We start from the raw sequence: 72,089 nt of genomic DNA on the forward strand, positions 1-72,089 counted from the left end.
TGAGGTTCACAGATAAGGTTTTGAAAGAGAATTAGAGAAATGCATCAGAGATAGATGAAGGATAAGAGAGACAGGGTGACAGAAATAAAGACAAATAGACATATGCACAGAATAATAGATTTCGAGTCTATGACAGAGAGAATGAGAGAGAAGGAGCGAGAGAGGGAGGAAGGGAGAAAATTGAGAGTAAAGAGAAAGTAACAAGCCATAAAGGGAGGCCGAAACACAGTGAAAGTTACGATATTGTAAATAGGCAATTGAGAGGGAGAGATAAAACAGAACTGGTGCAGGGAAAAGAGAAGAGGGGAAGCAGTGTAATAAAAGAGATGGTAGGAAAAGGAGAGACAGGGAGAGAAAAATTGGTAAGCATTTTGATGTTTATGGAGATGATAAATTTGAGAAAAGGGGACTGAAAGATAAAGTAACGGTCACTTCATATATATATATATATATATATATATATATATATATATATATATATATATATATATATATATATATATATATATATATATATATATATATATATATATATATATATATATATATATATATATAATTTCTTACGCTTCTAGCAATATTCCAGAAGGCACTTTGTTCCCTGCTTCTCCCACACAGATAATAAATGCAGGAATATCCAATATTCCGAGTTTAAATCTTCTCGTGACAATCTTACGGGAGAGAGTCCGGATAGAAAACGGAGGAAGCGCATGCATAACGACGTTTTGTGAACATATTTTTTTTTTTATCAATCTGATGATATGTTATGCTGGCATTATCATCATACGTAATCACTGCCAATCTTGATTTGGCTCGAGTATATTGAATCTAAATGTATTTTGAAAGATTTATGAATAGTAACATTATCTATTCTTGATGTATTTTGCCAGAATATATATATATATATATATATATATATATATATATATATATATATATATATATATATATATATATATATTGGAAACAGGATAGAGGTAACAGCGCTTTTAGGAGAGGAGGGTTCGAATCGATGCAAGTTAAATTACTTGGGAAGAGAAGAAAGATGACAATACATTTTTCACAAATAACCAGAAAACTTTTGAGTTGAGGGTAACACTTTCCAAGTGTTCTTACGTTATAACGAAGCAAGGCAATGAGCACCTCGGGCTGAGCTGGTTCCCTTTTGTAAAGGTGGAGAATCGTTTGGCTGGTGAGTTTGGAGGATGTTAAGAGATACTCGAGCGGTAAATGGAAACCATTTCTCCTGATATTACTCTCTCTCTCTCTCTCTCTCTCTCTCTCTCTCTCTCTCTCTCTCTCTCTCTCTCTCTCTCTCTCTCTCTCTCTCAGTAATGTTTGTTATTCCTGGTGGAAATCAGTTTTCCCTCGCTTTTTCTTCCATTCCTCAGAGAAGCGTCGTCAGAATTCCTGTTCCACATCATATTTCTAAGATTACATTTTGAATATGTTCAGAAATATATCACAGATGAGAATATATACTTTCTTTTACCTTCTAAATGTTGTTAATTGTATAGTTTGTACCTAATCATCCCTTAAGTCATCGGTAGGATCTGAAAATATATGAATGTCATTTAAAATAACTTTAAAAAGGGTCAGAAAAATAGTTAGATCGTATGCTGTTATACAATGGTTTCGTAGTACCAAAAGAAAGTGTTTAAGACTATATGATTGGTAGTTTAGATTTAAGGTTAACGGCCTTGATATTAATTAAGCCCCAGCAGTTGATAAATTCTTGGCACTGATATTTTGGTTACATATTGACAGCAGCTTTAAAATGCTCTTACACTGAGGAAGAGCTTGCTTATTGACAGACATACAGAAGCCTGAGTGATTAGCTTGCTAAACTGGGCTGAATAGAGATGATACGTGCTGAGTAAATAAAATGTCTGATGAGTAAGAAGATAATTGCTGAATGAAACATGCGCTGAGTAAGGTGAATATGTATGGGTAAGGAAATCAACATATCTACAATTCCAGCGATCCATTACATATGATCACATAACGTACCATTACATATGATCACATAATGTACCATTACATATGATCACATAATGTACCATTACATATGATCACATAATGTACCATTACATATGATCACATAATGTACCATTACATATGATCACATAGTGTACCATTACATATGATCACATAATGTACCATTACATATGATCACATAACGTACCATTACATATGATCACATAGTGTACTATGATAACATTCTTTATCACTCGTCATCTTATCATCCTTATATAAGACTCAATGAAATTTCTCATAACACATTATGAGTGTGGGATGATAATTTACTCACCATGAGTGTGAAAACTTATTTACACAGACACTTATTCACTGATGTTTGATCTGAAAATATAAAAGCAATTCTGGTATTTTTTTCTCGAACTAGTTCAATTTTCGAAATCTTTTTCGTTACAGAATTCCATCACCGTAAGTGTTTCAAAAATCACCCAAAACATTTTGAAAAGGAATTTTAAAATTAGATTTTACCTCAAGCTTAAAGAAGGGGAATTCTTTTTTTTTGCGCTCATTCATAATTCGTGCTATGCTAAGCCTAATGAATAATTAGACCTGGGTCCTGACCCCAGGAAAAATAAGATTACTAATCCTAATTTCTTTTTCAACTGCTGAGGGAAGAAATTACTTCTTAGGTTTTTTCCTTGACAGGGAATATGTTACCATTTTTCTTAACTTGCCCCACTCGCCAATAATCGCATAATTACGTTCATCGTGTAGTTATCTTAGATTGTGTAGTTATCTTAGATTGTTTAGTTATATTGTGTAATTACATTGTGTAGTTATATTGTGTAGTTATCTTATATTGTGTAGTTATGTTTTTGTGTAGTTATCTTATATTGTGTAGTTATATTGTGTAGTTATGTTGTGTAGTTATCTTATATTGTGTAGTTATATTGTGTAGTTATCTTATATTGTGTATTTATCTTATTCATAAAAGGACAAATGGTCTAGAATGTATGAATAGTTGAATCATGTATGATCTTTTGTGGGCAACTTTGTTTTTCAGTGTTATCAACGGATGGTCATTTTTTTCCTATTTTAATCATTTCATTTACTCTTTCTTCCCATCCTTCCCTTACTGTTTCATTACCATCATCCTTCCTTCTCTCCCTCCATCTCAGCATCTTTATTCCCAACCTATAACTCAATTCTTTTCATTATTTTGTATCATACTTAACTCTTATCAGTGTCTCCCTCTGTTTCCTCTCACTGATTCCTTTTTATCATCATATTCCTCTATCGTCTCCCCTTCTTTATTACTACAGCTCTTTTTCATCTCCATTTTATCCCATCTTGTCCACACTCGCTGTTATATTTCACTTTTATATCAATCTCATTTAACCAATGGTTTTTTCAGACATTAATTAGAATACTTTTATGCAAATGAGAGGAAAGGAACAATTTTGTTTTATATAAACTTTTTTCATGTACTGGTTAATCCTATTATGAATTACTAAATCACTTGTGATTATATACTAACTGCCAAGAGTTATTTCATAAAACCTGTTATGTAAAGATGCTTCACTGAGTCTCGAAACCGTGAATGAAACAGGGGCTTAACTTCACTCAAGTGAAACATATACCCAACGAATGGTTATGATTCTCTCTCTCTCTCTCTCTCTCTCTCTCTCTCTCTCTCTCTCTCTCTCTCTCTCTCTCTCTCTCTCTCTCTCTCTCTCTCTCTCGCCAGTCATCTTTGCCACATTTATAAGAAACTGTCGCAATACATCTCGTATCGAGGATAGAATTCTGAACCAAAGTTTATTCATCGCTATGAAACTTTCTTCCCACCCAACCAACATCTTACGCAAGGCTTATCTCCAATATTTTCAGGATATATATATATATATATATATATATATATTAGACACTTTTAAACACCTCAAAGTCTGTTAGGGGAAGTATCCTCGACTATTTCTTCAATGACGTACTAATAGTTGTCATCTGTCTTGGACAACCTTGTTAAGTAGTTCATAGTGTGTGTGTGTGTGTGTGTAACGCAAGTTGGAGAACCTTTCCCGCTAAACATGGCGTCGGGACAATGACGTCGGGGCAGCTTGGTCCCACCGGACCATAAATCACTTCCCTCCGCGCGACGCTCATTTGTTCTACTTATGTGTGAGCCTTAGGTAATGGCTGCCTGCCGCCCTGGGATTATCCAGGTCATAAAGAGTGTCGAACACCGCTATGAGACGTACAACAAGGACATTGCTGCCGGACGTAAGATGAGATCATCGCTGTCAGACGTAATACGAGATCATCGCTGCCAGACACATGACGAAATCGTCGTTGCCAGACATATGGTTAATGTACCTCTGCCAGACGTGCGACTCGAAGGCGGGTAAGGAGAGAAAGATAGAGGTAAGGATAGAGAGTGCAAGAAGAGCAAGTTAAGAAACACAGTTCAAGAAGTCAAGATAAGGAAAAGAATGGAAAAATAGAGAAGGAAAAGATAAATGGAAAAGAGAAACAGAGGAAAATAGCAAGAAGCTCAGATGGCCTAAATATCCAACTCGGGGCCACAACAGAAAACAATATATTTTTGTTTACAAACTTTGGAAGCTTTAACGGCAACTTCCTGCCTTAGTTCCTGCCCGATGAGACTGGCGAACATTAGTTCGAGCAGCGGCACGGGTCGCCCAATACATAACTCTTAACTGAAAGCAATTCGGAGCTTCAGTGGGTAAGTGCGAGGCAACGAGGAAATGAAAATCTTACCGCCGAGTATTTTATATGAGTTTTTTTGGGATTATTTCGAAACCCAACGAACGGTTGTCTCTCTCTCTCTCTCTCTCTCTCTCTCTCTCTCTCTCTCTCTCTCTCTCTCTCTCTCTCTCTCGATTGTGAACACGTCTCTCTCTCAGAGGATGAAGAGCTGTCAAATATTAACCCAAGTTGGGAGGGACGTGTGACCAACATGACTGTGTGACCTTTTGGCTCCGTTGGGCCGCCCTTGTCTGGGCTCGGTTGCTGCTATAGTGACCACTTCCGAAATGGCGCCTATGTTTTCACTTATGATAACTTACTGTCTTATGTTCACGACTTTATCATATGTGTGAGTGAGTGAGAGAGAGAGAGAGAGAGAGAGAGAGAGAGAGAGAGAGAGAGAGAGAGAGAGAGAGAGAGAGAGAGAGAGAGATCATCAGGGCTTGACTGAATACCTTCAATATTCTTGACTCACGTTTCAGAATTCGTTATACCATCATCATAGCAGAGAAGAGGATAATATGTACGTAATATCTCAAGTTTTCACTGTAACAAGCAGTTACTAACTCGTTAACGAGTCACTTCTTCATGACGTGAACCGCCTCCTCAAATCACCGTAAGGGTGGTTACCGAAGCCAAAAAAGAAAACAAAACAGTCTTCAGGCATTTTGTAAATATAGGGACGTTATTGGTGGAGAGTTGAAGTCGTCTATTGTCAACAAAAACAAATACAAAACAGCTGTCATGCTTTGTATATCGACAAGTCCAATTGACTCATCAGGACAGCCAGTTGTCCACCCATGACCACTAGGGAATGATCAACCTCAATTGCCTAACGACCGTTGTCAACAATACGTCATCATGCTGAGGACAGTGTTTGATGACCGTCAACACTGGGTTGTTGTTGTTGTCTTCCTCAGTAGCGAGTCAGACAGTGACGTGTGCACAGGGACGCACTTCCCTCTCTCTCGTCATGCACAACGTTCAGGTATGCACGGAAGTAATGTGGTTTTCAAAGCGATTTATTTTTCTTTTACATTACACTGACCATTTGTTTTGAATGTAGGATTTTGTGTTTATTTGCTTGTGAACCGTAGATGTGAGCCGTAGGAGATGTGAGCCGTTGGAGGTGTAAACCATAGGAGATGTGAGCCGTAGGAGATGTAAACCATAGGAGATTTGAGCCGATGTGAGCAATAGGAGATGTAAACCATAGGAGATGTGAGCCGTAGGAGATGTGAACCGTAGATGTAAACCGTAGGAGATGTAAACCATAGATGTGAGCCATAGGAGATGTGAGCCATAGGAGATGTGAGCCGTAGATGTGAACCGTAGGAGATTTAAACCATAGATGTGAGCCGTAGGAGATGTGAGCCGTAGACGTGAACCGTAGGAGATTTAAACCATAGATGTGAGCCGTAGGAGATGTGAGCCGTAGATGTGAACCGTAGGAGATTTAAACCATAGATGTGAGCCGTAGGATGTGAGCCGTGGGATTTGCGAACAGTAAGATTTGACCAGGAAACATCGCCTCGGTTTATTCATACATATACATCGCCATGTTTGCATGTGTTATCTTACGTGACACAAAGTATGAGATACACATGTTAAACATCCTTTTAGGTTCTGGTAACAGTATGAGCGAAGGTGTTTGTTTAAGCACTGGTGATCTTTTTCTTGTCACTGATGTCTTTTACAAGCATTAACACTGGTATCCATATATATATATATATATATATATATATATATATATATATATATATATATATATATATATATATATATATATATATATTATCCCTGGGGATAGGGGAGCAAGAATACTTCCCACGTATTCCCTGCGTGTCGTAGAAGGCGACTAAAAGGGGAGGGAGCGGGGGGCTGGAAATCCTCCCCTCTCGTTTTTTTTTTTTTAATTTTCCAAAAGAAGGAACAGAGAATTGGGCCAGGTGAGGGTAGTCCCTCAAAGGCTCAGTCCTCTGTTCTTAACGCTACCTCGCTAATGCGGGAAATGGCGAATAGTTTGAAAGAAAAAGAAAGAATATATATATATATATATATATATATATATATATATATATATATATATATATATATATATATATATATATATATATATATATATTCTGGCACCCCTGGCTATAATTATTTTTCACGCCCCCCCCACTCCCGTCATTGCACTCCATTTCCTACCACATTTCTCTTCTTCACAGTCGCCCACAACGCCATTACTCCTCAGATACCTCTCATTACACCCCATTACCTACCCCATTGCCTACCTCATCTGCCACACTGCCACATTTGACCCCTTCCCCAGAACACCTATCATTACCAGCCATTCCCTCTCACTACTGTGTAGAGTGCGAATCTTTTTATAATATTTATACTTCTGCTTACTAAGTATGACTCGGGTCAGGCAGAAATTAGATTTAGTATTTGATCTTCTTCTTCAACCACATATCTTTAACATCCATATCTTCAGCCATCTTTATCATCCATGAGTTCAGCCATCTTTCGTAGTTTCATCCATCTTGCAACCTGGAGATAGCTCAGGCATCCACCATCACATTATCACTGTCCATCAAGCTCCCCTACACACCTCGATAAGATCTCCATATTCTTCATCCTCACCATCTAAACACACCACCCACGACCCTTGCACTGATGAACGTCATATATCTAGTTGATTTTAGTGTTTCACCGCCAACTTTCCCTAATGCCTCCTATAAGAAGCTAAAGCACCTTTTCTATACATATATATATGTTCACAGAGAAACTGGTTTCCTATATGAATATTCACAGATAAACACCTTTTCTGTACAGAGACGTTCGGTGAACTATTTTTGCAAGACGTATAATATAACTAGTTTTCCCACACAAACATTCCTGTTGCATACACACATATGCTCCTTTCTTGTCTGAATAAACATTAACATAATAATATCTGCAAATGGCTTCGTACTGAAGTCCACAGAAGCTGCAGAGAAAGAAGGATTTCCTTCCTCTACATATTCTATTTTGCTTTGATAATTCCCATCTCTGGATCTCTGCTTCATGTGCTCTCATTCCCAGCACAGTTTTACGACAGGTTTTGACGTACTTAAACTTGTACATATGTACACGAAGATGGTCTTCAAGTAAAGCTGTTAAACTTGTACATATGTACACGAAGATGGTCTTCAAGTAAAGCTGCTAAACTTGCACATATGTACACGAAGATGGTCTTCAAGTAAAGCTGTTAAACTACGGTGTTGATCTGATATACAAACTTTATGATCAAGTTTCCCTTTATTTTCCTGTCTTCAATCTAACTACCCACTGTAACTTAACCGTCTGATAGTTAACTTAAAAAAGCGACATAGAGAGAAGACAGTATATGTCACATTAATGACGTAACACAAGTAATGTTAATTACATCTAATCTGTAGAGTTTTCTCTAACGTTAATGAGACAGCCTTGCTCTAGACAAGTAATTACAAAGTTATAATTAAACCACCTAATATTTACTATCTGTTCTCTCCTGATATCTACTATCTGTTCTCTCAAAGACATTCCAGGATAAGAATGCGACCCATCTTAATATTCTTTTACTCCATTAGATATTAGATATTTAATATAATTCTTTGTTATACAAATCATGTTTATATCATAATGTAAACTGTTTTTTTTACAATTGTATAATCTACACACTGAACGAAAAATATTTCTCTCTTATGCCAGTACAATTTTTACCTTATGTTAATGAGTGATTCTACTTCTGAGACGTAAGCAAAAAATTATAATTAAACCGAGAAAATTAATGATACCTCCATATGGGGAACATTTCGTTTTTTATGAATGTTATTGGATCGAACGTCAAAAACTGTGATATTAAATGTAATGACATTCAATAATCTTATTAATAATGATAATGATCATAGTAATAATAATAATAATAATAATAATAATAATGATAATAATAATAATAATAATAATAATAATAATAATAATAATAATAATAATAATAATGATAATGATATGATGATAATGATAATAATGAAATAATAACAATAATGATATTTTGAAATAATTTTGGCAGAATATAGGAATGACAAGGGTCATTTGAATATCAAGCTTCATAAAAGATTTCACACACACACACACACAGACACACACACACACACACACACACACACACACACACACACACACACACACACACACACGACAAGCAAGAAAAAAAAACACCATAAAACGTTTATATTTGTCTATACATAAGTCTACCTCAGACTCTGATGTGATCCTCGTAGTCATCTCTCTCTCTCTCTCTCTCTCTCTCTCTCTCTCTCTCTCTCTCTCTCTCTCTCTCTCTCTCTCTCTCTCTCTCTCTCTCTCTCTCTCTCTCTCCTTCTCTTCACCTTTAGGTTCGCCAGACGAAGAATACAGGCTAAGGAAAGGGTACCTTTAAACTCGGGGGCTAAGAATGGTGGTCACAGGTTTTATATACAAGATTGAGGGGAGACCTCCTTATATCACAGTCTTTAGATACAGCTGGTGTGTCTTCAGCCTAGCACTTTTATTTCTCTGTATCAGTAGACAACAGTAAATAGATTTGCAATGTATATTGTCTTTATGTGTCAGATCTGAGGACCAAGATCCACCTGGTAAATACAATGAGGACCAAGATCCACCTGGTGAATACAAAATGAGGACTTTGAAGTTACTTTTTCGGTACAGTTCGAAACCTTAAGACCCAGCCTACACAAACACTCTGGGGAGAGTGAGTCCTAAATCGTGATCTACTGGCAACACACTTCGAGGATGAGGTTCACACACGTGAGTGGTAGAGTGTGTTGTTATTGTGATGTTTTATGTAAGGTATGATTTGCAGCCGCATGTCCGGTACGCCATCACAGCTTATTACACATGCTAATGATATATATATATATATATATATATATATATATATATATATATATATATATATATATATATATATATATATATATATATATATATATATATATATGAAACTTGATACTTCAAAAATACCGTGTTTTTTTTTTTTTTTGTTTTGTTTCTATAAAGCTTTTGGTCCACTCGTCAGCTTTAGTTCTGGCTTATTCCACTTAATTAAATCATAAAACTCACACAGCATCAACGACTCTTCACACGTTTACCAAAATTCACCCCAGTTCCGTAAGGAGCATTGAGTTCCTCGTTCTTCTTAATGTTAAATTGGAAAAACAAATTCCTGTCGATAATTACCACAAGCCTTTAGGTTAATTAAAGAGCAGCTGATTAAAACGTTGTGTTTGTGTACCTCATCTTCTTGTATCGACGAAGATGAATCATTATCTCAGTGAACACAGCCTCCCACAACAAGCCTGATGGTGAGGGAAATTATTATTCTTTCGTTGTAGTTAGGATAACACTTATTCATGCAGCACTAACAATGGCGTTTTCTTTTTGGTTTGTGTATTTCCACCACCAATAACAGGAAAAAGTTTCTTCGTTGTGTCAATATTGAACGCCAACAATAGGGATTTTGTTGGTGAATTCATCTCCAACACCAACAAAAAGATCAAAAGGTTGTTAGGGAGATATTCTTCCGTCATCAACACGACCATATCAAGTGTCTTTAGTGAACATTTCCCCGGTATTAGCTTATGAAGCTTTCAACCTTGCTGACAGTGTTTGACATTGTGTTCACTAATGATCAGGTTACAGGACCCAAGGGTCGTGCCATCGTGCTCAAGGGTCGTACCATCGTGCTCAAGGGTCGTACCATCGTGCTCAAGGGTCGTAACTTAGTGTGCAGTCATTTCTTCCCATCACGTTTGTCTTCTACATCATCACCAAGTTCAACCAAACAGTCACCTTGTTATCATCTCAGCCACGTCTTACTTATGAACATCCTGAACAGTTTACCTTATCATTAATGCCAGCCATACATGCCTACGTTTCCCTTTATAGATTTCGTCTGTTTCCCTTTATAGATTGCGTCTGTTGCCTGTAATGTCTCAGCTCGTTCCATCTCTCCATGTTTGGATAGAGCCTTAAGAGAAAGCATTACCCCAGCTTCTGACGACCCACACACAACATTTACAGCCCTAAATAACCAACTTGTTAGAGATCTTGTTGAGATGGAGAGTAATAGGAAACAGACAGACAGACAGACAGACTGACAGACAAGAGACTGAATGAGGCAGTAAAAAAGAACATATTAATGTCTTCTGTTATTTGAGTTTAATCAACTTCAGATTATGTTGTTCAGTTTTACTTAAGATTACTAAATTAAGGATAAAAGAGAATATCATAAGATAAACAAGAGGTTACCACAAGATAATACATGTTTATCTTGTTACTTGTTATGATTAAGTTATCATTCTTTCCATAGGATATATATCTACCTTACTTTATCTGCTGACATTTACTGGCTGATTATATTTCATCATTTCTCTCTTTGCTCTCTAGATATTTACTTTTACCACAACGTCACTGTATATTTCACTGTTTGCTCATTTCTGGCACTTACCCCGCAAGCCCATGTTGTTTCCTACCAACATGAACTTATTCTTTGAACCGTGTGTGTGTGTGTGTGTGTGTGTGTGTGTGTGTGTGTGTGTGTGCTGCAGGATAACAGTAGACGTACACAGTACACCTGGCCATTATACCCTCATCATCACCACCAACCAACACAACCACCCTGCTCAGCCCTTGATGTAGATGGCCATTATCCTTGCATGCCTGCATTATCCAGCAGGTCAGAGGCCAGAGGTGTACGCGTGTGAGGGAGGGTAAGAGCGAGTGAGAGTGGACATTAAGTGCAAATGGTCGGCCATTACCTAAGATAACAGGTCAAGGACAGATGGCCTTTAGTCGTTGGCTCTTATCTTACCTTTATGATTAAGGTAACTAGAATGTAGGTGATACTAGGTTTTCACATTATCTTACTAAGATAACTAGAAGCTTTACGATCCTAGGTTTTCTTAGTATCTAAGCTAGTAAATTCTAGTTTTCTTAATGTCTACCTAAGGTACCTAAAATCTAGATAATTCATGTTTTTTTTATAGTACTTTCCAGAAGCAACTCTTACGTATCATTAAGAAAGGGAAATTCATAGCTTGACAAATTTCGTATCTTTTAAAAACTGCGTTTGACGATTTGAAAAACTTTCAGGATTGGATGGGAACAGACTCCACAGGTACTCATTATTTTAAGTTAAAACTTGGTCTCAAATTTGAAACTTCGTGTGAACTCAGGCGAGAAAAATTCGTGCTCAAAGTTGCTGAAACAAAGTGGTTCCCTTTTATTATTATCATTATCGTTATATATATATATATATATATATATATATATATATATATATATATATATATATATATATATATATATATATATATATGGTTTCAGAGCACATATTTGAGTAACACCCTTATCATTATGAATGTGAATAAGCATCAAAAATAAGTGCAACGTATGTGTTTACCTTGAATAATCAATACACTTGTACAGCCCTCCAGCAATATGTATATAAGCCCGCGGTCAGTATGTATAATGTATGACCCAGGGGTAACCTGCGACCCCTGTTGGTGGTTTATGGCGCCATCAGGGGCGTTGGGAGCAACGATGCTCCTTGGGGCGTCAACCCCACTGACCTTTAACGGTAGAGAGAGAGAGACAGACAGACAGACAGAAGAAACATTCTGCTTGAGAATACAATAGGAGACGCACAACAAGTGGCAGGGAAGTGAGGGAAGACAATAGAAGAGAAAGAATGATGCCACATAAATATAAGGAGAGAAATATAAGTCAGTTGATACGTCTCTTCATTGTATATCAACTGACTGTTATATTTCTCTCCTGTGTCTCCCCTGATGATGTGATAATTACATGAAAGTGCACTTGGAAACTTGTCGTGTTTCATCTTCCCCATGGACTCGTAGGAATAGAGAGATAGAGATAGATAGAGATAGATAGATAGATAGATAGAGAGAGAGAGAGAGAGAGAGAGAGAGAGAGAGAGAGAGAGAGAGAGAGAGAGAGAGATGAGAGAGAGAGAGAGAGAGAGAGAGAGAGAGAGAGAGAGAGAGAGAGAGAGAGAGAGAGAGAGAGAGAGAGAGAGAGAGAGAGATGAGAGAGAGAGAGAGAGAGAGAGAGAGAGAGAGAGAGAGAGAGAGAGAGAGAGAGAGAGAGAGAGAGAGAGAGAGAGAGAGAGAGAAGGAACGCCGTTCTGGAGAGGGAGCAAACTGAATTGACAAGAACTGATAAGACGGTCACTAGACGGAGTGAAGAAAGATATTTATAGCGCTAAAGAAGTCATAAGGGAGGAAACAATGAGATATGTAAATTAAATGAGAAAGTAATGTGCGTGACATTATGAGTTAGGAAATGTGAGGGCAACTTACTAAGGGGTGGACCATAGATAGGAGCACTGCAAAGGCCACAGAAAAAAACTGTAAAATAACTTTGAAAATGTAGCTGCGAAAATATATGAAAACTGAAAAGACGGCACAAAAACAACTAAAGAAAAGAATGATGAAAAGAGAGAGGCAGACTTAATCATCTTTACGTCACTACTTGCTGTAACATCTGTGTCTGAGTTCCTGAAATATGCAGCGACAATAAATTTTCTGAGATGAATAGCGAGAGTTCCTGCATCCTTTAATCAAGAGGTTTAGAATAAAATTCTTTTGCTTTGACGAGACTCTCATTAAGCTTCGTCAGTTTAACAGATGTTGACATTTCCGCTATCATTAAATATAGATTCATTCGAAATCTAAATCTATTTTGAGGAAGATGATACACAAACGCTTATGTGATGAATTAAGTCATGCTTTCAGACAAAATAAATGTTTACTTATGAAACACAGCTGTTAGACTATTAGAATTACGAAAAGTTTTATATTAGAAATCCGAATGAAGTGCAAAATACATTTCATACAGTTTTCATCAAGAGCTGATGGATTCACATTTCGGAACATATCTTTTCTGTTTGTTCATCTCTATGGGAAGGTTTACATCACTGGACTAATGCTATCATTTCACAAAAGTTAATTCAGTTAGGCTTTTATATGTCCTCAAAGGTAATATTTGATATTTATTTCAGTTGAGTATAATGAAGAAATGGTGACACCATCGTAGCTTTGTATACATTTTCTCAGGGCGCGAAGTTACGTCCTTCCAGCTATGTTTTCTTTCTATATTCAGTGTTTCTTTATGCAGATTCAAAATAATTGTTTATTTATGTTTGCCTTGTTAACTTTCACATAATTCAAACGAATTTCCCACAGTTTTACAAGTGTAATTTAGGTGCTGAAGTCCTCTCGGATTTCGGTGAAACTTCGTGAATTTCTGGAATTTGCTGTTTTTCGTTGTTTAGAGAGATCGCGGAAATTGCTACTTGTTATTTTGGGTAAGTACACGGAGTGTTTGCTCCCTGCACATCCAAAATCTACAAGCAATTGCAGATGATTGTTGTAATTTGTTTTAATGGCAAAAATGATGAATAACTCATTTTTACTTCTTCGTTGTAATTTGTTTTAATGGCAAAAATGATGAATAACTCATTTTTATTTCTTCGGTAAATATAACAAATATTCTGAATATTGTGAGTTCACCCTTATTGCATCAAGGATCGCACTTCATTATCCAAAGTCAAATGAAATTCAAATAAAGGAGCCCTTGTTTCATCTACTTTAATATAATATTGTTATCTTTCGCTGAACTTCAATAAAGGAAGGAGTACATACTGGAATATGTATATACAGACGTGCTCCTGTGTATGTTTGGTACACTATATTCTACAACTAACGTGAAATTTACAGTGATAAAGAAAATTCTATATGAAATGATTAATTCTAATCAATTGAAATAAATAAAATGTTTCTATGAAGAAAATGGCATTCAAAAATGCAGATAAAAAAAAAAATCGAAAATATTCGCAAAAAAATAGGCTATCCTATCATTCTCTTAAAATAGTAAAGCATCTAATCAATAAATGGATCTGTCGTCAGTTTAGGATCTTTCTGGAAACACGGAAGCGACAGTCAGTTGATCTTCGAACTCGATATTCTTTTAGGCGCCATTTTGATTTTCGGACGTACAAGATTTGCCTCCGATAAAATCATGTCCTGTTCCTTAAATGTGCAAAAAAAGTGTCAGTGCTATATGTCCATGAGACGCTTAATACACCGTCTCTAAGACAAAATAGGTAAGTGTGGTTTCTTTGATCTGTATTTGATATTATACGTGATTAATATATGTAGTTGCCGTCAGTTACCAGATTTCATGTTACCTAAGGAACCCACTGGTTTACATTTGATTTTTTACGATTCAAGCTTCTTAACCAAATTTACATTTGCTACAGTTGGAGAAACTTTCGCTCTGTTTTCACATCATATCATAAAACTGGTGTGGTAATTCATAAATGTTGCTTGAAGACTGCTAAAGCACTTTTTGATTTGAAGTTTTCAGGTTTAAACTTGCAGAACCACAATGGCCGCTCTAGTTAATTTGTCGGCACCTCTTGTGTGAAGAAGAATCCAGAAAGTTTCTTCTTAGTTCTTCAATAGTTTAAAGTCTGAAGCAAAATTTGTGTTTTCTACTGAGTATAACTGTAATATCTTTATTTTTAACGTAATACTTTGTTGATATTTTTAACAATACTTTGTTGACATTCTTTACTAAAACTGACGACAGAACAAACTAGTGATAGCCGCTTTGTGATTTTGCTGTTTTTTCTTTTAAGTGAAAGTGGAATATCAGGTTGAATTATCAGATGTTACTTTCTTGTTTGAAAGAATGTAAGGTGCTTGGATGTTTGTGGTGGAGGTGTTGCTTGCAAGTGTGTTTGTGTGTGTGTAGCCACACTTTTTTTTTTCTTTAGTCTGTGTATTGCAGGGGTTGCAAGAAATTCTTAACCATTACTGAGAAAGTTATCTTTATTTATGGCGATATTTTATATACCTTTTATGCAGATATTCCAAGAGAATCGCCTTATCAAACTTCCATGCATGTCACACTGAGTTTTCTTTATGGATATTGGATCGTATTATTGTTGACAATAAATAGTACGAATATTTGCATCGTATTCGAAGAGCCATCATTTATCTGCGAACATTTTTCCCGATATACGACGGCATTCCAATCTTTCTTTACATAAATTCTGGAGAGAGAGAGAGAGAGAGAGAGAGAGAGAGAGAGAGAGAGAGAGAGAGAGAGAGAGAGAGAGAGATGCTGTAATAGTTCCCCCCCTTCCCCTTTAAGGAAGTGGCAAAAGTGCATTTCACGGAGATGGATTACTGAGTGGTTAGATTGAATTGACAAAAAATAGAGAAAAAACTTAAAGAAAATGCAAAAGAAAGGAAGGAGTAATAGAGTTTATGTGAAGAAAATTTTAGGTAGAAAATGAAGAGGAACAGGTGTCTAAGTAAGGTGACGTAAGGATGATGAAAGAAAGACTTAAGAGCAAAGTGGAATTATGATGTGAGAGAATGAATAGTTGATATTAGGTAAGCAAAGAGGAGAGTGTGAGTCTGTACACTGGTAGCGCCATACATTTTGCATATTTACACAGCATACTGAATGTCAATTGGATAAACAGAGTAAATAATTTATTTGTATTGATTTGAAGATAAACGGCACGATAATGCATAATTAAGATTTCATTGAAGAATGTCCACAATCGAACAGCAGTGTGTATCAGGACGAAGCCTAGCCTAAACTTACTTGAAACTAGTTTCTTTCATGGTGTAGAATTGTCATTATCTGTATCAAACATAACATTTTTGCTCGAGTGGTTGCTTCCACGTGTTACAGCACTTAATAAGGGATTATATCCATTGTTTCCTGCGGCTGTGACCAGAGATAATAGAAATTATTCAATATTGCTACTCAACCTAAACTCGCACAAAATCTATAACCGTACCTCGTAACCTGATATAAGATTCTCTTATTTTTCATTACCCAAGTCTGTTATCGCATTCACATTATAAGTTCAAGTTGCGAATAAGTTAGTTAGGGGTCACAAAAAAGTTAGAACAGATTGTAACAAGTTAGATAAGACTGCGAATGTTTTAGTTAAAAGTGCGTGTTGTGAAACGGCAACTTATTACCAAGGCTTCCTCTATTTACTTATAAACACAGCAGAATCTGTTTACAATATTTTCAGTTATCAAAAATATCCCAAAATTAATTACGATGCTCTTCAAGATGCCATTACTTTTTTTTTATTTTTGGCAAATACTGGCGCCAAGGAGTGATTATTCGTACATGCTACATGTCCTTCCCATTTTGTCTTAACAAAATACTGAAGTAGCTATATGGAAAAACGCATGTCGCCTAAGATTTTGCATAGCATTACATTCATGTCGGTTTTTATGTAAATGGATGAAGGAAAACAAGTCCAGGAAATACTTGTATGTTGTAGAAATGATTCTCTCTCTCTCTCTCTCTCTCTCTCTCTCTCTCTCTCTCTCTCTCTCTCTCTCTCTCTCTCTCTCTCTCTCAAAATCCCTCTCCCCATGGTGAACGATACAGTATGAAACACCGGCTTATGAAATCAAGTTTGAAGACTGATAGCGGACTTTAATATTTTGATCTAGATTAACTTGCTGGCGAAATGAACACGGCATGCAGGATCAACTCTCATTAACACTCATCCATATAGAAAAAAAATGACATCCCAATTCCGTTACTGTGAAAGTTTTGCGGAAAAGGCGTTTTTCTTTAAATTTCAGTGTGGTCATGCTGCTTTTGGTGAGATCTTTGACTTTTTCTTTCTCATTTCATCTACGTGTGACTTTCCATCTCGTAATCTGTCTTTAATAACGGGAGATTGCCGTGTATATTAATTATTCAAAACTTTTTATTATACGCCTGTCCTTCATATGTGCGAAATCTACTTAACTTTTGTTACTGTGACTGTCAGCAGTTTAACGTCAGTTAAAGTTTAATACAACTTTCTTTTATCTTCTCAGCCGTTAATTTAGTCCCTCGTTAAAAAATTAGCTGTACCATATACAAGACTGATAATTCTAATGAACTTTTATGTCCATGTCGATGCAGTTCAAAAACAACTAAATGTTACTGAAGTAATAAAAGGAAACTTGATTTACCTTCATAGGGAATATACCTGAAAATTCTTGTCTGATAACATCAGACGCTTTATTGGAGAGAGACATAAGAGACAGACAGACAGGTGCATACGTACATGTATATAATCCACAAGTCGATGTTCACTGGATTCCACCAAATTCAGTCCATTTATTTTCATCAGTTTCATATAAAACTACAGTAATAGTATCATTTTCGGAGCGTTTCATATTTGTTCATATTACCTCTGATTACTTACCTAATTGGTAGTAATCAGAAAATTAATTTACGTTAATGGAATCCCTAAAGCTTTTTATTAATATGTATTATTGGAAAAGCTATAGATATATCAGTAAATCCATTCTGATCCTTGACTTAAATCCCAAAGGAGATTCTAAAAAAAAAATGTATTCGAAAAAAGAATAAGATGTAATTAGAATTATCAGGGACACTTTTGAAAGGAAATTTCTCTTTTTTATACTATTCCTACATAATTTCAGTCATTTGCACACATAAATGTGAGTGACTGTTATCAGGCCTAATACATATACAGACGTACGAGGAAATTGAAAATACATTAACTTTAACATAGAGGTTCGCGTCGCCGTGAAGTGGCAAACTAGTTGCCAATCCGCCAGGTTTCTTAGATTGTGTAATATGTTCAATTCTTGTTATTTGAGCATCATTTGGAGTGTTATTATTTGTGGCTTTACATACATGATTTATTTCTTAGTCTTGATATCTTAACTTTGACGTGGTCAGATTTATTCAGGCCCTCAGCACAGGTTCATTGTTTTCATTCTAGCCACTGTTGATAGGAAAACTAACATTTATCGTAATTGCGCTCATATGTGAACTATATATCTGGCTTAGTAATTATGTAAGTTATAAGTCATTAAAGTCACTATTTGATATACGTACAGTAAAACCTTAGCACTATTTTACATATTTCGTGTATTATTCATTTTTATCGTTCTATCCACATTTTCTATCCTGATGAAATATACCGGGGTACTTTGGTGTCGTAATCCAAATTTACTCGATTAAGATCTACAAATCTGTCTTTTTACTACTGGTATGGATTTTCGATGACGATTATGGATTTGCATTAGCAGAGCGGAGATAACATTACAGGATTTCATATTTAGCGTTTAGATGACGCAGATGTGTATGTTTTTATGACTTGTTTTCCCGGAATAAGTTTAAATGACAAACTTTTATTGAATGGAGTTATATGACGGTGTTAAAAGACCACTCGCACATAGTAGGCTAAATATGACCTAGTTTAAAGGGAAGTGCAAGCAACAGACTATGCAAGAAGTTAAATCAAGTTAAAGGAATATAGTAAACAGAACTAAACTCAATGAATTTACTGAAAACGTTAACTGAGGGAATTTCGGTGAATGATTTTATAAGCTGATGATTGGAGTATTTCAGAAACGTCATTTACAGTATATATATATATATATATATATATATATATATATATATATATATATATATATATATATATTATATATATATATATATATATATATATATATATATATATATATATATATATATATATATATATATATATATATGTGTGTGTGTGTGTGTGTGTGTGTGTGTGTGTGTGTGTGTGTGTGTTGAAGCACAGTCAGACTAGGAATATTAGAATACTTCCACATACTTTTTACGGTTACTATATAAGGAAACTGAGGTGGAATCCCTGTTATTATATCAAAAACAGACCAGCAATAATTTGCATTGGTTTTCCTATTTACTGAAGTCTTTGTACATTTTTTTTCAGTTCAGCGTTTATCATTATTTTAGAGGGAAGAGAAATTTGTGTATTTTATGTAATCTCATACGCCTCTCATTGGATAATCCAAGCTGTCTTATGTATTGCAGTTTATTGTCTGTTATTCGCTTTGGAAATGCCTTTCCTCAATACTTCTTTTCGGTGTATTCAGAAACAAACCATTACAGGTCTGGTGTGAGTGATGGATCCTTCTCCAGCACGGTCGCCTACAAAGGAAGCCTCCTACTGTAAGTATACGAGATACTTTGATAATTTTTGATGAAGACATTGTGTTCCAATGTTATTTCATTGTAACTAGTTTATTCATATGTAATGAATTTATCTTGAGTCAACGGATTTCAGTTGGGGAAATTATTTCATATGAAGTACAATATGCTGCTCACTTCTTTGTACAAAACTAGGCTTTAAGCGTATTCCTTAGCTCATAAGATAGTTTAATTTCAAATGTTTTTTACACTTGGACCCCGAAATATGTCTAGCTCATGTTTGCAAAAGATTCGCATCATTTACGAATAATTCCGTGTTGATTTATGTATAGTTATAAGAAAAGGACGAGGCTTTAAACTTATTCCTCAGTCAATAACATCATTAATTCATGTTAAAAGTTTGGACACTTAGAACCCAACTTATGTTTAGCTCATGATACCAAAAGATACGCATCATTTACCAATACTTCGGTCTTTAGGTGACTTATCAATATTTTAGGAAAACTGTGCCCATGATTGTTCAGTGATTTTATGGGGATTTTTTTTTTTTTATCCAGTTTCTTTTGAAACAGTTATCTTAACAGACTCTTAACATTCATAGAACAATTGAAATATAACATTTTGAACATCGTTTAACACCGAATAATCCGTGCCAAAGCCATTGTTTTTTGTAGCCAATACCGCCAGAATTACGATTGAATGTGTCAGAGATGACAAATGGTACTGTTCACAGCAGATTTGACGCTTTAGTTGTAAACGTCATATAAATGTTTTAGTAAAGCTCGTTTCTGTCATTGATTCTATATCTCCAGAATGGCTGTCTGTGGATATGAAATGACATAAAGTGGCAGTAATATTTTCAAATGAAATTGCAAAAATGTATTCCGTTTAGCGGAGCAGGGGGAATTCTGTTGTAGATACAAAGGTACGGGACACCGTGGAAAGTAACACATGCCACCAGCTTTTATACCTTTTTCGTTTAATTCTTTTGTTCTACACCCAGCAAGAGTATTACCCTTTTTCATATCACATGTAGACTAGATTCAGATATGATTGTCGTTCTGTAGCTGTAGTAGTACTAGTAGTTGCAGTAGTAGTAGTAGTAGTACTAGTGGTAGTGTGGTAGGAAGATTCTTTGAGTTTTATTATTTAACTAATACAATTAATTCATGTTCGTAAAGGGGTTTGCAGACCTAACGATGCTCCTTAAAATAGTGTTGAAGAAAGGGTAATGAAACGTAAACGAATGAAATACAAAAAAAAAAAAAATGAGAGAGACTATGAGGGAGAGAGTGTGTTCCATGATAAAACAGTTCAGTCCTAAGAGCGTTGCCCATTTTTTTTTTTTTTTTTTGGGGGGGGGGGGGGTGGGGGAACTCTCGTAAGATAATGCCTACCTGACGTCCTTTCGTGGAGGGGGCCGAGAGATCTCAATGGAGTAGTAGTATATAGGTGATGGAGCTCTGGGAGGAAGTTTATTTCAGGAAGTACATAATGAGGTACTGGGAGGATGTTGGAGGGGATCAGAGGATGATGAAGTATGTAAAGAAAAGAGAAACGGGAATTTTTAGGTTGGATGAAATAACTTCTTTAACTGTAAGTTATCAGTACCTGGCAATAGATGATTTTCTGAATTCTTCATTGTCATGTGTATAGTGTATGTGATATTACAGTTATCCTCAATGTTTGAATGTTAAAAGATTTTTCAGGCAGCCTTAATAATGATATAATGGAAATGGTGGTACGAAAGGAAAGTTATGTATTTGTTAAGTATTAGTGGTTGGTAATAGGGATGTTGACATGTAAGATACCAAAGGCAAATGAAGTGTTATTCCTAAGGGAAGTAGTAATGGGCAGGAAAGCAGAAAACATGCTTACACACTGACCTATCGTCTTGAAGTGTGAGGAAATTCCTGTCAGGAAGGTCTAATACTTACATACTTTACCTAAGGGCTACAGTGCTTTATACTCGTGTTGCCCATCTCAACTTTTCATATATGATCAGTGTCAATTCCTGTGTCTGTATGTATGTATGCGAACAAGTGTAAGAAATATATGTTCTAAGCCAGGTTCCCATTATATCGACCAACCCGTATGGAAGGATGAACAGCTGGGTTGACTGCGGCCAAGATTCATATTATGTAGCGTATTGCTTCTCCTCCCTTAGCATGGTATCATCAGGAACAAGTGAAGAACTGCCACACTTGCACACATTTGAGCTGTCGTGTTTACCATACTGAAACCAAAGTCTGTTTTACTCAGTCATACCCAACAGCTATTCCATGGTTTACTCTGACCCCCTCATATTCCCTAATTCAACCCTTTGACAATATATTTTCACCCCCAGTCCACCCCTTTCCAGATATACCATTATTGATCTAATTTATTCACTCCTGTAGAATTCACGGTGACTTAATCCAAAAGTTCAGAATTCTGAATAAGTTCGATAAAGTAAACCACGAGCATCTTTTTGAAATACAAGAAAATACAGTTACTAGGACAAATTGAATAAAACTTAAAGCTAAAAGATATAGTACGGACATGGGAAAAAGTTTCTTTTCCTATAGGTGTGTTGAGCACTGGAATAAGTTACTGTCAGATGTAGTAAATGCTAAAACTATGAATACCTTCAAAAGTCATTTAGCCAAATATTTTATAAACTCAGGTATACTTTGAGAAAAACGCCAGAAATAGATGTATAAACAACACTGGTAACAGGGACACTAGAAGACTAATGTGCAGGAGCGGGGAATCAGTGATAACTTAAAAAAGTACTGAGCAAAATTAAATTTTTTCTTGTCAAGTTAAAAAAGAATTTTCAGACAACCCAGTCCTGGGCCAATCAGGCCTCCTGTTGTTTGTCTTTCTCATGGAAACTCATGTAAACACTTTCATTCCCCTGAGTGTTCAAACCATGATACCCCAAATCTTTCCTCCAACCTTCCATACCCTTCCTAGAGTGCCCCATCCCCCTCACTTCTGAGACATAGACCCACTTCGCCAGTTTCGACTTGCTTATCTCCACGTACCTACATCATTTCAGCAGACCCTGGTCACTTCTCTCAAACAGACTGTGTTTACCACTATTTTCATTCCTTACACAGTCAACATGCCTGATGCCACATAAACTTCTCGTGCATCACATTTCCAAAAATTCATAATTTTCCTTAATTTATGATCAGAGGCAAAGTCTCTCATCCATACAACACTGGATTAATTTTCTTCATGCATACCCATCTGTGCCATAATAAACACTGACTTCTCTTCCTTAATGCACCCAAGATCTTATCCCCCTTCCACCCTCTGACTCACTTCAGTCCTCATGGTTCCAGCTAATGCCAGCTGCACCTCATTACCCTACTCTATTCATAGTTACTTTCAACTTGCTTCTTTCATAATTCATATATTCTCTCGTACTGTCACTAGCCTTTGCAGTTTCTCTCTTAAGTCTGCTACCAGAACTGTCATCTACAAATAGCAAATGATTCATCTCCCATACCCCACCTCCCAGACTAGAGTACCATAGATATGTCCCTTACTCTAAGACCCATTCATTCATCTTCCTCAACAACTTATAAACATATTAACCATGGTCACATCACATATTTTTGAGACAGACCATCCATTACTGAAAACCACTCATCCTTCCTATTTGTGCACCTTCCTCACTTTTCTGATAATTCTCCACATCGCATTTCATAACTTTCTGTTACCCATGTATTTATGACACCTTTTATCAGGTCTCTCAGTCAGCCACATCGTACACTCACATCAGATCTACATTTCATTCTTCAAGTCACATTTATTCTTCAAAGCAAAAAACTAGGTCAATGCTTCCTCTTACTTTCATATGTTGTGCTAGACTTACATCTGTAATTCCAGCTTTCATTCATGTCCCTCTTGTCATAATGTACTTGCATTCTGATAGTTTTTAGGCACCTCACTATCAGCAAAACTAAAATTGAACAGCCTGGCTAACCTCACAACTTCTGTCACACTTTGACTCATTTGCAGTCCCATCCATTCCTACCACACTGTCTTACTCAAAATCTCAGTATGATTATTATCTGGCAGAAAATAAGCTTCATCTCCAACCTATTACCAGAGTCCCAAATTAAAACAGTAGAGGAGCTAAACTGTCTTTGGCAAATATCAGAAATATTTAGGAAATATTTAGGAAGCTGTTCATATATAAAAGGCCAAAACTAGAATATGCTTCTCAAGAATCACAGAACATAGAAGGTCCTGAAGAGGGCAACAAAGATGGTACTGGAAATAAGAGTCAAGTTACAGGAAAAGGCTAAATGTTTTAAATTTGCCAACCTTGGAAGAGAGAAGATTTAGGGGTAACCACAATTATGAGGTGGACCGTGAACAGTGCCTCAGAGATGTAGGGATAGTGTGACCAGAGGACATAACATGAAAGTAAGGAAAAAAACTTGTGAAAAACATTTTTAAAGAAATAATTTTATAGTACAAGAGGTGGACAGAATGTTCGAGAACATGATTAATGTCAGCAGCATACATAAACTTCAGAAGTTGTGTGGTATTGGAGATATGCAAAACTCCCTCTCAGTAATTAGTACCATCTCACTTTTAACCAAACTAATTGTCTGGACTCATACTGCTTGCTATCTTGTCCTAATCATACCACATCCGCCACCCTACCATCAAGTGCACTCAACAGTCCTCCAAAAAAGTTACTCCATTACTTTTTTTTTACCATTTTGTCTATACCGGTCACTTGCGTTTTGTCCTGCGGATACCATCCAAACACCTCTCTCCCCTTTTGCATCCAATTTTTCAACTTCATTCAACCATATTATCACATATGTAAACACTACTTCCCTAATTAACCACCTTCGTCTTCCCTCTCCCCATAAGCACTCTAAGTTTGCCCCTTTTATGCCCTCTTACCTTTCTCTTGAACTCCTGCACTTTCTCATGTTCATCCCTGTCACACACACACTATCCCAGTAGATCTCATCCATTCACTTATGTCCTTTTTCTGCCAATTTAACTTCATTCCATCTTGCATTTTCCCTCATGCATGTAAACACTGCTTTCCTAATTACTTTCCACACTTCTTTTTATATTTACTCCCCTTTTGCCACTCTTCACTCTATCCTCTGGGTATCATTGCACAGTCTTTGAGAAATCCTTGCCTGGCTATTTCTTCTGTTCCTACTTTGGAAGCTGTTAATGCTAGAGGGAAGGGTATCCAGCATACTTTGCCACCATAAGGCACCACCTTCAACACTCAAATTTGGGTAGAATTCTTATTCCCTTACTCCAGTATATTTAGTGTTAGCAGACTCTGCCTGCAAGTGGTAACACCATTATCAAAAAGTCATCCTTAATGAGGCTGTGACATCTTCAGCAGACAAGAAAGAGTACAGGAACATCAAGGAATCTCTCAGCCAATAGGAGTCCATCTTACCCTGCTTACACATGAAGCAAAGCCTCAAAATTGCGAGAGCCCCCAACAGAGGTCCTTGGGTTTTGAAATTCATTTTTTTAGGGCAGGGTTTAAAGGCTAATCATAGGCTGAAGTCCTAATTTTTTAAAGTTTATTTTCATGCTTGTATTTACTGGTTTTCCACTTTTATGCAATATCAGATCTGTTAGTCTTTTAGTTATTTAATGAGGATCCCCATAATCACATCCTATAACCATACATTTAGTGCAGATACGTTTCTGTAGGTTTTTAGGTTTTGACTTCAGTCACACACTAAAGTCCACATCAAGGCCGGGCCTTAATTGAAAAATTGAGGTTAATAAAAGCAAAAAGAAAAGACAAGGTAAAAGTAATTAAGAATTTTGGAAGAAGTTAAAAACAGTCTTCTTAAAATTGCCAGTCATAGTTATTGGGAAAGACATAAGAGGGTAAAGAGTTCCAAAGCTTTGAGGTGTAAGGAAAGAAACAGTTAACAGAACGACCCATCCTTCAGTTGTCAACTACCAGCCACATAGTAATCCTGTGATGCAGCAGCTTGCCAAGTATTCCTTGGTCTAGCTGGAGATGGAGACATACAAGCAGCCAGCTCTTGGGAGCAAAAACAAAAGTTTACCTATAAAAGAGGGAAAGTGAACCAACATTGTGGGGTACGGCAAGCAGATCAGGTTTTGAAGTTAGCCTAGGAGAGTTGATAAGTTGGATCATTTTTAATGCTGTCAAGTAAGGATGTAGAGCTGTTCCAGAACCATCCCAGAAACGAGAACAGTACTCCATACAGGAACGGATTAGTCTTTTCTATAAATGGAGCAACTTCGGAAAAAAAGAAACCACCATCTAAACAGTTTCTTAGAGGCTGACTTGGCTATTTCCATGATACAAAGTTTTCTTTGTTTCAAGATAGAGTGGATGTTACAGTAACAGAGGATCCTCTCAATTACATCCACTGAATGAGGATTTAGGGGACATATTTTAATAGGATTTCAGTATGATTAACAAATTAGTCTGTTTAACATCTTTTTATTTCAAATGAATATTTACTCGTATGAATACACATTTAAATGTTTTTTTACCCATTTGCATAAATATAAAAACTTTCAATATGCTACAACTTAACTTATTTAAAAGTACCTTCAGGAAAGCAATAACTGTGGCAATGAGATTCCTCAAAAATTATGTAATTAATCAAACATGTTAGATTTAGGACTGCCTGTGCTATCCAGCCCTGAATACAAAAAAAGATTATGAAATAGTGACTGATGGCTGTATTTGCATATATCTAAATACCCTGATCTATCACAGTTTTTAAATATACATCATACTATCATATCAAGCACCTGTGCACTATAATCATTAAATAATGCTAGTCATAGAGACGTACTATGCCTGCATAACCAGAACCTTCAGGAAACTCAATCATACAAATATTCATGTAGTTATGAGTACAAGAAAAAATCTATACTTCAAAAAAAATACTTTTCATCTTAACATTATGCATTAGATGTAACATGACCTCTGGTATACATAAAAGTCCTCAATTAATGAACACTTCCCGTACAGGAAAAAAGGAAAGCTTGACCTTCCTTTTATATTTGTAAATCATAACCTATTTTTATTACTGAACTTTCAGTGACAATCAGAGACTAACTAATAATCTTTATCAACTTGCATTTCTTTTTAAAGTTTAAACAGTAGAATTCTGGTCTAAACAAATAAAAATACCTAGTGATATGTAAAGCAATAAAGATAATGATTGAGAAAGTCAAGAGAATATGTAGCAAAAAACTTAATGCAAGAAATACAGACAGAAGCAACATAGTTGAGCTTACATGAGGACATTCAGAATGTAAACAAGGCTGAAAGAACAAGAGATGAAAAGATAATAGTTTGATACCCTTTAAGGATGGAGTAAAGAAAAGGTAGATACATAAAACAGCTTTGAAAGGAAAATACGAAATTCAAGGCACAGGATGAAGATATTTGCCATTTGACAAGGCACTACCAGCTAAAAAGTGAGCTGTATCCCTTAATATAGCATGCCAGTAAAGTAAGAATCTGTATCAGTAAACTGACCAGCACAGTGAACATAGTTTATTAAGTGGTGGTTGTAGATTTCAGAGCAAAGTGCAAAAAAAATTTAAAAAGACACATGGTAAATAAAATGAAATATTAGATAAGAGGAGAAGCAGAGTGTTATGAATAAAGAATAATAAATGTGAAAACAAGTGTAAACCTAAGTTTTCTTAAGGGAGGTTTTCAGTTCACATACAAGTGTTGAGCCACATGACGAAATAGTGCTACGAAATTCTAAATCAACACAATAGGAAAAGTACAGCCTCTGTCCTCTGATCATGTTGATTTCAATGTAGAAATGCAGCTTTTAACATACTTTTGATTATTAATTAGTTACAGGAAAATTCAAAATTAAAACCAAAAATTTTTGATGGCTGAGCAACACCCATGACCTGTTTTTTAATGTTATATGAGCACGTCATGAAAGGAATAATAGGGTATTGTGCAAAAGTTTTGATGGCAATTTTCTGTTTTTCTACTTTGGCATAAACCTTCAATCTTTTGGAACCAAACAAAAAGATATGATGATAATGAATACTCATGATCAGGCTGATTTATAAATTGCAGCTTGAGGCAATCCTATAACAGTACCATAATTAACTGCAGAATGGTTATGTTGGCTGTCCACATAGGCACTCGTGTAGCTAGATTAACATATACCCCTCAAAAATCAACAGCTCTTCTTTCGTGTCATTCATAATTTGGCACTTTACATAACCATTCCTCTGCCTTTTACACTTCTGTCTCTTACTTTTTTCATGGAATCACTTTCTTCCTTAAACGTATAGTAAAGGCTGATGAAACTTGAACACTTTCATTAAACAGTATTTCATGTCTCAGTTACAGTGCATTCCAGTAGTGCTCCAAACAGGTCTATAATGTCTTTATATTACTGCTGCTCAGTTAATGAAGTTTGCAACAAGTTTTCAAACAATAATAAAGTCTTAATGCATTTAATAAAAATTTTTGCAACAGCAGAATTTTTTCTACATGATTTTGTAATTTTTTTGAGTGCAAATGGTTAAAGATTTCTATTTAATGAAAACATTCAAAATTTTATAAGAGAAATGTGGATTCTAAAAAAATGTCAGTAATGCCACCTTTCATTTCTTTTGAAGACAGTCCTACAAATAATATTGGTCCTAAACACAACATTTTGATACCTAAACAGGAATTTTTAAACAATAAACAAGATTAATATTAAGAATAAGCACACTTCATAGGTAAATGACCTAGGACTGGCAGATACATCATTATAAATAAATACCAGCTTAATATCATTAAATATTTACACTGATGTCCATAGAATGATTATTTGCTGAATCCTCAAGACATCCCTGCAACAAGGGTAAAAAATAGGTTTACCTTTGCAAACATCATTAAGCAAGATATTTGAAAAAAAAAATTTAATTGAAAAAAGTTTTGTTTCCTTCTTCAGATATATAATACAGTACATTCATCGAAAATACATAATATGTTTAGTAAAATGAAAATACAATAATGTATTTATTATGTATTATCAGTCAGTACAAAAGACTACAATGTAGTTTCATGATGTGATGTGGACATGAATTAAATGAATACATTATCTGTGGCATAGAATTAAAAACTTCATTATTTCTTTGCCTAGGTTGGTTTCCCTTTTCATTACTGCATGAACCCTTCCTGATGCTATAACAAAAGACCACATATATAATAAATGTATATGTAATTATTCATACTTTTAGTTTAAAAAATTATCACTATAATGGAAGATTATTTAGAAAATACGCTGTACTTCCTCTTAATGCTCAGACACGATAAGTAATCAGTTTTAAGAAAATATCAGAGGATTTTGAGAGGTAGAGATCATTAGAAGTAATTTAACAGTGTGTGCTAAACTGGCCAAGGTTAAGGGGTGAGATTTTGAATTAATGGGTGCACTGAGAATGAGGTAAAGGAATGCAGATACAGAGGAAGGTTAAAGAAGCTAGTAATAAAAGCTGTGGGGTACATCAGTGAATGAATCTAGTGATGTGCCAAGATTAGGGTGTACAGTGGGAAGATTACAAGGTGTGGAATGATATATACAAGATAAACCATGCAGAAAGCTAGTTGGCCTTCATCACCCGTGGAAGCACGACTAGGAGTGATAAGAGATTTTTCCTTCTCAATATGTTTTAACCTACTTTACTGTTTATTTCATGTTTGTGGGTAGGAAGGATGCACTTTCACTGTACAGCACCACTTGGAATCTACCATACATAGTCATACTCTGCAGTAACCTTTCACTTAAAGCTCTCTCTCCACTCAATCATCTGTTACTGCACCCTTCTTGAAACTATCTAGTTTTCTGTCACTTTCTTTGTCCCAAGCATTTCCTGAGATGACTAAGCATTTCTAATTATACTTTCTTTGTAACTGTCAACCATTTAATTCAAAAGTAAGGTAAATATAACTGTAATATCTCCAATGTATTGTACTCGTGCAAATATTAAGCTTTCAGCATCTGAGGGTGCAGATATGTTTTTTAATGAAACCTTTGAGAAACAGTCTCCACTTATTAAAAATCTCTAAGTATGTGAAAAGGCTTATAAGACTACGATATGAAATGCGAGATTGGAATATGGAATACATGAAAAACATGAAGATCTGAACATAAATGTACGTCTTTACTACAACAGTAAGCACAAAGGGTCAGGTCAACAAAATCTGTTCATTGTAGAACTTGTATATTTCCTGTCTAATAATATCAACTATATGTCCTGAAAATTACTGGATGAATATAAGAATAATCTCCTCTCCTAAATACTATTAATGAAGAATCAAAAACCTTTGTTACATGGGGCACATGAAGGCACGCATCCTATCTGCCTATGGCACCTGTGAGAAGAATCCTGCCCAAAGGTTATCCAGTATATAGGCTTTACACCCACTCTCTAAAATAACCAGCATAAAGATCATCAGGTCAGTACTGTCATCATAGTACAACAACAACAAATACTCATGTGGCCCTGGTCCTCCCTTGTCTCCTTATATAGCTGTGGATAACCTTGTAGTTGTTGTACTTAAATCACTTAATGATTGCTGTACCATACGGATGTCAAACTTGTATCTTTGAGGGCGAGGCGAGAAATTGACATATTGAAATGACACCTAAATGGTCATACTGGTGGGTGTAAACGTGATGGAAGTAAGAGAATACAGACTCGCCGAGTGTAAAATCACAGGCACAGATCTGTCTGAGCAGAGTAGCTGCTTAAGGAAGAAGTTAGCTCCATCATACTGTAATTATCTTACTGAGAGGAGGCCAGCTTGCCTCTCAATTCTGGCCTTATGTCATGTATCTTTGTATCATCCTTGTAGTAACACAGATAGATAAAAAATAATTCTGTCTTCCACTTACTGCACTGTTAACCGAGTAATTTATAGCTTTGACACTGTCTGTCCCAGACTTGACTTTTATGTATGTGAATGCAGAATTATTAATAATGCACTGAAATTAATTTTTCCTTTACCCCTGAAATCTAGAGCTCCACTAATCTAGGTACTATAAATAACATACACTCAGTATTAGTTACATGAAAAAGAATTATGCATTTGTTATTGTGCAATGACTTTGAAGCCACAAACAAGAAGTTCAGTATTAAAAATATAATTTCTTCCATCACAAAAGCATGAAGAACATCACATTCCAAATACAATTTAACAAGTTAGGAGAATTCCATTTCTTTACTTATTCCTCCTTACGAAAGCCAGCATGCTTCCTCTTTATGCGGGCATAAGGACCGATGGCAGGATCAGTGATAAAGTCATAAATAACTTTTACCCAGGATTCATGCTGTGGCAAGTCATCATAGTATTCTGGGGCTATCTCTTTAACCTGAAAAAGGTGAGAGAAATAGCATAGTCAGTTACAAACATTCCGAGATTCATACCATGCAATATTTTATTTAGTCAACGTTTCCATGTATGTCAGAAAAACAACAATGACAACAACAAAATTTTATCAAAACCAAAACATACTTTTGGAAGCCGACACCCTGGGATGTAGGGAAAGTCATGGTGTTCGTTGTGGTAGCCGACATTGAAAGTTAAATAGTTTAGGGGTCCGTAATAACTGTAAGTCTCGAAGCCTTGTTTAAACATGTAGTGCTCCGAGATGAAATGCCCTGCCACTGGATGAAGACCCATAGCTAGCAGAGATCCTCCAGCTAAGTATGCAAGACATTTACCTAGAATACAAAACAGTTACCTAATAACAATGAAAGAATTTAGCTATGATCAACTCCATTCCTATATACATATAATGAATCCTTCCTCTGTTCCTTCATATGGAACGTAATAATATGAGAGGGAAGGATTCCCAACCTCCCACTCACATAACTAAATAAAAAAAAATAGCTACATCTTTTCACACCAGCTTACATCATCCCACATTAGTTAAGCATTAACAGGAATTGAGCCTCAGGAAAAATCCTTCCTTTGCTCATTCTTCTAAATTCATTTTTATTTTTATTATTATACTTTGACACTGCCCCCTGTGTTAGCGAGGTAGCGCAAGGAAACAGATGAAAGAATGGCTCAACCCACCCACATACACATCTATATACATACACGCCCACACACGCACATATACATGCCTATACATTTCAACATATACATACATATAAATACACAGACATATACATATACATTGTACAAAGGCAAAGGGGATAAGAGTGAGTGCTCAAATTACAGAGGTATAAGTTTGTTGAGTATTCCTGGTAAATTATATGGGAGGGTATTGATTGAGAGGGTGAAGGCATGTACAGAGCATCAGATTGGGGAAGAGCAGTGTGGTTTCAGAAGTGGTAGAGGATGTGTGGATCAGGTGTTTGCCTTTGAAGAATGTATGTGAGAAATACTTAGAAAAGCAAATGGATTTGTATGTAGTATTTATGGATCTGGAGAAGGCATATGATAGAGTTGATAGAGATGCTCTGTGGAAGGTATTAAGTTTTTCTTAGCGCTACCTCGTTGACATGGGAAGCAGCTTTCAAGTATAATAAGAAAAAACATGGTGGATGTGTTGGAAATGAAATGTATAAGGACAATATGTGGTGTGAGGTGGTCTGAACGAGCAAGTAATGAAAGGGTAAGAGATATGTGTGGAAATGAAAAGAGTGTAGTTGAGAGAGCAGAAGAGGGTGCGATGAAATGGTTTGGACATATAGAGAGTATGAGTGAAGAAAGGTTGACAGAGGATATGTGCATCAGAGGTGGAGGGAATATGGAGAAGCAGGAGACCAAATGGGAGGTGGAGGGATGGAATGAAAAAGATTTTGAGCGATCAGGGCCTGAGCATACAGGAGGGTGGGAGGCATGTAAAGGATAGAGTGAACTGGAACAATGTGGTATACCAGGATCAATGTGCAGTCAATGGACAATGAAACATCTGGAGTAAACCATGGAAAGGTCTGTGGGGCCTGGATGTGGATAGTGAGTTGTGATTTCGGTGTTTTACACACAACAGCTAGAGACTGAGTGGGAACGAATGTGGCCTTTTTCGTCTGTTTTCCTGGCGCTACCTTGCTAAAGCAGGGGGTAGCGATGCTGTTTCCTGTGGGGCAGGGTAGCACCAGGAATGAATGAAGGCAAGCAAGTATAAATATGTCCATGTGCATATATGTCTATATATATGTATATGTATGTATGTATATATGTTGATATGTATATGTGCATGTATGGGCATTTATGCATATACATGTGCTTGAGTGGATGGGCCATTCTTCCTCTGTTTCCTGGCTCTACGTCGCTGACTCGAGAAACAGTGATCAAGTATAATAAATAAGTAAAGTTTTTTTTTCTTTCTTTTAAACTATTTGCCATTTCCCGCGTTAGCGAGGTAGCGTTAAGAACAGAGGACTGGGCCTTTTTTGGAATATCCTCACCTGGCCCCCTCTGTTCCTTTTTTTGGAAAATTAAAAAAAATAAGAGAGGGGAGGATTTCCAGCCTATCTAAATAAAGTATAGTACAGATGTAGATGAAGGTTGAGGTGTAGGGGCAAGTGTCTATCAGCCTAAATAAATGGAAACTGTATTTGCATTTGGTAAGCAAAGCATTTCTGAATGCCCTTTGCTGATTCAACAGCATCTGAACAGTTCAAAACATTTAATTTCTTTCACTTCATATGTACTGCTTTTACTTGTTTTCCTACTAGTACAAGGGTTGCTTCTGTCGCTTGTTGGCCATTTTCAACTTGTGACTGGGAGATTGCAGCTGCAAATTGTGACTTTTAACATTACAACTTTACAAATTTAGTGACTTAAAAGCAAAGCTTAGCAACTTTCGGTGAATTCGTTACCTGTATAAACAAAGGGAATTAAGCAAGAGGAGATGGATTTTCAAATCCCTGCACTGTAACTGTACTAATTTAATTCTACACTGCAGTATATCAGTAAAACAGTCAAAATGAAAAATAGATTCATATTAAGTGGCATGACAGAAAAGGTGAAAGGATAAAATGCATACGGGAAGGAAGAGGCTCCTTTTTACAATGAATCAATTTGAAACAAACGCGTAAAATACTTGCACAAAGGAATACTCATCCTAATATTGCTGCATGGATGAGAAACACCAAGAGCAGAGCTGAGTAATTGGAAGGTGTACTTGGAATTATGACGGATTAAAATTAAAGAGAAAGTCATCTTACGTTGGACTTGGTTATATAAGTTGTATCTCAAAGTACAAGTTGGTCAAAAAGATATCCTTTAGTACAACTGAAGGCACAAGTAGGACAGACTGACCAAGAAAGAGTAGGCCAAAGTAATTAGGGCTCAGAATACTTCAGATAAAGGGATTGCACACAAAACTTTCTGGGTAAGTGGTATGGATCAACTTTGTGAAAAAGTAAGCAGCACTTTTAAAGAGTAAAAGTCCATACATGACAATACACTGGGTGCAGGTTGAGGATATATGTGAATGATGCAGTGGCTGTATGTATGTGATCCATCCCATTAAATTAGGTACGGATTAATAAGAAAAATTTCCATTTATTTTCAGGAACTTAATGTCAAAATTAAAACCAAACAGCAAGCTTCAGATTATATCTTTAAACTCTCAGGCCTGAAATCATTTATGCAAAAAATCTGACTTATTCAGGCACATAAAAGCTATATTATTTTCATAAAATACATTTTGAGCATTACTCAATTACAACAAAATATGCAAACTTACCACCAAAATAATAGAAGATAAATGCATTAAAGGTGAGCTGAACTGTTGTGTTGATGACTTCAAGAAGTGTTGGTGTCTTTGGGTATGTAACAAGTGGGCGCAGAGCATAAAATATTGGCTGCAGGAACATCCAGATCATTTTCCCGAATGTAGTACAGAAGAGCTGTGCTTCTATATTTGTTGGAATATCAGTGTCCAGTTTCTCATCCCCTTGGTACTGGAAAAGTATTTTAACAACTAAGAACTTCAAAGAAAATTTAGAAAAAAATCAATTGATTTGAGAAAACAGGATAGATAAAAAGCAACAACTGATGCCAATATTGTTGACATAAATACAAAAGGACCTTAAGAAATACTGGAATACTGTTGTGCTTATAATAATAACTTGCTTATATGAAGATTTCCTTCTATACTATGACAATAGAAACTAGAACTATCTTTAATGAAGATTTCCTTCTAAACTGTGACAGTCTTAATGAAGATTTCCTTCTATACTGTGACAGTGGAAACAAGAACTATCAATCCTTGTCCTGCTAGCTTTGGGCAGAGATTCACCAGAAAAAAAAGCACTTCCTAAGGCTCTTCCAAGCAGAAATCATTAATCCATTTCAACAAATAATTTCATCCAACCAACACACAATAGTGCCACCACTGGCTTCAGTATTGCTCATATAAATGATATTCCTAAAGCAGAAAAAGCTAAACAGTAAGAAACAGAGTGGGTGGTACAGCCCTGCAATCACTAAAAACTCGTTTCTCTTAACCACGCCTGTTCTTTATTACACAGAAAGCAGGATGTTACTCTAAAGGAATGCAATGAAAATAATAAGCAAATGGTATATTTCAATGGGGTTTAAAAAACAAAGGAAGTGATTAAGAAAAGTACTTTTGAGTGAGAGACCTCCTCCTATATTAAAAGAGTACCTGATATGACTAAGCCCAAAATTCTGAGTTAAAATGCAATTTTCAAGAGTTTTTCTACCTAAATAGTATGAACAATAGTACAAAGTGATAGAGACTGCATTCAGTTTGGCAGGCAAAAAGGTGTATGAAACAGTTAAAACATTTTCAAAATTAAGAAAGGCATTTTGGAATGAAAATTTAAGGAAACTAATTGGTGTGTAAGAATTTGGAAGAATTATTCAGCCATGTAAGGACATGCTCAAAGTGGAAACTCTTTTGATAAGAGTTCCCAGAGATCAAGTATCAGTGATACAAACAGATAGGTATTCAGAAAACTGTAATAAGTGGATGGTAAAGATTGTAGGATACAAAACAATTAGGGATTATGGAGCATATGAATAAGAAAAATGTTTAAATGAGAATCTCAATAAGTGAAAGTAACTAAGGGAAAACAGCAAGCTATTTGGAAAGAAAAATATGTGAGAGTGAGGTTTCTTTGAAAGTGTAATTGTACCAAGCAAGTGTGAGATATCACCATGTGTAAACTTGAAGACATGGTGATGAAATTGAAGTAAATTGCTTAGGATTATGAAAAGTGCCAGAAAACATTAGTTTAAGTGGACAAAACTGAAACTGCTCAGTGATGGAGCATGACAGCAAAATCACCTGAAGGATACTTTTAAAATAAGGTATACATAAAAATGGGGTCTCTCAAGGAAGGCAAATCAATCAAAAAAGCAGTCTGCCTAGGATTTAAAAAACAATGAACAACAAGGACATGATCTACTGGATAATTTTTGGTCTCACAAGATAGCTGCAGAGTAGAGACAACTTGATACGGAACAGGAATTTGGGAATTCTGAATACAGTCAGAATAAAATACTGAATGAAGCCACAGAGGAGGCAGTGGAGACTTAAACAAAGGAGTGTGTGGAGCACTAGATGAAAAATTTAAAGCCCATCTCCATCAGAATAAATGTGAAGCTATGAAAATTCAGGCCTTATTTAAGACTACACGAGGTGGGCCAATAATCATAATTACTAGATGCAATGGTCTTGCTAAATGTAAGCCTAGAAAAAAAAAGATGTTAGAGAATCAGTAGATACCAGCAAATTTGTCAAGGATGTTGTGAAGATGCATTTGTCAGGAGTGAAGTGATGTGTTTGTCAAAGGTGAAGTACTGATACCTTTGTCAGGGATTAGGTGAAGGTGCGTAAAGTAAAGTGAACTTGGGTTCATCGAGGGTGCAGTGAAGGTGCATCATTTGTAGAGGATGAAATGAATTTAGATTCATCAAGGGTGTAACATAAATCATGTCAAAGGTGATGCATTTGTAGAGCGTGAAATGACTTTATGAAAAGAGTAGTGAAGATGTGTCTGGTTGTGCATCCCTTTGTAGCAAACATTTGTATAGAGTGATGGTGGAGAAGGAGATATACTGCATTTTTTTTTTTTTTTTTTTTTTTTTATACTTTGTTGCTGTCTCCCGCGTTTGCGAGGTAGCGCAAGGAAACAGACGAAAGAAATGGCCCAACCCCCCCCCAATACACATGTATATACATACGTCCACACACGCAAATATACATACCTACACAGCTTTCCATGGTTTACCCCAGACGCTACACATGCCTTGATTCAATCCACTGACAGCACGTCAACCCCGGTATACCACATCGCTCCAATTCACTCTATTCCTTGCCCTCCTTTCACCCTCCTGCATGTTCAGGCCCCGATCACACAAAATCTTTTTCACTCCATCTTTCCACCTCCAATTTGGTCTCCCTCTTCTCCTCGTTCCCTCCACCTCCGACACATATATCCTCTTGGTCAATCTTTCCTCACTCATTCTCTCCATGTGCCCAAACCACTTCAACACACCCTCTTCTGCTCTCTCAACCACGCTCTTTTTATTTCCACACATCTCTCTTACCCTTACGTTACTCACTCGATCAAACCACCTCACACCACACATTGTCCTCAAACATCTCATTTCCAGCACATCCATCCTCCTGCGCACAACTCTATCCATAGCCCACGCCTCGCAACCATTTTATTTATTTATTTATTTATTTATTTATTTATTTTGCTTTGTCGCTGTCTCCTGCATTAGCGAGGTAGCGCAAGGAAAAAGACGAAAGAATGGACCAACCCATCCACATACACATGTATATACATACACGTCCACACACGCACATATACATACCTATACATCTCAACATATACATACATATACACACACAGACATATACATATATACACATGTACATAATTCATACTGTCTGCCTTTATTCATTCCCATTGCCACCTCTCCACACATGAAATAACCCCCTCCCCCCTCATGTGTGCGAGGTAGTGCTAGGAAAAGACAACAAAGGCCACATTCGTTCACACTCAGTCTCTAGCTGTCATGAAATAATGCACCGAAACCACAGCTCCCTTTCCATATCCAGGCTCCACAGAACTTTCCATGGTTTACCCCAGACGCTTCACATGCCCTGGTCAATCCATTGACAGCATGTCGACCCCGATATACCACATCGTTCCAGTTCACTATTCCTTGAACGCCTTTCACCCTCCTGCATGTTCAGGCCTCGGTCACTCAAAATCTTTTTCACTCCATCTTTCCATCTCCAATTTGGTATCCCACTTCTCCTCGTTCCCTCCACCTCTGACACATTTACTTGCATATATTAAGGTTTCCAGACTTATTTAATAAAACACTATTTTTGCTTAGTATCATTCTTCCAACAAAGAGCATTCTAACTCTTGCTTAATGAAGAGGCATCTGACCTCACCCACAAAGTTGAGCTGAAATGCATCTTCACTAAAGCAGGGTCAATGGTTACTGGCGTCTAGGGTATGCTAAAGATGAGCAGAGTGAAGATGGCCTTTGTCGTGAACATTTTGAATCATGTCAAAGGTGTAGTAAAGATGCATGCTGTGAAGGATGTAATTAAGTTGAAGTTGTAGCAAAGACTGCTTCGGCTTTGACCCATAAGGCAAGAGGAGTCAAGGGAGTCATTACAGTTACTATGAAAGCACAGAGGATTTGGCATCTGATCCAACACATACATGTAAAGCAGAGAGCGAAATATTACATTTGCTCACAAATTTTATTTTTCAATACCAGCATCTAATGTGACCTTTGGTCAAAGATATTTCAGTGGAGAGTAGTCCTAATAGTATAAATGAGAGTCTTGGGCCTTAAATATGGAAGAGGGTGGATACGCTGAAAATGAAATGTTTGAGGAAGAGAAGTGGTGTGACGGTGTGTTCATCATATAAGGAATGATAGTGAAGAAAGGGGTACTGCATTTAAGCAGTTTGACTAAGAAAGCCATCCAACCTGTACTGACATGCTTCTGACATTTGGTGAGGATATGTGAAGAAAGACTATTTAAGAGGATTTATTTGTGAAAGGTGGAGGGAGCAAGAAGGAGGGGAAATTGACACAATTATGGAAGAATTTACATGATTACATGAAAAAGATAGACAACAGGAGGCCTGATTGACCTACATCTGGGTTGTCTGGAAAAAAATTTAACTTGGCAAGAAAATGTAATTCTTCTCAGTAGTTTTTAAGTTATCATTGACTCCCCACTGCTGCACATAAGCCTTCTAGTGTCCCTGTTACCCCTGTCATTAATACGTTTATTTCTGGTGTTTTCCTCAGAGTATACCTGAATTTATAAAATATTTGTCTAAATGACTTTTGAAGGTATTTATAGTTTCAGCATTCAATACATCTGATGGTAATTTATTCCAATGCTCAACACATCTATAGGAAAAAGCTTTTACCCACGTCCATACTACATCATCTAGCTTTGAGTTTTACTCCATTTATAAAGTGTGAGTAACTGTATTTTCTTGTATTTCAAAAAGATATCGTGTTTTTTACTTTATCAAACTGTTCACAATTTTGAACACTTGGATAAGTCGCCGCAAAGTCTTTGTTTTTAAGGGAGTAGAGAGATCCAATCGTTTTAGCCTCTCTTTGTACGCCAGATTTCTAGGGGATGGGATCAATTTTGTCGCGCATCTTTGTACTTGCTCTAATTTTCCCACGTCTTTTTTGTAGTTTGGGAACCAAAACAGGAATGCATATTCAAGGTATGGTCTTACTAGAGAATTATAAAGTGTGAGAATTGTTTTCGGTGTCTTGTAATCTATGTTCCTTGCTCTTTGACACTGTTTTTGACAGTTTAGTGTTTTTCAAGTTGTTGCTAATGACAACTCTAGGGTCCTTTTCTTCATTTACTTTAGTTAGAGAGTTTCTGAATAGTTCAGGAGGCTCCTGAACATGCAGGAGGGTATGTAGCATGCATGGAATGGACTAAATGGATTGGTGGGGTATATCAGGACAATGTGCTGAAACAGGGCACATGAAGTAGTAAAGATAAACCTGAAAGCAGTCTGAAGGTCTTGCTTTGGATGGATAGCTTTGGTTTTAGTACTTTATACATGACAGTCTGTGGGCTTCGCATCACCTTGACACATCTAATGTAGCACTTTTCCCTATCTTAAGGAATACATTAGTATATAATTGGAGAATTCCTTAAAATGTCATCCATAGTTTCCATCATCTCAAAAATTCACAAAAATTTAGTCAGCATTAATTCTTGAAGAATATATGGTTGCTTTGTTCAGCTCCTTCACAGTGCTGAGATTATTCATTTATATTTTTCTCCATTGATATGAGATTATTTGTGCTTGATATTATGTTAAATAAATTTTCCATATATCTCAGAGTAGCCAGTTACAGTTTCCCTCTGTCTTGGCAAAGGCATTTAAATAATTATCAATATTTGGAGAAAACCAATATTTGCAGTGTTAGTGAAATTGATTGTGTGGAAAATCCCTTTGTATTGCAACATCATGAATGTGGCTATACATAAGAATCATAAATGGAAGTATGAATAACACTTATTTTTCATAGTCCCACAGGGTACGGATTCCATTAGAGACTTATCTAACTGATCCAGAATACAACTCTCATGTTACATGCAAAGTGTTTTACTCCTGGATCAATTAATCAAAAACAGCAACAAATATTATATAGAGTTTAACTGAGGGAAATACTTTCAGATGAAGACATAAAGCTACTTAAAATGAAAATCTTATTTAACAATTAACATGAAAATTATTTTCAAAGGACACTGCTTTGAAATACTAAAGATATACTCACCCTATGATGCTCAAGGTGATAACCTTTAAAGGACACAGAAAATGGAAGCACAATGGGAAAATTGGCAAATATCCCAAGAATACGATTGGCTAATGGTCGGGAATGTCCGAAGGCGAGGTTGTGGGATATCTCGTGAATTGCTGAAAATTGAGAAAAATTTTTAGTACGCTGCTTAGTTAAAAGTCTGAATTTGGGTAATCACAGAATTTAGGGATATGACAATTTTGCCTATAGAATGTTCTTTATAATACTTTCTAATGTTAGTTTAATAAGACCTGTATGGGGTTGTACATTTTTCTTATGACAATACATGTCAAAAGTATGGAAGGATATAGATGGAAAAAAAAAATGTGGGGTTAATCAGTTTAAAATTAAGACATGATAGTGCATGTAGTCTGAGAGACAACTAACATGGGTTCATATATACGGAGAGGATGAACAAAGAAAAACTGACAGAGGTTCTACATTACACAAGTGGAAGAATCTAGGGGTCGGACAAGAAGGAAGGAAGGATGGAGAGAAAAAAAGGAACTTATGTATGATGGTCTGATCATTCAGGATGAAGACAGGCATGCTTGGGACAAAATAATCTGATGTGGTATATGGAAGCAAAAAGCTGTTAGTGGGCTGAATCAGTGCATGTAAAGTGGTTAGGGGAAAACAGAATAATCATTGGAATCTGGCTGGGGATAGAGTGCTCTGGTTTCAGTCCATTAACATAAAAACCAGTGGGTACATGTGAGCAAATGAGGACATTATTCACCTTCCAAAGGTAAACAACATACAAGACATAAGTATGGCAATCACTGTACTAAAATATATGAAAACCTCACTTTACTTCCCCTAACTGCCTACAATTACATAAATTTTCAATGCTAGAGTTGAAATATACCAACAAATCGTCATTTGTTGCATGCTCAAGATTGTGCACTGAGATGCATTAGTTCACTGTGACACATCTGTAGGTATATGAATATAAAATGCACAAACCTTCTGACAATTGTGTGTAAACAAGAACATACCATTCACATATTTTTCAGTAATATAAAAAAATCGAGGATGTATGGCATATGTTCGAGTAGGAAGAGAGTTAAGTGATTGGTTCTCAGTGAATGTCAGTTTGCGGCAGGAGTGCATGATGTCTCCATGGCTGTTTAATTTGTTTATGGATGGGGTTGTTAGGGAGGTGAATGCAAGAGTTTTGGAGAGGGGCAAGTATGAAGTCTGTTGTGGATGAGAGAGCTTGGGAAGTGAGTCAGTTGTTGTTCGCTAATGATACAGCGCTGGTGGCTGATTATGGTGAGAAACTACAGAAGGTGATGACTGAGTTTGGTAAAGTGTATGAAAGAAGAAAATTGAGAGTAAATGTGAATAAGAGTGAGGTTGTTAAGTACAGTAGGGTTGAGGGAAAAGTCAATTGGGAGGTAAGTTTGAATGGACAAAAACTGAAGGAAGTGAAGTGTTTTAGATATCTGGGAGTGGATTTGGCAGCAGATGGAACCATGGAAGTGGAAGTAAGTCACACGGTGGGGGAAGGGGCGAAAGTTCTGGGAGCGTTGAAAAATGTGTGGAAGGCGAGAACACTATCTTGGAAAGCAAAAATGGGTATGTTTGAAGGAATAGTCGTTCCAACAATGTTATATGGTTGCGAGGTGTGGGCTATAGATAGAGTTGTGCGGAGGAGGGTGGATGTGTTGGAAATGAGATGTTTGAGGACAATATGAGGCATGGGTTGGTTTGATCAAGTAAGTAATGAAAGGGTAAGAGAAATGTGTGGTAACAAAAAGAGTGTGGCTGAGAGAGCAGAAGAGGGTGTTTTGAAGTGGTTTGGTCACATGGAGAGAATGAGTGAGGAAAGGTTGAAAAAGAGGATATATGTGTCAGAGGTGGAGGGAACGAGAAGTGGGAGACCAAATTGGAGGTGGAAAGATGGAGTGAAAAAGATTTTGAGCGATCGGGGCCTAAACATGCAGGAGGGTGAAAGGCGTGCAAGGAATAGAGTGAATTGGAACGATGTGGTATACCGGGGTTGACGTGCGCACTGTCAATGGATTGAACAGGGCATGTGAAGCGTCTGGGGTAAACCATGGAAAGTTTTGTGGGGCCTGGATGTGGAAAGGGAGCTGTGGTTTCAGTGCATTATATATGACAGCTAGAGACTGAGTGTGAACGAATGTGGCCTTTGTTGTCTTTTCCTAGTGCTACCTCGCGTGCGGAGGTTGTCATTTCATGTGTGGCGGGGTGGCAGCGGGAATGAATAAAGGCAGCAAGTATGAATTATGTGAATGTGTATATATGTATATGTCTCTGTATGTATATATATGTATATGTTGAAATGTATAGGCATGTATATGTGCGTGTGTGGACGTGTAGGTATATACCTGTGTATGTGGGTGGGTTGGGCCATTCTTTCGTCTGTTTCCTTGCACTACCTCTCTAACATGGGAGACAGCAAAAAAGAATGATGAAAAAAAAAAGAAAGAATGAAATAAATGTCAGCTGCTTGGGGAATTTACTAGAGGTTTTCACTAATTCTAATGATTTCTATTAGTGTTTCACTAGTTTTACTTCATCCCTAATCTTCAAAGCCCTTCCCACAATCAGCTTTTTACTGTCATCAGATAACAGACTAAAGTAGTAAAAATTATCACCTGCAGGTCTTATTTTATAATAAACACTGGAAGGCATAGATTACATTCCACAGGCTAATTCAATGTGCCCCTAAATTCAATAATTACCTGAATTAGAATAATCTAACACTTTTTAACTATGAAAATAAATACAAGTAATTCAAAAACAAGGTTATTAGGTACAGTAGGGTTGAGGGTCAAGTCAATTGGGTGGTGAGTTTGAATGGAGAAAAACTGGAGGAAGTGAAGTGTTTTAGATATCTGGGAGTGGATCTGGCAGCGGATGGAACCATGGAAGCGGAAGTGGATCATAGGGTGGGGGAGGGGGCGAAAATTCTGGGGGCCTTGAAGAATGTGTGGAAGTCGAGAACATTATCTCGGAAAGCAAAAATGGGGATGTTTGAAGGAATAGTGGTTCCAACAATGTTGTATGGTTGCGAGGCGTGGGCTATGGATAGAGGTGTGTGCAGGAGGATGGATGTGCTGGAAATGAGATGTTTGAGGACAATGTGTGGTGTGAGGTGGTTTGATCGAGTGAGTAACGTAAGGGTAAGAGAGATGTATGGAAATAAAAAGAGCGTGGTTGAGAGAGCAGAGGAGGGTGTTTTGAAGTGGTTTGGGCACATGGAGAGAATGAGTGAGGAAAGATTGACCAAGAGGATATATGTGTCGGAGGTGGAGGGAACGAGGAGAAGAGGGAGACCAAATTGGAGGTGGAAAGATGGAGTGAAAAAGATTTTGTGTGATCGGGGCCTGAACATGCAGGAGGGTGAAAGGAGGGCAAGGAATAGAGTGAATTGGAGCGATGTGGTATACCGGGGTTGATGTGCTGTCAGTGGATTGAATCAAGGCATGTGAAGCGTCTGGGGTAAACCATGGAAAGCTGTGTAGGTATGTATATTTGCGTGTGTGGACGTATGTATATACATGTGTATGGGGGGGGGTTGGGCCATTTCTTTCGTCTGTTTCCTTGCGCTACCTCGCAAACGCGGGAGACAGTGACAAAGTATAATAAAAAAAAAATTCAAAAACAGATATTTATTAACCCATCAACTGCAGCAGTCCTAATATCCACAGTGTCCTGTGTATTGTGGAATCTCTTATACTCTTAGAAGAAAATATCTCCATAATCAGTACACTGTATGTAATGGATTCTCATTTAAGAAAATATCTCCATAATCAGTACACTGTATGTAATGGATTCTCATTTAAGAAAATATCTCCATAATCAGTACACTGTATGTAATGGATTCTCATTTAAGAAAATATCTCCATAATCAGTACACTGTATGTAATGGATTCTCATTTAAGAAAATATCTCCATAATCAGTACACTGTATGTAATGGATTCTCATTTAAGAAAATATCTCCATAATCAGTACACTGTATGTAATGGATTCTCATTTAAGAAAATATCTCCATAATCAGTACACTGTATGTAATGGATTCTCATTTAAGAAAATATCTCCATAATCAGTACACTGTATGTAATGGATTCTCATTTAAGAAAATATCTCCATAATCAGTACACTGTATGTAATGGATTCTCATTTAAGAAAATATCTCCATAATCAGTACACTGTATGTAATGGATTCTCATTTAAGAAAATATCTCCATAATCAGTACACTGTATGTAATGGATTCTCATTTAAGAAAATATCTCCATAATCAGTACACTGTATGTAATGGATTCTCATTTAAGAAAATATCTCCATAATCAGTACACTGTATGTAATGGATTCTCATTTAAGAAAATATCTCCATAATCAGTACACTGTATGTAATGGATTCTCATTTAAGAAAATATCTCCATAATCAGTACACTGTATGTAATGGATTCTCATTTAAGAAAATATCTCCATAATCAGTACACTGTATGTAATGGATTCTCATTTAAGAAAATATCTCCATAATCAGTACACTGTATGTAATGGATTCTCATTTAAGAAAATATCTCCATAATCAGTACACTGTATGTAATGGATTCTCATTTAAGAAAATATCTCCATAATCAGTACACTGTATGTAATGGATTCTCATTTAAGAAAATATCTCCATAATCAGTACACTGTATGTAATGGATTCTCATTTAAGAAAATATCTCCATAATCAGTACACTGTATGTAATGGATTCTCATTTAAGAAAATATCTCCATAATCAGTACACTGTATGTAATGGATTCTCATTTAAGAAAATATCTCCATAATCAGTACACTGTATGTAATGGATTCTCATTTAAGAAAATATCTCCATAATCAGTACACTGTATGTAATGGATTCTCATTTAAGAAAATATCTCCATAATCAGTACACTGTATGTAATGGATTCTCATTTAAGAAAATATCTCCATAATCAGTACACTGTATGTAATGGATTCTCATTTAAGAAAATATCTCCATAATCAGTACACTGTATGTAATGGATTCTCATTTAAGAAAATATCTCCATAATCAGTACACTGTATGTAATGGATTCTCATTTAAGAAAATATCTCCATAATCAGTACACTGTATGTAATGGATTCTCATTTAAGAAAATATCTCCATAATCAGTACACTGTATGTAATGGATTCTCATTTAAGAAAATATCTCCATAATCAGTACACTGTATGTAATGGATTCTCATTTAAGAAAATATCTCCATAATCAGTACACTGTATGTAATGGATTCTCATTTAAGAAAATATCTCCATAATCAGTACACTGTATGTAATGGATTCTCATTTAAGAAAATATCTCCATAATCAGTACACTGTATGTAATGGATTCTCATTTAAGAAAATATCTCCATAATCAGTACACTGTATGTAATGGATTCTCATTTAAGAAAATATCTCCATAATCAGTACACTGTATGTAATGGATTCTCATTTAAGAAAATATCTCCATAATCAGTACACTGTATGTAATGGATTCTCATTTAAGAAAATATCTCCATAATCAGTACACTGTATGTAATGGATTCTCATTTAAGAAAATATCTCCATAATCAGTACACTGTATGTAATGGATTCTCATTTAAGAAAATATCTCCATAATCAGTACACTGTATGTAATGGATTCTCATTTAAGAAAATATCTCCATAATCAGTACACTGTATGTAATGGATTCTCATTTAAGAAAATATCTCCATAATCAGTACACTGTATGTAATGGATTCTCATTTAAGAAAATATCTCCATAATCAGTACACTGTATGTAATGGATTCTCATTTAAGAAAATATCTCCATAATCAGTACACTGTATGTAATGGATTCTCATTTAAGAAAATATCTCCATAATCAGTACACTGTATGTAATGGATTCTCATTTAAGAAAATATCTCCATAATCAGTACACTGTATGTAATGGATTCTCATTTAAGAAAATATCTCCATAATCAGTACACTGTATGTAATGGATTCTCATTTAAGAAAATATCTCCATAATCAGTACACTGTATGTAATGGATTCTCATTTAAGAAAATATCTCCATAATCAGTACACTGTATGTAATGGATTCTCATTTAAGAAAATATCTCCATAATCAGTACACTGTATGTAATGGATTCTCATTTAAGAAAATATCTCCATAATCAGTACACTGTATGTAATGGATTCTCATTTAAGAAAATATCTCCATAATCAGTACACTGTATGTAATGGATTCTCATTTAAGAAAATATCTCCATAATCAGTACACTGTATGTAATGGATTCTCATTTAAGAAAATATCTCCATAATCAGTACACTGTATGTAATGGATTCTCATTTAAGAAAATATCTCCATAATCAGTACACTGTATGTAATGGATTCTCATTTAAGAAAATATCTCCATAATCAGTACACTGTATGTAATGGATTCTCATTTAAGAAAATATCTCCATAATCAGTACACTGTATGTAATGGATTCTCATTTAAGAAAATATCTCCATAATCAGTACACTGTATGTAATGGATTCTCATTTAAGAAAATATCTCCATAATCAGTACACTGTATGTAATGGATTCTCATTTAAGAAAATATCTCCATAATCAGTACACTGTATGTAATGGATTCTCATTTAAGAAAATATCTCCATAATCAGTACACTGTATGTAATGGATTCTCATTTAAGAAAATATCTCCATAATCAGTACACTGTATGTAATGGATTCTCATTTAAGAAAATATCTCCATAATCAGTACACTGTATGTAATGGATTCTCATTTAAGAAAATATCTCCATAATCAGTACACTGTATGTAATGGATTCTCATTTAAGAAAATATCTCCATAATCAGTACACTGTATGTAATGGATTCTCATTTAAGAAAATATCTCCATAATCAGTACACTGTATGTAATGGATTCTCATTTAAGAAAATATCTCCATAATCAGTACACTGTATGTAATGGATTCTCATTTAAGAAAATATCTCCATAATCAGTACACTGTATGTAATGGATTCTCATTTAAGAAAATATCTCCATAATCAGTACACTGTATGTAATGGATTCTCATTTAAGAAAATATCTCCATAATCAGTACACTGTATGTAATGGATTCTCATTTAAGAAAATATCTCCATAATCAGTACACTGTATGTAATGGATTCTCATTTAAGAAAATATCTCCATAATCAGTACACTGTATGTAATGGATTCTCATTTAAGAAAATATCTCCATAATCAGTACACTGTATGTAATGGATTCTCATTTAAGAAAATATCTCCATAATCAGTACACTGTATGTAATGGATTCTCATTTAAGAAAATATCTCCATAATCAGTACACTGTATGTAATGGATTCTCATTTAAGAAAATATCTCCATAATCAGTACACTGTATGTAATGGATTCTCATTTAAGAAAATATCTCCATAATCAGTACACTGTATGTAATGGATTCTCATTTAAGAAAATATCTCCATAATCAGTACACTGTATGTAATGGATTCTCATTTAAGAAAATATCTCCATAATCAGTACACTGTATGTAATGGATTCTCATTTAAGAAAATATCTCCATAATCAGTACACTGTATGTAATGGATTCTCATTTAAGAAAATATCTCCATAATCAGTACACTGTATGTAATGGATTCTCATTTAAGAAAATATCTCCATAATCAGTACACTGTATGTAATGGATTCTCATTTAAGAAAATATCTCCATAATCAGTACACTGTATGTAATGGATTCTCATTTAAGAAAATATCTCCATAATCAGTACACTGTATGTAATGGATTCTCATTTAAGAAAATATCTCCATAATCAGTACACTGTATGTAATGGATTCTCATTTAAGAAAATATCTCCATAATCAGTACACTGTATGTAATGGATTCTCATTTAAGAAAATATCTCCATAATCAGTACACTGTATGTAATGGATTCTCATTTAAGAAAATATCTCCATAATCAGTACACTGTATGTAATGGATTCTCATTTAAGAAAATATCTCCATAATCAGTACACTGTATGTAATGGATTCTCATTTAAGAAAATATCTCCATAATCAGTACACTGTATGTAATGGATTCTCGAGTTTTACAATAATTTTATTTCATGGAAGAGACTGCCATGTGTCGTTGCTCATTATACTTGAATAGGTAGGTAGACTTAGTTACATTATGTAGTGGCATTATATTGACTTAGTTACATTGTGTAGTGGCATCATATAGTTACATTGTGTAGTGGCATCATATGAATACAAAAAGCTACCTTTCAACACAAGGAAATATTATGACGGTGTCACTGCTAGGGTACGGTTAATGGCTGATAATCTTACCATCTATGTACTTAACCGTATCAGCAGCCAAGATGATAAGTGCTCTGATAAGGAACAGGTTCAGCTCCTTAATGTTTATTGCTATTAAATTGTTCTTCATTTTGCACTTATCCATCGCAAGTTCTAATGTGATTTTTATTCTATTCTAAAATTTTCAAAATATCTAAAGTTCAGAAATTATAGAAAACTGCACACCAGTGTATTATAAACCAATCAATTTACATTAATTCTAATGCTGCATTTCATTAAAGTATGCATTATATGTTACTCTTAAGAACCAAATGTTAAAAGTAAACTTCAAATTAAAACTATGTTAACGTATTTCGCATTTTGCAATTCCTCTTTCATAGAAAGGGCCTTGTGTATGTACTTTACACCAAATTCTTCACAAACATGCTTGCATATCCCATCTATATGACACTTAATTGACATTCATACGAGTCTCACAGAGGAGAGAGTAGCTAAGCTAAAACGGATGAACAGAATCACGGCGACCACGAGTCTATTACGTCATGGAGTTGCCACAGATATATCTCCACCCACATAATCTTCTCTTAACAGATAACATACTCATTCCCTTGTTACGATGGGCTTATCTCCTCTTATGTACTCTAAGACCACGAGGGATCAAACGTCATGCTGGGGAAACCGAAGTGTAAGTTGTCTGATTTAAAAATTAGATAACACTGGAAAGATAAAATATACCACCGTCCGTAATATCTTATCCTTAAATATTCACTGTAGCTTACTTAGAATTTCTTTCCGTCGTGATGCGTGTGGTTCTGCCGTATAAGACCACTCAAAATCAGTTCTAGACACATATTGGCCCATATTTAATATCGGAAATTCACTTTACACAGTGGGGCCCTCTCCTCACGCTCTCCCTGTCTCTCTAGCACTGAGTGAGGACTGAGCAGTGACTCAGCCATTGAGCGGCTGAGCCCATGTTTGCTCACGCCCCGCCTTTACTTTGCAACGTTGCCTAATAGGACATTATGAATGTTCTTATTTAGACATACTAGAAAATAAGAGTATCTGAAGTACTTCTCTGGTGTTCATGACATAATACTTTTCAATAATGTAATATTACTGTCATCTATAGAGGGAATAGTCACCATTTTCTCTTATTAAAGTAGTAATTGTGCAATTTGTGAAAAGCTTTTTAGTTGTGGGCTTCAAAAGTCTACCACTTGAGGTTGATTATCTAGCATGATACGTGTCCGTATCTCAACAAGAAAGGATACAGTTGCCTGTTACCAACTACCTAGCTAAGTAGTGTATTGTTATTGTTATTATCCAAGATTATCACTTAGAAAGCGTGTGAAGTTAATCTGTGTTGAACTCCTGACTCCTTTCTTTTTGTGTGACTACTAATTGTGGGTTAATGGTAGAGTTCTACATTTATGTTTCCCCGTCTCTTATCCTTGCTTATATGTAATATGTCTTTACTATGTATGAATATGCTCATAGACGCACCCTACAATATGCCTGGTATGTGCTAATGTTAACATATGTTAATGCTATGGTTCAGTAAGTTTTATTAGAAGTCTGTTTTCTCATATTTTAGTAGATAGACTTTCGTCATACACAGCAGAATCTCATTCTATGTAAGGGTATAGCAGGTAAGTAATGATATATCGGTTTAAGATACATGGTTAACTATACAAAGTCATAATTAATAATGAAATAACGTTCAGGAATATTCTTCCTGTAACTCACAGAAATCCACAGATTCTTATGTATATACTAAGAAGCTGTTTCACCAATAGAATACGTCTATCGTAGGCAACGTCTTCAATGTCAGGGTAGCGAAAGTGTGGAATAATTTACCAAAATAACTGATCGAATCTCATCTCCGGACTGTTTTAACAACCACCTTGAAAATGGATCGGAGAGCTGATAATCCATGCTTTTAGAGCACCAACGCCAGGGCCTGTATTAAGGCCGCAATATTCAGACCTGACTGGAGATGTTTAAGCATGTGGTCAGTAAAATCATTAAGGAATCATAAGGTAAGGTAAGGTATCGTCCACTGTGCACCATATATCGTATACTGTATATTACATGTTTCTAGATTGTGTATAATGACATAAGCATTTTTGGTTTATCAGATCAGATCTGTAAATTTCAAAGTTACAATGTCAGCATTGCACAACTTGGTGTGGGTTAGATCCTTGTGAATTTGCAGTTAGAGTGCAGGGATAAGATTTTCAATGCATGATGCACTCTGCTGTTAATAATTTTTGATGCTGTTTTCTTGACGAGGTTGGAGTGTTACACATGGTAAGAATTAGGCATACGACACGTAGCAGTGCCATGAAAGTGGATAAAAATGTACAATAATGTATTTCCTGAAATTTCAATTATAATTGACTTAACTCGTAGATCCAGTTCAATCTCCAAACGTATCAGTTCAACATTACACACACACACACACACACACACACACACACACACACACACACACACACACACACACACATATGTGTGTGTGTATATATATATGGAGGAAGTGAAGTGTTTTAGATATCTGGGAGTGGATCTGGCAGCGGATGGAACCATGGAAGCGGAAGTGGATCATAGGGTGGGGGAGGGGGCGAAAATTCTGGGGGCCTAGAAGAATGTGTGGAAGTCGAGAACATTATCTCGGAAAGCAAAAATGGGTATGTTTGAAGGAATAGTGGTTCCAACAATGTTGTATGGTTGCGAGGCGTGGGCTATGGATAGAGTTGTGCGCAGGAGGATGGATGTGCTGGAAATGAGATGTTTGAGGACAATGTATGGTGTGAGGTGGTTTGATCGAGTGAGTAACGTAAGGGTAAGAGAGATGTGTGGAAATAAAAAGAGCGTGGTTGAGAGAGCAGAAGAGGGTGTTTTGAAGTGGTTTGGGCACATGGAGAGAATGAGTGAGGAAAGATTGACCAAGAGGATATATGTGTCGGAGGTGGAGGGAACGAGGAGAAGAGGGAGACCAAATTGGAGGTGGAAAGATGGAGTGAAAAAGATTTTGTGTGATCGGGGCCTGAGCATGCAGGAGGGTGAAAGGAGGGCAAGGAATAGAGTGAATTGGAGCGATGTGGTATACCGGGGTTGACGTGCTGTCAGTGGATTGAATCAAGGCATGTGAAGCGTCTGGGGTAAACCATGGAAAGCTGTGTAGGTATGTATATTTGCGTGTGTGGACGTATGTATATACATGTGTATGGGGGGGGGGGGGTTTGGGCCATTTCTTTCGTCTGTTTCCTTGCGCTACCTCGCAAACGCGGGAGACAGCGACAAAGTATAATAAATAAAAAAAATAAATATATATATATATATATATATATATATATATATATATATATATATATATATATAATATATATATATAAACAAAACCAAGTATATCGGCAAATCGTTCTGACAGTGTACTCGTGACGACCTGCATTGTAACGTATACTTTTTGTGATTTGTTTGCATATATATATATATATATATATATATATATATATATATATATATATATATATATATATATATATATATATTTACATATATATATATATATATATATATATATATATATATATATATAATATATATATATATATTTACATACATACATAAAATGTGTATGTGAGCGTGGTAGATACATTGCCTAAATGTAAATGAAGTAGGAAAAGAAGGGACACCCTGACCTGACGAAGGTATCGCGTCACACAGGGTGTGGCTGAGCTCCGTGTGCTGTGAGTGTATACGCTCAGTTGAATATCACTGAAACTCAGAATGTATCTTACGCCATCGTAATGTGTATATTTGTATGAAGAAATGCCACTGACGGTGTCTGTCATCAGTAATAAGTATTTGATACGACATTTACCTTTTTATTTTGTATCTTTATGATTGAATGTAAGATTCATCCAATAACGCTTAGGTTTCAGCAAGGAAGGAATTCCTGTGAATTGAGTTTGAGTTTGTATTTGATAAAGCCCGATTCATTTCAGCTTTCATTGTTTCTTCTCTGGCTTCTGTTCAGGAGTAGTTGTAATCATTTCGCGTGTAATTCTGTAATTTGTGCGGTACGGGGAGTGATTTCTTTCGTCGTGGGGCCCCGTCTCAAATGTGTAATTTTGAGAATGATTATGTTTGTCATATCATGTGTGTGCGTGTGTGTAATTACCTTTACGTACAGTACGGGAAGTGAGTTACACGCTTGTGGTGCCTCGTCTTGTAAACTTGTCTTTCCCCTCATATAACCTTTTAAACTATTTGAAACTAATGCTGTCCACGTGTGTTTATGGGTTAGGCGTTTGTTTGTAGGATGGACAGACTCAGGACCTGCTTAGCGTGGGGTCAATAGGCCTCTTGCAGTGTCCTTACTTCTTATTGCTTATGAGCAAGGGCTTGGTGTGAAGAAATGCAAAGTGCTCATCCAGCACACGGGCGGTGGATGACTGGAACAGACTAAACGTCGTAACTGTATCAGTTGTGACACATGGTTAAGATATTTTATATCACGCCTATCTGCTTTTTCAATTGAGTTGCCTATACACTCTAACGCGTGATGTAAATATTTCTTAGATACTCCTTTGTATATGCACATGATGGTAGTATTGACAGTAACCACTAGATGATATATCTCTTTAACAATTAGCATGATTTAGTGTTCTTGGGATGGACAGGGTGCTTCGCCACCCCCAGGTCTCTGTTCCATGAAGAATCCCGTAAGATTTCTCCTGTATCCTGTCTTCATCATGTTGCATGTGTCTCATTCAACTTCATTACCACTCATTTAACATTTTTTGTTCGTCGGTGTTTATATTGCTGACTGTCGAAAAGGCATAACAGTCGTGCATTTGTTTCTTGTTGACCTCTGAACGGACCCTGTTCTTATAGATTGGACTATGAATCCAGACTTAGAAAATCTCTTCACACCAGAATGAGAAGATAGTTATATTGATACTGTCCGAGCTGCAGTAAATTATATATCGTGTCCGGACATTACTAGGGCATGACCTTTCGTCGTTGTTTCTAAATGCCAGTGTGTAAAAGAACACTTCTGATGATGCATTTTTACGTAGCGTTGCATCCTGTTATATCCTGTGTTATCCTGTGATACACACTTGTATACTTAGTGATATGTCTTGTGTTCTATCCAGTGTGAAGCAGCGGAACGACTCAGGCTGAGACGAAGTCAGGGAGAGTCGACAAAGGGTGTGTGAAGCACCAAGACGATCCAGGCCGAACCTGAGTAACTGAGTTGACTCACGGTGTAAAGCACCGAGACAACTCTGGCCGAACCGCAGTTCAGCTCACAAGGGAAACGATTTATGATTCAAAGCATCGAGACAACCGTAACAGAATCGTAGTAATAAGGGATTCGATTCATGATCCGAAGCGCTGTGACTACCCAAGTCGAACTGAAGTTAGAAGTACTCAAACACACTATATATATATATATATATATATATATATATATATATATATATATATATTATATATATATATATATATATATATATATATATATATATATATATATAATTTTTTTTTATTTTTTTATTTTTTTCAAAAGGAGGAACAGAGGGGGGCCAGGTGAGGATATCCCTCAAAGGCCCAGTCCTCTGTTCTTAACGCTACCTCGCTAACGCGGGAAATGGCGAATAGTTTAAAAGAAAAAAAAAAGAAATATATATATATATATATATATATATATATATATATATATATATATATATATATATATATATATATAAAGACATTATTTGTTTACTAGTGCGTCTGAAATTTAGATTTCTAGCTGTCAAGAAAAATCGGTGTCAATATCTGTGAATGGAGTGTGATGGTGGCGATAAGATAGGAGACAAAGCTCACTACCGCCCTTCGTGAGAAGAGGATTCACAGTGTTTTTCCCTAATCTTTACCGTAACTAGGAGGTCCTGTCTGTAGATATATCGGGGTAGCTGTCAGACGCACGATGACAAACCTCACACACGGTTACTGGGATGGTATATTTTCGGAAGATATTGTTGAGCGGGAGGGTTTTGCTGGCAATATGGAAGGTACTAAGAGGATAGAATGGAAGTGATTATAAAACTGAACAATTCTACTTCGCCGTTCTCCGACGCAACATCACTGTAAGATATTAGTGAATGCAATATTGGAACATTAAGTGAATGATAGAAAACGTAGTCAGGGCATAGATATACATGCTAATCTAGACACCAACCAGGGTTTGGTTCTTAAGCTCAGTCATAATCAGCAGACGAAGGCATGCGTTGTTTACTGCTGAAATAGATAACATATTACAAACAAAGAATAAGCACTGCCTGTTATGGTGATACATGATTCATATTTGTCCCACGACACTTTTTACTCTATAGGAATTCTTATTCTGGTCCATCTACAAGAGTTGACAGACGAGGGTCTGGAAGGCCCGAATCTGTTAATCAAAAGGCACTATGATTTATATTACTGCCCTACTGTATAATAACTCGTTAAATGGGTTACGTTAAATATTTGTTTGTTTCATCTATCTGTTTATCTGTCTGATGCTTCAGAATTTTGGTGCTTCGGTATAAAGTGGTGATCCCCAGCAAAAAATGAGGATACGATAAATCGCCTGAGATTACGTTTGGAGTTTCGAAGCAACACCTATATATACATGGTCGCGTGCCAGCCTCTCACCTGATAACACCCTATCCCCAAAATCACTGTGATATGCCCCTGATAACTCATGATTTATAGCTTCTCACATTGATGACATAATCGTCCCTTGTTCTAATTAGGCTACACACACAAAGCTTCTCTCTAAGGATGCAATGAATTATTCAGTGTCAGCGTCTCCACGGTAATTTTTTGATATATTGATTGGCTCGTAAAGAATATAGTATTCAGTTGCACTTTCACATAGTATTAGTATAAAGAAGAGGTGAGGTAACACTACGCGAAATAAAGGTGCTCTGTATTACAAAGAGGAACCCCCTAAGTCTCGCCACGAAGCTAAAGGCTTCCGCGTGAAAAAGATCTTTTAAGTTCTAGTGTGGACAGTTGCGTTCTTAATGTGTTTTATGGACACGAGTTCAGGACAGAACTACGAGCAAATCGTGAATTTTTAAGTGGAAAGTTTGCAACAAACCAAGTAAGGACAATGACTCAGTATTGCATCGTTACTAACGGGGTTATTGAAGAATCCACTTTGCCTATAGCTAACTGACAGATCAGCTCGTGTCCAGAGCGGCGACACTACTAGACGCCCGATTCAAGATTGATAACTATATATATATATATATATATATATATATATATATATATATATATATATATATATATATATATATATATATATATATATTATCCGTTTGAATTCCCAGGGTTTGTATAAGTTCAAAGTCGGTGGAATGTAGAGGCAAGCCCTAATGCCCCTATTTCTCATAGAAATTATTGTAGTGACTTGGAAATATGCGATTTGTTGTGCCTCCAGTGAAAGGCTTATGCTGAACACTTTGATACGAAATGCCCGAGTACGAAACCATCTAGGTACGTGGATCAATACTTCTGGAACGTGTCAACGTGCAGGAAGACCCTTCGTGTGAACTGCAGGCCCCCAGCTCGTGATTTAGGCCATATGCATATGCTATGTGGTCTTAGAATTATTTATCTTTAATATTTGATAAAGGTGTTTGGCATTTTTCCTGGGCCCTAGAAGTGCTTCCTTCCTCTTGTGAGAGACTGTTGGTACTGAATGTGACCCATACAGACAGAAATGGGTAACGAAATAGCAGAACCACACGTTCTATACAGACTCTGCCTCCTGTCAGACATTCTCACTACCTGTAGCTGGAACCTACACGCATGGATGAAAGTTTTATATCAGGTTACCTCTGCTACTTTCTTTTTCTTATTTGCGTCGCTAGAGCCTCTAACGAAATTCGTAAAGTTGATACGTGCTACGCCTGTGTTCTCTGACGGTACAAAATTATGAAAACATAGGTTACGAGTACTCTAAGCCAGAACTTTAGAAAACCGACACATGTAGCTTTAAAAGATTGCCATGAATTTGTGTCATGTTCTGTACATTCATATCTTCTGATATACTGGACGGAATTTAAACTCAAAGTCGCCAGTTTTTACGAAATTGAAGAGAACATTCTGAAATAAGAACAGCGATGTGATGTGAACCTTGAACGTCACGAACGATAGCGTGTGCTGCGTGGAGATTCGTGTTTTTTTTCTCCAGTGGCACGGAATACTTTGGGACACGGAGGAGATCATGAATGGTGATAGTGACGTAGACGCTGTCATTGGCATGCTTGCGAGCCCTTCCCTGGCGTGCATCACGGATGACGGACTGGCCGATAGAAGCATGGACAAAATTATACAACCCCTCCCTTATCAAGTATATAATTATGTATGTATATAATTAAACTTCTACATTCCAAGTCTTTATCACAAATAAATGGAAATTGATGTTCATATGTATATATATATATATATATATATATATATATATATATATATATATATATATATATATATATTGTAATATTAGCACAGTGTATTTTTGTATGATCGTTGAATACTGTGTTTTGACATTCCTGAAATAATGGCAGGCGCTTCTGCGAATTATCCACTCAAACATTGAACAAATAAAACACCTCAAGGAACACGATATCATCGGGTCGCGACTGCCACTCCCAGGCTCAGTATAACCTCGATACGAACTTGAGCGGACACCCAGACTGTAATCATGGCTGGCACAACCACTCCACCATGATGGACAGTGACTGAGAAAGCCGCTTAGCATCTCATGACACTGTAAATGGCCTAGGGGAGGATATGACACCTCACCTTGATTATTTGGTGCTAAACATTTCTGTGCCGCGAACGACTTAACCTAAATTCCAGTCTTTTCTCAGAATACTTGCTGTGAGAAAACTACTTCATGTGAATATCTTGTCGTGGATGCGCGCATTGTTTTGGACATGATTTGCTAAATAGAACCCACGTTCTCTGGGTATGTAGGTTATTTTTTATTTTCTATTTTTTTTCTTTTTTTGTGTTTGGTGCATTTTCTTGTGTGTGTGTGTGTGTGTGTGTGTGTGTGTGTGTGTGTGTGTGTGTGTGTGTTTGTCATGGTTAATTGGTATGTTATTTCGGCTTTACCTTAGGCTAATACTGTCAGGGCCTTAAATGCAAACCATATCTTTTTGGAACCACCAATCGAAAGAACTGAACACCTTTTGAGGAATTCTAGATAACTGTGTGTCTGTGTCATCTTGTGAATTTCGATATTGAGGTGTGTCCTTCGTTGAAAAATAATATGCGAGTTATATCTGTGTTAAACGTGTTAGGGACATCTGTCGAGTGCGTGTTTTACTTCCAAAATTCTGTCTCATTCTGTACATTGTGGAGGAAAAGCTTTATTGGTGCATAGCTGAAGGTGGGTCAGACGTCATTCTGTAGCACGCGAGCACGAACTCCCCCCTTTTAAAAGGCACTGTGGGAGGTTGGTCAGTCGTCTATTTCAGGTTTCAGTTATTGCGTAAGACTAATAGGCTGGTGGTGCACGAACTGGCCGCATATACTCGTACCGTGTGCAGAGAAGATCTTCTAAGAGAGTGCTTCGAATTGAAAAGCTGAGCGCCAGATGGAAGAATTTGCACGTGTCACAGGCAAGCAAATCCTGAGGAGCGAGTGTGCTGACCGCATACGTTTCGCTCCCCACTGAAATATTTAGCGGAGGGACGTGCCCTTGAGGCGGAAGACTTGGGTTGGGGAACGTCTTGTTAAATATTTCATGATTCTGCTACTTGGTAGTTACATGAATCAGTTTTTTTTTTTGTTTTTTTTTCACCAGTCGCCACTCAGACCTCCAGTCTGTCAATATCGTGCCTTCTCATCAACATTCTCCGTTCGCCCGTCATCACACCCGCTGTTTTATTCAACCTCCTACTGTGACTCCCGTTTTCTTACCCTACAACCTCTTTGGCATATTTTCTGGTTTTGCCAGTCTGTATATTAGATGATATCTGAAGTCAGCACCGTTTTGGTTAATAGAATAACGTAATATATATATATATATATATATATATATATATATATATATATATATATATATATATATAAAGTGACGATTCCATGAAAGCTGAAATGTTATTTATGCACACCGAAAACTGACGGATTACAGCATATATTCTCTGGCGTAATACTGTTGTGTTTGTCTAGAATCAGGATGGAGGAACAGGGTACCGTTTTAGAAGTGCGGTATGTCTGGCGTGCTGCTCGTGTTTATATAACCTATAGCGCTAGTGTGTCCAAGGCAGAATGTCTCATCTCCCACGGAAGAGGAGGATCCGTATAAAACTGTCGTTAGATACCTTGGCGTAGATCTTAAAGCTGCATCAGAAATAGTTTACAGGCATTCCCAAGGTCGTGCCACGTTGTGGAGATAATTTCAGAAGTGGTTATTATGTGATTGTAATTGTTCAAAATAACATGAGTAAGTTGCAGTTTCGTAACTAAAAGCATCTATGCATAATGCTCTACATGGCAAAAATCTTTGAATTGCAACAGAAACGTTCTGGTATCAGTAAGTGATCCATACAGGCGGCGACTGTTCCAATACTTCAATCCATTCTCAATTTTATATCGAGGTGATTCACGCCACTGTGGTATAGGTAGATATTGATCCGTATCCATTTGACGAGACTGAAAGGTCAGTATGCATTATAGCGGTGTATGAAGCTGGTTTATACGATTACGCCTGATCAAGATATTCCTATGATTATTCTATGATTATTACACGAAAGTGCACTTGGGAACTTATCGTGTTTCATTTTACCCGTGGACTCATAGCAATATATATATATATATATATATATATATATATATATATATATATATATATATATATATATATATATATATATATATATACACGCTTGTGTCTGAAGTAAAGTTGGAAGTCACTCTTACTTGGCGTTGATTGGAGGTCTGAGGTTGGGAATGGAAGAGTATTGGAGGATTTGTGTGTGGTGTTGGGGGATAGGGAGTTTGAGTAGAGAGAGAGAGAGAGAGAGAGAGAGAGAGAGAGAGAGAGAGAGAGAGAGAGAGAGAGAGAGAGAGAGAGAGAGAGGCTGATGAGGATCTGGCATTTTCTCCACATTGCGTGGCCAGGCCGGACATTGGCGAGCCTGAAGTTGAGGCTGGCGGAGAGTGGGAGGGGGATATTCCCAGGTGATGGCGTGGTGAGGGGTGGGGGGTGTTGTATTGAGGGGAGCGAGCAAGACCCCCCACCCGGCAGGCAGCTCATGCCACCACCCGTTGTTGCTCGACAAATATGCCAAAACAACTGGTTTCAACCTCGCTACACAGCGAAAACCAAACAGCATCGTATAGGTTAGGCAGCTTAACAGGACGCCACCAGGAGTCAGCGAAAAGTTGACGCAAATTTCCATTAATATCCTTACTTCTTGGACTGTCATGAGTTGACTTTTTAACTACCTAATCATTTGTTTATACAGATGAGTTAACAGCTGGTGAATCGGCAGAAACGTAATTAGTGTGGTGAACCGATATGGGAACCTAACCTAGACAGCTGTAGGCGATGCAGGTTCAGTCCAACCGCCGGAGTGGATTGCGGCGCTCTGAATTATGATGTTTTATTACCAGTGCAAGGCTACACGCACACGTATACAAATATCCATACAGAAGACTATGAATGATTTACACACACACACACACACACACACACACACACACACACACACACACACACACACACAAGAATCTCTCACCCGGAAATGTTGACTTTGTTGTATACATACTTACCAGCTTTTACACTTAAGTGTCCGTGTGTATATCGTGTGCGACCACCGTCACTGGGAGCGAGGCTAGGGACACCGGTGTAAGCTCCCTGCTTCTCTGGAGATATATTAGCTCATCTGACCCATGTCTTCACTTATGCGGTAAAGTTCAGAGGTTGAAAACCTCTCGCTTTCATTGTAGCAATGACAAAGTTACTCAGCTAGGGATATTTTTTACCTTTGCGCATACGTTTGTCCGTGTATACTAGTGTATGTGAACAAGTGTATGTGTGTGTGTAATTACTCAGTACGTTACGGTGAAGAGTTTTGCACCTGCGTTGCCTGTCTCTTGTATATATGCACCGTGTTTGTCTTGGTATGTATATGTATATATACACACTACCCCACTGTGTGTGTGTATTATGATTATTGCCGAAAAAGTATTCTCTACTGTATATGCAAACATTTTTCACATACATGTATAATCAATAACGCTGGTAGTAGCTGGTCCACGAATAGCTTTGGTTATTGTTCTTATAAACTTTGTAAGAATTTGCGAATACGACAAATATTTGTCTGCAAGCCAATCAGAATGTGTGGTTGTAACAAATTCTCTAATCATTGGCAAGTGAGAGACAGCGGGGGTAGTTGCCAATGTTAGCACCGTTGCCTTACCTATACCAGCGTCGCATAAGCTAGCGTGTAACTCCAGCAAAAACATTACAGTTTATTTTACCATGCGAGGCTACTCTGTCCGCCCTGATTACAACGATGTATCGACACAGCTGTGTGTAGTCGAGGAAGAGGAAGTGGAGTCTCTAAATTATGTAAGAGTGCTTTTCGGAACGATCTGTGGTAGAAAAGGTCACAGAACATGGCTTTAGTATTGTAATACCAAGCCAATAAGTTCTATCCTGATTTCTGTGTTTAGCAGGATAGCAATAACTCTCCGTTTTTTTCTGTGCATATCTTAAGATAGCCCTTAATAATATATATTGGAATCAGTCTGTAGATGATCATTCTGTTCACATAAAAAGTGTAACTTAAAAGCAGAAAACTTTAGTTTTAGATATCTTTTAATATCGAGAAGAAAATAATGGATTTTGTTTCACATAGGCTTAAGAACAAGTGAAAGGTGACGTAGGAGTATTTTGTAGAGCCATCTAGTGGTGAAAGAGTAAATCATTCATTTGATTTATTTACGGAGAACCCATGTTAGTGATGCATCTTTTTATAAAATCTGTTCTGTAGTGTTTCGAAGTTTTGCTTTGTAGCTTACGAATAACAACGCTTAATAGCATGTTTACATATATATGTTTATTATTGTAGCTTGGATAAGTTGTTTATGGTTGTCAAATGTTATGGGTACCGAATGAAAATAATGGAACTCGTTTGACTTTCGGTTTCCACTGCAAATCGGCCGTAAACATCATATTCGCGTGGATGTGTTCATAGAAAAGTGTTGTCTCGAGCAGCTGCATAATTTTGAAGCAAATATGGCAGTGTACGACCAGAATGAGAATGATGATTTAGTTTTCTCATTGCCACAGGATCGAAGATTTCCCAGGAAGTTGGTCACAGCTCATAGGAGTAATGAATACGTCTAGAAGAGCAAGACAAGTGTCTGGTATCCCCTGGCAGTTGCTACAGTAAGTCAGTTTGTTAAATACCTGTTTGATTAGCTGTATTGTGTACATGTTTGGTGAATTAGTTGAAGATGGACTCGCGTTTCTGGGATCATGATTATTGTTCTGCTCATGGAGTTGTTGATACTTTAAAGAGTGATTTAAGAAAGATTGATTTAAGAATGTGTGATCTAAAAACCGATTTTTCGATATTCATGTTTAGTCGTGTAAGGGTTATGAAGAGGGAAAATATGGGGTTGGATAATAAGTGATGTAAAATACCAGTGAATATAAAAACAAGAAAGATTTATGGTTATTTATAACGTTTTAAATGTCTTATGAATCATTGGCGAAATTTCATGTCATCAAAACTCCGACTGTTATTATTCCCGAGGTTTGAGGATACTTTTTACTCTACACCCCCCAAAAGTTACGAAACTCTGTTATATACAATAGATAGATGATATTCTAGAAGCACTCTGATATGTATGTAATTTAACAAGAAACATCTATTCCTTGGTTAAGTAAGGTAAAGTTCATGTGGTTTACCTCAAAATCTGTGGGACGCAAACTAGAATTACCGTTTTGTATGTTGTAGGAGACCCAGATCTATATAAACATCTGAATTGTCCCTACATATTTCTAGAGCAAGGATTTGGGTATTGAAGCGTTCAGACTCGTGTGGATTTCATTGAAATAAAAGAAAGTAATTTTTTAGACTACAGGCAGGTTTTCTTGTATTATAACTATTTTCGGTTTTTATATCAACATACGAACCTAATAGAGCACTATAGAATCCCAACGAGTGCCTGGGGAATGTTTTTTGGCAGTAGTTGGCCGGACAGTAACTTTAAACAGTCTTCTAGACACAGTAAGTGTATAGCTTTTGCTTGTTTATTCTTGGCTAGGTTTTGCCGAAAGTGATGCGAATGCACCACTTGCGCTCATCTGCTCACTTTGAGTGATTTTCATCCCACGATTTCCCTCTACTTCTAAATGCCCTGACCCTTTTACGAAAATTTAAAACTTGAGTTGTAGATGTTACGTGTAAACTTTCACACTTTGTATCAACTCTACGCCTTGTAATGAATCCATTGGAACCAATTACGTTCAGTTTTACCATTAAGAAAACGCGCGTCCGTATTTGATTTTGCTGTTTGTCACATGATACAAGTTACCTTATACTAGCTGAGAATCTGCAAACTAAAATGTATTCCAGTTTGACTGATAATCTGTGGTAAATGGTAAAGTAGCATAAACACATAGTCACGTTTACACAGTAGTAAAATGTAGTGTATGCTAGTTTATATGCAATTGACTCATGCGTTTACACAAAGGTATTTAGTTCCCATTTTATACTGCACTGGGAAAGTCGCACACTCCTGGCGACCCTTTTCTTGAACTTTTTTTGTCATTCAGATCTGTACTCATATGCTCTGTGTACTATAAGCATTTACAGTTTTATGACTTGGCATGTTCTATTCTTTCAGTATTGTGTAGCTGACACTTTGGTCTTCCCTATTCGTAATACTAGATTTTCTTTTGTTTCTTTGTTGTTTTCAATGCCATCTTCCGCCATTTCAGGCATTTGCTCTTTCGTTAGGTTGTTCCATTTGTCTACTAATGATTGGAGAAGTACTAGTGTTTGCATGTCTTTGTTTTGCTTACGCACATGTTTACCTCAAGGTAAATGTGCACTTTGCTTGTTTGACTATGCGAGTTCGTGTTTTGATTTAATATTTTGCAATTTATCATTTATGCAAATGTGGAAGAGTTTTTTGACGGGAGAGCCACCTCACCATTTCAGAACCGAAATTATGTTCATGTGATTAATATTTCTAGTTATTAATCGTGTGTTACGGGGAGAGAGTTAGTACCCGTACATTGCCGTCTCTTGACCTTGTATGCATATATTCAATGACTTGCCTTACATTTGTATGTTTACATGTACACCTCAAAAGGCACTACCAGCAAATTCGTGTTGAGGTATAGTTTCATTAATAATACATCTTTCATGCCGTTTCCGTGACACATTCTACTCATCGACCGACTGTGGCAATAGAACGCGTGTTCCTGAATTGTCGATGTGTTTCAAATGATATAGTATCACGTAATTCTTTTTTCTTTTATACATTTGTTCGCCGTTTCCCGTGTTAGCGAGGTAACGTGATTGTTACAAAGATATCTGCACTTTTTTTTATGATGGGCGTATCTTTGAATTATTTATATATATATATATATATATATATATATATATATATATATATATATATATATATATATATATATATTCCCTGGGGATAGGGGAGAAAATACTTCCCACGTATTCCCTGCGTGTCGTAGAAGGCGACTAAAAGGGAAGGGAGCGGGGGGCTGGAAATCCTCCCCTCTCGTTTTTTTTTTTTTTTTTAATTTTCCAAAAGAAGGAACAGAGAAGAGGGCCAGGTAAGGATATTCCCTCAAAGGCCCAGTCCTTTGTTCTTAACGCTACCTCGCTATCGCGGGAGATGGCGAATAGTATGAGAAAGAATATATATATATATATATATATATATATATATATATATATATATATATATATATATATATATAGAATATATTCTTCTTTCAAACTATTCGCCATTTCCCGCATTAGCAAGGTAGCGTTAAGAACAGAGGACTGGGCCTCTGAGGGAATATCCTCACCTGGCCCCCTTCTCTGTTCCTTCTTTTGGAAAATTAAAAAAAAAAAAAAGAGGGGAGGATTTCCAGCCTCCCGCTCCCTCCCCTTTTAGCCGCCTTCTACAACACGCAGGGAATACGTGGGAAGTATTCTTTCTCCCCTATCCCCAGGGAATATATATATATATATATATATATATATATATATATATATATATATATATATATATATATATATTAACAAAGGATTCCATCTTTCCCCTGTACTGATTGTATCGCAGCTTTGCAGTTGCAAAAACCCGTGCAGAAAGGGTCCTAGGGTTGTATTATTATTAATATTATTATTCTATATAGGGTTCATGCAGCTTTTGAGGCTACATTTCACGGAGGAGTAGGAAAACGGATTCCATCGGAGCAAGAAGATCCTTGACGAGATTTTCTTCCTTTCTGTCCATTAGCGATGCTACTGCCTAGTATATGATCCATGATATCGATGCAAGCACTTATAGATGCAGATGCAGTCCAGTAACCCTTGCCTTTAACATGCCCAGGACCGCTATTACGCGGCGTAGCAGTTGTGAAGGGAAGACACTACAACCTGTCCATATATATATATATATATATATATATATATATATATATATATATGAATAAATCAGCATACGTGAATTTCTTCTATTTAGATTAAAACATGGACAGTGTGTGGTAATTTTTCATGACTTTTTGTTATTGTTGCAATATTTTCGATGACTGGAAATTTACTTTCATCCTATTTGTGTTGGGCTTCCTAGGTACCATAATACTTGAGTCCCACACCAGATATCATGTCTACCATTTTCATACGCATTTTTGTATTCGAACATATATAATTACCCGTTTTGTAACATTACAGAAAATATTGCCATTCTTATTTCGTGTTTAAAACACAAACACCCGTTAATCTTTCCTTACATGGTATACTCCCTATATCATCACATATAGGACAATACTACAAAACTAAACCCAGCGTAAGCATAGTCTTACAAGGTTTTCGGGAAGGAATAAGTTTCATAGTGTGTGTGCGTGTGTATTTGGGTGGTTGATCCCGCTGTGGGACGAATTGGGTGTTGGGGTTGATCATAGTGCGATATTGGCAGGTAGGGAACTGCCCCGGCATTGCCTGTCCAGCCTCGTCTTACGTCACCGCTTTATGTGTACAATCGACGGTATCGACACCAAAACATCGATGACGGGTAATAGCTTGATATACACGAATCGTTCGGGTTCTTCGATCCGGAACATAGCAGTATGGCCCGTAAACGTAATGGTACAGTCTGTGAGCACGATAGCACGACCCTTGATCTCGACGGTGGGTGTGATGGAGTGGCCTTTTGCCTGAGTGTGTAAACACTGTCATATTTACAAATTTCCAGTCTCTCTATATACACACGTTTCTTGCTAGTTATTGAGCAACATAGGTTTGATAATCGACCAGTCAGGCAGTTCAGAGGCATACACCAAATGTCATATTGCCCTGGTCACTCTTCGGGTGTGGCCCTGGTGTTATTAACGATGAGGCTATGGGCTGGGTGTGGCCCTGGTTTCATAAGCAGGTTGTGACCCAGATATCATTGACAGAATGTGGCCTAGGAGTCATTAGCAGGGTGTTGCTCTGGTGTCATTGGGAGGGTAGGGTCCTGGCATCATTAGCAGGATGTGGGCCACACCCCAGGTGTGGCCCAGGTGTCATTAGCAATCTGGCCTTGGTGTCATCGGCAGGATGTGGCTCTGGTGTCATTAACTGGATGCAGCCCAGATGTCACTGGCAGAGTGTAGCCCTAATGTCATTGGCAGGGGATGGCAATGAAGTCACTGACAGCAAATGACCCTACTATCATTGGTAGTGTGTGACCCTGCTGTCGTTAATGAGTCGTGGCCCAGGTGTCATTAGCAGGGTGTGGCCCTACAATCACTTGCAGGGTGTGACACTAGCAGTCACTGATTGAAAGTGGCCCCGGTGTCAGTAATGTGGACCTGGTGTCAATGGGAGGGTGTGGCCCTGGTATAACACACCTCTTTCTTTCCTTATCACTTCTAATGTGGTCAGTTCTCACACCACATATTGCCCTTGTACATTTCACATGTACAGCTCATCCACTCTCTTCATGTTTTTATCTAAGGCCCACTCCTCACGTCCATACAATGCCATGGTCTTTGTTATTAAAGACAGTCACCTCTCTCTACACATTCCGCAGTGCACACTGGATCTTTACCTTCTCACTCACCTTATGGCTCCCTTAGATTTCCATGGTTCCATTCGCTGCCAAGTGCATTTCCTCCTTTCTATCCATTAGTGCATTCGGGTATCTAAAACAATGAAGTTCTCCCAGTCAAACTTGCAATACAGATAACCTGTCTCTCTTCACTGCTAAACCTAATAACTGTTTTTGTATTGACATTTGCTCTTGGCTTTCTCCTTTCACAAAGTCTCAAACTCAGATACCAGCTTCTGCAGTTTCTGACTAATCTGCCACCAGTTGCAACATCATCAAAAAGCACCTGGCTCATATCCCAGGCCCCCCCCTCTCCCCCCACACACATTCAAGGTAGCGCTAGGAAAAGACAACAAAGGCCACATTTGTTCACACTCAGTTTCTATCTGTCATGTAATGCACCGAAACCACAGCTCCCTTTCCACATCCAGGCCCCATAAAACTTTCCATGGTTTACCCCATACGCTTCACATGCCCTGGTTCAATCCATTGACAGCATGTCGACCCCAGTATACCACATCGTTCCAATTCACTCTATTCCTTGCACACCTTTCACCTTCTTGTATGTTCAGGCCCTGATTGCTCAAAATCTTTTTCACTCCATCCTTCCACCTCCAATTTGGTCTCCCACTTCTCCTCGTTCCCTCCACCTCTGACAATCTTTCCTCATTCATTCTCTCCTTGTGACCAAACCATTTCAATAAACCCTCTTCTGCTCTCTCAACCACACTCTTGTTATTACCACACATTTCTCTTACCCTTTCATTACTTACTTGATCAAACCACCTCACACCACTTGTTGTCCTTAAACATTTAATTTCCAGCACATCCACCCTCCTCTACACAACACCTATCAATAGCCCATGCCACGCAACCATATAACATTGTTGGAACCACTATTCCTTCAGACCTACCCATTTTTGCTCTACGAGATAATGTTCTTGCCTTCCACACATTCTTCAATGCTCCCAGAACCTTCGCCCCCTCCCCCACCCTGTGACTCAATTCCGCTTCATTGGTTCCATCCACTGCTAAATCCACTTCCAGATATCCAAAACACTTCACTTCCACCAGTATTTCTCCATTCACACTTACCTCCCGATTAACTTGTCCCTCAACCCTACTGAACCCAATTACCTTGCTCTTATTCACATTTACCCTCAGCTTTCTTCTTTCACACACTTTACCAAACTCAGTCACCAACTTCTGCTGTTTTTCACCCAAATCATCCACCAGCGCTGTATCATCAGTGAAAAACAACTGACTCACTTCGCAAGCCCTGCCATCAAAAACATACTTGTCCCTCTCTCCAAAACTCTTGCATTCACCTCCCTAACACCCCCATCCATTAATAAATTAAACAACCATGGAGATATCATGCACCCCTGCCACAAACTGACACTCACAGGAAACCAATCTTTTTTCTCTCTTTCTACTTGTACACATGCTAAAGCATCCTTGATAAAAACTTTTCACTGCTTCTAGTAACTTACCTCCCACAGCATATACTCTTAATACCTTCCACAAAGCATCTCTATCAGCTCTATCATGTGCCCTCCCCAGATCCATAAATGCTACACACAAATCCATCTGATTTCTAAGTATTTCTTTGGTGATCAGGAATACCTGGTTTAAAGAGAAAGATATACATAACTATACGCATGTAAGTAGGAGAGATGGAGGATGGAATGGGATGAATTTAGGGAAGCAGTGATGGCTTGTGCAAAAGATGCTTGTGGCATGAAAAAGGTGGGAGGTGGGCATATTAGAAAGGGTAGTTAGTGGTGGGATGAAGAAGTAAGATTGTTAGTGAAAGAGAAGAGAGAGGCATTTGGCGATTTCTGCAGGGAAGTAGTGCTAATGTTTTGCACTTATTTAATGTATGTATGACTCATGGTGAGGTGCCTGAGGATTGGCGGAATGCGTGCATAGTGCCATTGTACAAAGGCATAGGGGATAAGAGTGAGTGCTCAAATTACAGAGGTATAAGTTTGTTGAGTATTCCTGGTAAATTATATGGGAGGGTATTGATTGAAAGGGTGAAGGCATGTACAGAGCATCAGATTGGGGAAGAGCAGTGTGGTTTCAGAAGTGGTAGAGGATGTGTGGATCAGGTGTTTGCTTTGAAGAATGTATGTGAGAAATACTTAGAAAAGCAAATGGATTTGTATGTAACATTTATGGATGTGGAGAAGGCATATGATAGAGTTGATAGAGATGCTCTGTGGAAGGTATTAAGAATATATGGTGAGGGAGGCAAGTTGTTAGAAGCAGTGAAAAGTTTTTATCGAGGATGTAAGGCATGTGTACGTGTAGGAAGAGAGGAAAGTGATTGGTTCTCAGTGAATGTAGGTTTGTGGCAGGGGTGTGTGATGTCTTCATGGTTGTTTAATTTGTTTATGGATGGGGTTGTTAGGGAGGTGAATGCAAGAGTTTTGGAAAGAGGGGCAAGTATGAAGTCTGTTGGGGATGAGAGAGCTTGGGAAGTGAGTCAGTTGTTGTTCGCTGATGATACAGCACTGGTGGCTGATTCATGTGAGAAACTGCAGAAGCTGGTGACCGAGTTTGGTAAAGTGTGTGAAAGAAGAGAGTTAAGAGTAAATGTGAATAAGAGCAAGGTTATTAGGTACAGTAGGGTTGAGGGTCAAGTCAATTGGGAGGTAAGTTTGAATGGAGAAAAACTGGAGGAAGTAAAGTGTTTTAGATATCTGGGAGTGGATCTGGCAGCGGATGGAACCATGGAAGCGGAAGTGGATCATAGGGTGGGGGAGGGGGCGAAAATTCTGGGAGCCTTGAAGAATGTGTGGAAGTCGAGAACATTATCTCGGAAAGCAAAAATGGGTATGTTTGAAGGAATAGTGGTTCCAACAATGTTGTATGGTTGCGAGGCGTGGGCTATGGATAGAGTTGTGCGCAGGAGGATGGATGTGCTGGAAATGAGATGTTTGAGGACAATGTGTGGTGTGAGGTGGTTTGATCGAGTAAGTAACATAAGGGTAAGAGAGATGTGTGGAAATAAAAAGAGCGTGGTTGAGAGAGCAGAAGAGGGTGTTTTGAAATGGTTTGGGCACATGGAGAGAATGAGTGAGGAAAGATTGACCAAGAGGATATACGTGTCGGAGGTGGAGGGAACGAGGAGAAGTGGGAGACCAAATTGGAGGTGGAAAGATGGAGTGAAAAAGATTTTGTGTGATCGAGGCCTGAACATGCAGGAGGGTGAAAGGAGGGCAAGGAATAGAGTGAATTGGATCGATGTGGTATACCGGGGTCGACGTGCTGTCAGTGGATTGAATCAGGGCATGTGAAGCGTTAGGGGTAAACCATGGAAAGCTGTGTAGGTATGTATATTTGCGTGTGTGGACGTGTATGTATATACATGTGTATGGGGGTGGGTTGGGCCATTTCTTTTGTCTGTTTCCTTGCGCTACCTCGCAAACACGAGAGACAGCGGGGGAAAAAAAAAAAAAAAAGAATACTTGATCTCTCCTTACAAATCTTTTAGGTAAATGCAGCAACAAATACTAAACTACATATAGCCTGAGAAACTTGAGGGGGAGGTTCATCACTGATGACATCATTGTGAGAAGAAACATCAAAAGTTGAGAGATCAAGAAGTGGGTCCTCTGTGAATGAGGAGGCATTTTGTTGGATGGCTTTTTAAATGTTTCCTCCCGAGTCATGTGCCTCAATAACATTGGTTTGTATTTTAGAAGTTTCTCTTTGATTTTAAAAACTGATATGATTTCTTGTTCTGTTATGAATGCACACTGCTCTAGTCCTTCAGTAAGTCCAACTCACATTTTCAACATATCGTCTGTAGGCACTTTTTCTGCATTCTCAACAGTCATCTTCATCATCTCTATTATCACGATTACCTTGATTCAGAACCATTTCAGCTATTTCCCAGTTATCCATTGGGGTATCTGCAGGCCTTTTTGATAATTTCAACGATATCTCTGTATTGCAAAGCAGAAAATAAGTAAAAATCATGGTGAGTAATGCATGTAGGTCTGGTGGTAATGATGGTTTGTAACAAACTGGCACCAACAGAGCATCAGAACCCAGCATGGGCAAGTGAGGTCAGGTGTGGAATTTTGGAGCTTTTCAGATTAGGGATGCTCAACCTTCTACCTAACGTTTCTACCTAATATTCCTGCCTAATGTTACACCCTACTGCTACTTGAATGTTACAACTTACTACTTCTTCCTAATGCTCTCAGCTGTATGTTCCTACCTATTTCTGTCTATTGCTCCAACCATTTTGCCAAAAGGTAGGGCTAGCACAAAGCACCTACTCAGGAAAATTTAGAGTTGTGAAGAATGAGTTGATATAGTCAAGTGTTATTTGCAACAAGGAGAGATTGTATGTTTATGGACAGAATGCCAGCAATCACTGTGTGGGTGACCCAGAAAGTTTTAACTAGATTAAAACTATAAATGGAAGCATTCTTGTTGGCCAGTCACCACATGTATCATAGCAGAAAACATGTTGTGCTCGTTCATTCATGAAAAGATACTTTGTTCTACATGTTTACCACATGTTAGGTGTCAGATATTGCTACTGTCCACCAAAGACTGTCAAGAAATTTATGTCTAACTGTAACTGTGCGATATGTATTTTATACCTTTATGATTTGTTTCATGTCCATGATGTAAATCTTGAATTAGTGCAATGTACATTTCATTTGTGTTTGATGTATATTTGTATATTTTTTTAGGTATGCAA

At 37.1% G+C, this 72,089-nt stretch overlaps 1 protein-coding gene across 1 annotated transcript; it reads right to left on the minus strand.

Moving 5' to 3' along the window:
* Positions 1-26,289: 26,289 nt before the first annotated feature.
* LOC139764367 (sphingolipid delta(4)-desaturase DES1-like) lies at positions 26,290-49,950 on the minus strand. Its single transcript, XM_071690902.1, has 5 exons — positions 49,661-49,950; positions 40,646-40,829; positions 34,557-34,773; positions 31,364-31,572; positions 26,290-31,220 (listed from the first exon to the last, which is right to left on the minus strand). The coding sequence occupies exons 1-5, from the start codon at positions 49,675-49,677 to the stop codon at positions 31,074-31,076; spliced, it is 774 nt and encodes a 257-aa protein (XP_071547003.1). The 5' UTR covers positions 49,678-49,950; the 3' UTR covers positions 26,290-31,073.
* Positions 49,951-72,089: the final 22,139 nt, after the last annotated feature.

Source organism: Panulirus ornatus, chromosome 49 (assembly GCF_036320965.1).
Source record: "Panulirus ornatus isolate Po-2019 chromosome 49, ASM3632096v1, whole genome shotgun sequence".
In the NCBI taxonomy this organism is placed as follows: Eukaryota; Metazoa; Arthropoda; class Malacostraca; order Decapoda; family Palinuridae; genus Panulirus; species Panulirus ornatus.

Coding starts and splice junctions, on each gene's coding strand:
- LOC139764367 (XM_071690902.1), bottom strand. Junction 34,774..40,645: donor ATCACCTTGAGCATCATAGG/GTGAGTATATCT, acceptor ATACTTTTCCAG/TACCAAGGGGATGAGAAACT. Junction 31,573..34,556: donor TATCTTCTATTATTTTGGTG/GTAAGTTTGCAT, acceptor TTTGTATTCTAG/GTAAATGTCTTGCATACTTA.